At 41.5% G+C, this 70,099-nt stretch overlaps 2 protein-coding genes and 1 long non-coding RNA gene across 3 annotated transcripts; all 3 read left to right on the forward strand.

The window, feature by feature from the left end:
* The first annotated feature begins 1,202 nt into the window (after nt 1-1,202).
* On the forward strand, nt 1,203-5,057 carry LOC118556968 (protein app1-like). Its single transcript, XM_036125744.1, has 2 exons — nt 1,203-1,221; nt 2,604-5,057. The coding sequence occupies exon 2, from the start codon at nt 2,633-2,635 to the stop codon at nt 3,608-3,610; it is 978 nt and encodes a 325-aa protein (XP_035981637.1). The 5' UTR covers nt 1,203-1,221; nt 2,604-2,632; the 3' UTR covers nt 3,611-5,057.
* Nucleotides 5,058-10,815: 5,758 nt separating this feature from the next.
* On the forward strand, nt 10,816-13,171 carry LOC118556928. The gene is made up of 3 exons (XR_004927501.1): nt 10,816-12,324; nt 12,420-12,745; nt 12,814-13,171. It is a non-coding gene; the product is annotated as an uncharacterized LOC118556928 (long non-coding RNA).
* A 2,594-nt stretch (nt 13,172-15,765) lies between these two features.
* LOC118556891 lies at nt 15,766-18,917 on the forward strand. The gene is made up of 3 exons (XM_036125460.1): nt 15,766-16,159; nt 16,840-16,973; nt 17,330-18,917. The coding sequence occupies exons 1-3, from the start codon at nt 15,961-15,963 to the stop codon at nt 18,878-18,880; spliced, it is 1,884 nt and encodes a 627-aa protein (XP_035981353.1). The 5' UTR covers nt 15,766-15,960; the 3' UTR covers nt 18,881-18,917.
* Nucleotides 18,918-70,099: the final 51,182 nt, after the last annotated feature.

Consider the following 70,099-nt stretch of genomic DNA (forward strand, 5'->3'; position numbering starts at 1 on the left):
TCCCTGGGCTCCGGGGTAGCTGTAACAATGCCCACGTGAACCACGGGGGAAGTGGAGTCGACCTGGATCGGTGGCGCAGGGTCCCGGGCAGAAGCCATCTTGGCGTACCTCTCCCTCATCTGGCGTTCGCACATCTCCACATATACGAGGATGTCCGGGTCGTCAACTCCTGCAGGTAAGTCCCGCATGGCGCCTGAGTTCACCCTTTGACTGGGCCGTACTGTCAGGGTTTGTTTATCGATGAACTCAGGACGCACACACGGAACTAAAAGTTTGAGTCTTTATTGAAGGAAGTATGCTGGGTGGTGAGTGATGAAGACCGGAGGTTCAGGACTGCAGAAGGTCAGGGATGTAGATGATGGCAGGAGCTGACGACCCGAAGTGAAAGAGAGTCACGACTATCCAGGCAGCCGGGAATGCTCAGAACTGCTCGGCTAGCAGGCCCCGTAGCCACAACAGGTTAGCAGTTCGTTGGAGACACCAGGGCACAGAGCTGAGCTTCTCCAGGGCGGCTAGTCAGGTTAGCAGAACTTGGAAGACACCAGGGCACAGAGCTGAGCTTCTCCAGGGCGGCTAGTCAGGTTAGCAGAACTTGGGAGACACCAGGACACAGAGCAGAACTTCTCCAGGGACAAACAGCAGAGTATCAGTCTAGAGAAACTGGCAGGACTAACCTTAAACAAGAAAAACAATTCTTCTGAGGCAAAAACGGGGACTGGCATGGAGAGGTGTGGAATGATGACGGCCCAGTGCTGAACTGAAGGCAGAGGGAGGTTTAAATAGAGCACTTCACAGGTGGAACAAGGGTCTGGCTAATTGACTGGTAAATTGTTAACAGGTGTGACTGACTGCTGAGGAGGTGAAGTGAAGATGACAGAAAATAACTGATGACAATGAAAACTAACAATAAATAAAGTCAAACCTAACCCACATGAGATGAAAAAATGAAAATAACAGAAAAATGAAGTTAAACCAGAACTCAACCATGACAGTAGGTACACCTGGTCTGGCGTTCTGTTAATTGTGACATCATCCAGAGAAGACGGCTCACTTGCTATTACCATCTAATGTAGAACAGATTACTGGATCAATGTGTGCTTCTGTGCTTTTTTGTCTCTCTTGTTGTGTCTCTGCTCTGTCTTCTGTAACACCCAGTCGGTCAAGGCAGATGACCATTCATACTGAGCCCGGTTCTGCTGGAGGTTTTCCTTCCTGTTAATGGTGAGTTTTTCTTCCCACTGTCGCTTCATGCTTGCTCAGTATGAGGGATTGCTGCAAAGCCATGTACAATGCAGACGACTCTCCCTGTGGTTCTACACTTCTCCAGGAGTGAACGCTGCTTGTCGGGACTTTGAAGCAATCAACTGGTTCCCTTATATAGGACATTTTTGACCAATCTGTATAATCTGACCCAATCTGTATAATATGACTGAATTTAACTTTGTAAAGTGCCTTGAGATGACATGTTTCATGAATTGGCGCTATATAAATAAAATTGAATTGAATTGAATTGAAATGGTAAAGATTTTGCGAGATGGAAACCTATTGGTAGTTTGTAAAAACGAAGAACAAATGAATAAGGCTTTAAATGTTAATAGTATTTGTAAAAAAAAAAAAACTGTGTTGGAGAAAAAAGTGCTTGCAGAAAATAAAAAGATTAGATGAAGATCTTGAGAAACGTAAGAGAAGTATTGTGGGTCCAAAAGTGAATAACTTGAAGAGATTGTCCAAAACAATAAATGGAGAAAGAGTAGGAAGTTTATCAATCCTCATTGAATTTGAAGAAATAGAATTGCCACAAATAGGTTATCTCAGTTTTCAGGTCAGACCATATATCCCTCCACCACTTCGGTGTTTCAAATGTCAAAGGTACGGACACATAGCAGTTTGTAAAGGGAAGCATGTCCAAAATGTGGGGAAGATCACAAGTTTGAATAATGTAAAGAAGTACAAGAAAAAATTAGTAACTGTGGAGGGCAACATGGAGTTACATATGAAGGATGTGAAGAAAGAAAGAAGGCAAAAGAAATCATACAGATTAAAATGACAAAAAACATAAGCTATGCAGAAGCAGTTAAAAATGTGCATGGACAGAAAACAAGAAAGAGTGAACAAACACCGAGGCAAATTCCATTGCAAGCCAAAGTACAGTCCGAAGAAAATATCACAATACCAGTAGAAAAACGAATATTATTTGTAGCATTTGTTATCAACTGCACTGACCAAGCCAAGCATAAAACTAAGAAGATTAAAATAATAGTGAGAGGAGCTGAAAAGTTTTTAGGGTTTAAAGAGGGATCATGGGAGAACATAAACAAAAAGTTGGAGGTAGATGGGAGACCAGGACCATCAGGTGAACGTAGTGTCAAGATCCTCTGAGTTGTGGACTTGTTTCAGTTAATTAGTTGATTTACCGCACCTGCTGTTAATGATCCCCAGCCTGTATTTAAGTTCTCTCTGTTTCCCCGTTGTCGGGTCATTCTGTGTTCCTTCTGTATGCTCCTGTGGTCTCCAAGTCGCTGCTCCTGCCTGAGTTTCTGTAAGTTTGCTTTCTTTAAAATTCCAATTTCACTATGTTCTGCCTCCGCCTCGTTGCCGCCTAGGTCCACGCCACCACCACATCCTGACAGAAATGACCCGACCACGAGTGGACCAGGCAACGTTGCGGGAGGTGTGGGCCCAATTGAAGTGCCTCCAGAGGAGCTTCGAAAGGGCTGTAGAGCTGATCGGAGCTGTTGCCCCGCACACTCCTCCGCCACCGATGACAACTCTCCGCTTGACAGTGCCCAGCCTGCTCTCCCCCGAGTCGGCTGCTGAAAGCCCCGCTGCTGCATCACACGCCACGGCCCAAGTCTGCGTGGGTGTGGTGCACGCCAGTACGCCGGGCACAGAGGGATCTGCCCCGCCGACATCCGAAGGCCCAGCTCCACTGCCGCACGCCACGGCCGAAGCCTGCGTGGGTGCGCGCACCGCTGCTTCTTTTACGGGTGTGGTGCATTCCACTGCGCCGGGCACAGAAGGTCCAATCCCGCCGATGTCTGAAGGCCCAGCTCCGCTGCCGCACGCCACGGCCGAAGCCTGCGTGAGTGCGCGCACCGCTGCTGTCCGCCCGGATGCGGTGCACTCCAGAGCGCCGAGCACAGGGGTTCCTGCTGCGCACGCCACGGCCTTAGTCTGCGTGGGTGTGCACGCCCCTGCACCGGTCGTCACAGAGATGCCTGCTCCCCCCGTCGTCCTCAAGCGTCCAGAGATCCCCGTCGTCCTCAAGCGTCCAGAGATCCCCGTCGTCCTCAAGCGTCCAGAGATCCCCGTCATCCTCAAGCGTCCAGAGATCCCCGTCATCCTCAAGCGTCCAGAGATCCCCGTCATCCTCAAGCGTCCAGAGATCCCCGTCGTCCTCAAGCCGTCGGCCACACAGCCTCCCAGCGCACCCGATCCAGCGGCCGAACCGTTGCCCTGGCTCTTAATCTGCAGCTGGCCACACTCAAGCTCCCTCAATTCTCCAGCGCCCCCGGGCCAACGTTTGCCACTCAGACCCTTAAACGGCCTCCCGCCTCCTGGTCGGCCACCAGAACTCTCAGTGTTTTTTCCCCGGACCTCCCTTTGTTAGCCCTGTTTTGTTTTTTGTGGTCGTCTGGAATCCGACCTTGAGGGGGAGGTGATGTCAAGATCCTCTGAGTTGTGGACTTGTTTCAGTTAATTAGTTGATTTACCGCACCTGCTGTTAATGATCCCCAGCCTGTATTTAAGTTCTCTCTGTTTGTTTCCCCGTTGTCGGGTCATTCTGTGTTCCTTCTGTATGCTCCTGTGGTCTCCAAGTCGCTGCTCCTGCCTGAGTTTCTGTAAGTTTGCTTTCATTAAAATTCCAATTTCACTATGTTCTGCCTCCGCCTCGTTGCCGCCTAGGTCCACGCCACCACCACATCCTGACACGTAGGTCATGTTAATATTACAATGGAATGCAAGAAGCTTAATTGTTAATGTTCAGGAACTTAAAGGTTGTATTGACAGTCTTAAAGATCAACCATAAATTATTTGTGTTCAGGAAACATGGTTAAAAAAACATTAGATTTCGTGATTAAAGGATATAATGGTGTAAGAAGAGACCGACAGGAGGGAGGTGGAGGAGGATGTGGAATATTTATAAAACAAGGGATACAATATCAGGTATTAGGGAAAGGGAAAGAACTTGAATACATAGTAATTGAGATATGGGAACAAGAAGTTAAATTTAAAATAATACATTTTTATAATCCATGTAAAACATTATCAACTGAAATAATGGAGGAGTTAACTGAATATTTGGAAGGGAAAGTAATTTGGTGTGGGGATTTTAATGCAAATAGTACATTGTGGGGTAAATGTAATGACAAAAATGGACAAGTTATAGAAGAATTAATGGAAATGAAAAATCTTGTATGTATTAACGATGGGAGGGGAACAAGAAACAACGTAAGAACAGGGATGGAATCAGTTTTAGATTTAACAATTGTATCAAATGTTTTAGCTGGTATATGTGAGTGGTTCATTGATAAGAATTCATCAATAGGTAGTGATCATTATCCCATAACAATTAGAGTAGGGTTAAATTTAAATAATAAGAATATAAAGGTCAATAAAAAAACTCAATTTCAATAAGGCAGACTGGATTAAATTTAGATTCTTGAGTCAAATAAATTTGGAAAAAGTAGATATGAGAATGGATATAAATGATGTAAATCTAAACATTTGTAAGATAATCATGGAAGCAGCAGGTCATTCTATAAAGAAAGTAGGGTGTAAAAATGATAAGAAAATGGTACCGTGGTGGACAAATGAATGTAAAGAAGCAATAAAGTTAAGAAACAAAGCATTTAAGGTACTAAAAGGTAATCCAATTTATAAGAATTTAACTGATTATGAAAGAAAGCAAGCAATAGTAAGGAGAACTATTAAGAATGCAAAAAGAGAGTATTGGAGAAGTTTTTGTAGCACAATAGGGAGAGACACAAAGATAGAAAAAATATGTAAAATAATTAAAAGAATGAATGGAATAAAGAGAGAGTTTTAATATCCTATATTAAAAATGGATAATATAAATATAATAAAAAATGAAGATAAAGTTGAAATATTGGCAAGAACATTTAGTAAAATCCACAGTTTAAATAATATTGGTGAAGAGGGAAGAAAAGGAAGAGAAAAAACAAAACTTAAATATAAAGATTTATTAGAGTGTTGAAGAAACAAATAATTTATTGAATGTTAAGTTTACAAAAAGACAAAAATACAGCACCAGGTAAAGATGAAGTTTGGTATAGAATGATAACTTAGTGAAAAATCTAAATATATAATATTGCAATTATATAATAAAATTTGGGAGGAGGGAAAATTACCGATGAACTGGAAGGAATCAATTATAGTACCAATAGCTAAACCAGGAAAAGATAATTCAAACCCACTAAATTACAGACCAATAGCTTTAACATCAAATCTATGTAAAATACTGGAAAAAATGTTTAATAATAGACCAGTATATTATTTAAATAATAAAGGATATATGTAGCTTTACAATGGGTAGAAGACATAAAACCATTAAAAACAATAGAACATGGTATTTTAGAATGTAATAAATATGAAAGAAAGAGAAGATATATGAGGAAAGAGTTTCAATGTATTAAGGAAAAGATACATTTATTAGATATTTTGAGGAAGCATTTGTGGAGTAAACATATACAAATAGTTATTCAATATTTAAAGAGAACTAAATTATGTAAATGAGTAGAATACTAATATACATAGACAGACAGACAGACAGACAGACAGACAGACAGACAGACAGACAGACAGACAGATAGATAGATAGATAGATATAGATATATAGCCGTACTCAAGGCGTACTCTGCACATACAGGTATTTCAATCTGAAAAACTCACACGGATAGAAGAGACAATTAGAAGAATTTTATTGACAATATTTTAAGACTTTGGTGCTCAGACCTCGGCAGGAAACATTCACGGTGAATTATACTTCAATATGCATAAGCAGGTGTATGAGAATAGGGATGTTTCCCCCCCAGGCCTGAAACTGGTGGTAGAGTGGAGATAAACAAAGTTTTGTTCAGTTCATATGATGATCTGTTTGAGCTAGATGCCCAACTCGTTAAACACAGGTTTGCATGAACTGTCCATGATGAGCAAGTATGAAGCGACTGTGGAGAGGAAAAACTCCCCTTTGGGAAGAAACCTCTGGCAGAACCAGGCTCAACATGGCGGTCTTCTGCCGGACCGTTTTAAGGAGTGACAGGGAATTCCGTAAGAGTCTGGTAGGAATTACACTCTGATAGGGACGAGGTTGAAGGAGGACCATAGGAAAGCCAGACGGAGCTTGCTACGATGGTGGAGAAGGGGATGGAGGTGGGTTGAATCCAGTCATCAGAGTCAAAACCAGACACGGTGCAGCCACCGCTTGCCCGCTGGGCAGAAGGCCGAGACGAGGATGTGGAGTTCTTTTAAGATGAACCCGGAATGCTGATTGGCTTCGAGGAGTAGCAGTTCAAAGCTGATAGGCTTGCGACGAAGGCGGATGAGTCTCTGATTGGATGGAGGTAGGCAATAGAGTTTCTTTTCTCTGAAATCCCGCTTAAGCGCCATGTGTCATACTATAAACTTCTCAGAGGCAAGAAGTTTTTACATCAAACTGTTTTATGTCACAATTTGGATCTTGTGTTAGTTTAGTTTTGCATTTTTCTTTACTTTATTAGTTTATCAGTCTGTGTTCAGCAAGCATTTAGTTCAGCTCTGTTGACCTGCCAGCAATCTGCCAGCTCACTTCTCTGTTTCCACCCAATCAGTTTGTTTGTCACTCCTCTGTCAGCAGTCACCAGCCAGTCAGATCTTTTCACCTGTCAGTCTCCAGTCACCAATCTATCAGTTCAGTTCTCTGTCAGTCACTTCCCTTCCTTTGATTAGTTCCACCTGTTTTCCTGTAATTAGTTTCTACTCCGTTCACCTGCTCACTCCCCTATTTATACCTACTTCACTCCTTTGTTCGTTGCCAGATCATCCATGCCTATTGGTGAGTCTAGTCCAGCATTCCCTGTTCTCTGTTCGTTTGCCTGTTGACCTCCGGATTTCTGAACCAGCCTGAACCCTGATTTACCTGTTTGTTCTGACTTCCTGCCGGTTGCCTGACCGGATCTGATTTTCGTATATTAGAGCTTGCCTGTCCCCTGTTCTTGATTATTTAGTTGTACCATTCATCTGCTTTGGACTATTTTGTTTCTTTGGACTCTGTTGACCGTTTTTATGGCTAGATGCCCATTTAAGTTCTGACTGCTCGTTATTTGTTTAATAAATTTCCTTTACTTTACCTCTGCTTGTCTGGCTGAATACTGGGTCCTGCAAATCCCGTTTGTTATTGTTTTATATGTGACACCAAGCTTGATACACTGAGCTTTACAAGCAGGCGGTCGCAAGGACGCATGGCATCACAGTCCCTCTCTGTTTTCACTTACAGATGTGCAAGGAGAGCCTGCTGGAAAAGAAATGGCTCTAGGTGCTCAGATCACACATTTTACAATTCATTGCGCCGCTCCTTCCCATTGGCAGAAAGTGTGGGAATCGTAGGAATTTCCTACAAGGAATGCGTAGAGCCACAGAGACAGTCGTCTGCATTGTACATGGCTTTGCGGCAATCCCTTGCAGCAAGCATGAAGCGACAGTGGACTCCCCTTGTGTCATCAGTCATCTGCCTTGACTGACTGGGTGTTAGAGAAGACAGAGCAGAGACACAATAAGAAAGACACAGAAGCACACATTGATCCAGGAATCTGTTCTACGTTATATGGTATAAGAAAATGGTACCGTGGTGGACAAATGAATGTAAAGAAGCAATAAAGTTAAGAAACAAAGCATTTAAGGTACTAAAAGGTAATCCAATTTATAAGAATTTAACTGATTATGAAAGAAAGCAAGCAATAGTAAGGAGAACTATTAAGAATGCAAAAAGAGAGTATTGGAGAAGTTTTTGTAGCACAATAGGGAGAGACACAAAGATAGAAGAAATATGTAAAATAATTAAAAGAATGAATGGAATAAAGAGAGAGTTTTAATATCCTATATTAAAAATGGATAATATAAATATAATAAAAAATGAAGATAAAGTTAAAATATTGGCAAGAACATTTAGTAAAATCCACAGTTTAAATAATATTGGTGAAGAGGGAAGAAAAGGAAGAGAAAAAACAAAACTTAAATATAAAGATTTATTAGAGTGTTGAAGAAACAAATAATTTATTGAATGTTAAGTTTACAAAAAGACAAAAATACAGCACCAGGTAAAGATGAAGTTTGGTATAGAATGATAACTTAGTGAAAAATCTAAATAATATTGCAATTATATAATAAAATTTGGGAGGAGGGAAAATTACCGATGAACTGGAAGGAATCAATTATAGTACCAATAGCTAAACCAGGAAAAGATAATTCAAACCCACTAAATTACAGACCAATAGCTTTAACATCAAATCTATGTAAAATAATGGAAAAAATGTTTAATAATAGACTAGTATATTATTTAAATAATAAAGGATATATGTAGCTTTACAATGGGTAGAAGACATAAAACCATTAAAAACTGTAATTTGTTCAGATTCAAGTTCTGCATTATTAAGTTTAAAATATAGTAAATCAGGTGGACATTTTATTAGAAATATTTCATACATTATTCAGAATACAAAATCTGGGTTTAATAGTTATATTTGTGTGGGTTCTAGGGCATATTCGGGTAGAAGGAAACGAGAGGGCAGATAAATTGGCAAAGAGGGCGACTCGAAAGCCTATTAATTTTACAGTTAAAATAAGTAAGTCTGAGGGTTTTACTTTAGTATTATTAAAAAAAACTGATAGAAAAATGGCAAAAAAGGTGGGATAAAGGAAAAACAGGAAGATGGTTTTATAAAATTCAGAAGACAGTAAGAGAAAGAAGAAATGGAAGGCGAAATAGAAAGGAGGAGAGGGTAACAACAAGGTTAAGATTTGGGCATACAGGACTTAATTATACAAGTTTTAAAATTCAAAAACAATACTGGTGAATGTGATTATTGTGGAAAGTATAAAACAATAGAACATGGTATTTTAGAATGTAATAAATATGAAAGAAAGAGAAGATATATGAGGAAAGAGTTTCAATGTATTAAGGAAAAGATACATTTATTAGATATTTTGAGGAAGCATTTGTGGAGTAAACATATACAAATAGTTATTCAATATTTAAAGAGAACTAAATTATGTAAATGAGTAGAATACTAATATACATAGACAGACAGACAGACAGACAGACAGACAGACAGACAGACAGACAGACAGACAGACAGACAGACAGACAGACAGACAGATAGATAGATAGATAGATAGATAGATAGATAGATAGATAGATAGATAGATAGATAGATAGTCCATCAATACCCACAACCCATACCAGTAAGTGGCGGTAATGCTGCTAAAACCGCCATTAAACACCAGAAGAAGAAGAAGCTAGTGTGATTGTGGCTGCTCCTATGACCTGTTTGCCAATGTTGGAGAATAAACACCAAGTGAGTGCACCTTTTCTCTGCCTCAAGTCTCCTGCTTAAACCAGCTTCTAAGGGCCATTGTAACAGACAGTCATCTGAGAGGGTTTATTCACTGTTCTGTGCACTGGAAATAAATGGGTATTACAAAGTGTCCTTCCCTTTATGCAAGTTAGAAAAAGTACACAACTTACTGTATATGCCTCAACCACCACTTGCTTGGGAACAGGTAAAAGTGTTGGTGTATTATGTAAAACTGCACAAAGGGGGGGGGGGGGGGGGGGGGGGGGGAATTGTCATTCCAATTAACTACACTGTAAAAAGTGTAATGTGATCATTAACTCATGGCAACATATTTTATATAACTAAAAGTTTAGAAGTTTTCACTTTCACAAATGGTTGAAATGACTGTACCAGCCATTTGGATTATATTTCATTTAATGCAGCAACAAATAATGTTAGTGTGTACCAAGATAATTGAAAGCTTTTTTAGCCTACTAGTAATGAAGGTGTTGCTGCTACTGGTCCTTGGCTTTGGGTCTGAGGAAGAGCTGCCCCCAGGGATGCTCTCCACAATGGTTCGGTTTTCAATTAACCCAAGGGCCAGTTTCTCTGCTGGGGTATAGTGTGGTGGTGCAGGACCACCACCTGTTTTGTATTTTCAGCCTTTTTCTTAGTGGTTGTTATAAACAGAAAAACACATCATTTAATAGTGGCTTTTAAAAGCCACTGTTAAATGATGGAAAAAGCAGAAGAGAAAGGAAAAAGTGGCTTTTTAAAATACAGCATAATAATTAAAGGCTACCATTTTGTAGAATATTCTTGTACTTTACTTTTACTTGTCCCCATGTTCTAGCGGGTCCTGTGGATGCTCTGACAAAAAAGAACAAAGTAAATATGAAATTATTAAAATGCAAAAATACATACTGTAGAAAGTGATAGAAACACAGATAGTACTTAGGCATTTAATTTGTCTGCTACTTTTTGCCAGCCCACTCTCCTGGCTTTAGCAGACTTTAAGGTGTTCCCTGTCGTTTTAATTAACGACTCAAATTCAGCATAACCTTCCATTAAAAGCTCTTGTTCTGCTTGGGAGAAAAACTGTGCGCGTTGCTTGGCCATGCTGAACAGAGTATTGCAGCGTTGTTGATCATTGTTTCTACTAGCAATACATATCCCCTTTTAAACCGATGCATGAATGCTCAATTATCTCAGATAACTCAATTTAGCCATACTGATCATAAACAACAGGTGTATTCGAAGAACCCAATTAGCCGGATCATGATTAGCACGATGATATCATCTTGGATGTCTCATTTGATCTCAGATGTTTTAAGCAACGTATGAAGAACGAGCCCCTGGACCTAAAATAACGAATACTGTTTTTATTACTTCTGGCTATAGATGGCAGGGTATGAACACTCAAAGAATTTCTTTCTTATGCAGAATATTTCAACTCTTCAGAGAACACGCAGCTGTGTGTAGCTCTGGTCTGGCTCTGCACTCCATTCTATTAAAGTTTAATCAATAATTTTTCTCATGGTTCTTCCAGTTCTGTTTGCTCAAGTAAAGAGGGTAAAAGAATGAAATCAATTTTCCTCAAGGTAAAGAATTTATTCAGAAGTTGTTATTTTATCTTTTCAGGGACTTTGGAACCTTTCATCCAAACAAGAGGATGTTTCTGGAATTTGATGCCTCACTATAATGAGTTGGTTCTGTGTGAGACTCAGGTGTACAGAGTTCAATGGAATTTGTTGAAGAAAGAATTATCTTAAAAATATGAGGTTTCTTTTGTGCACTTATAAAACATTTAGAAGAGAAGAAAAGGCTGTGACGGCATCCACAGAGGCATGCTGAATGTTTCTCGTTTTAAATTAGTTTAGATGCTTGAGCAAAAGTAATTACACAAACTGACTAACAAATACATGCCAGTTTGTGTTGCAAAGTCAACACTTTTGGCAATGACTTAAATTTACTCCTTTACGGCTTCTATCTGCCAAACGTACTCTACTAGCAATATAGAGATGACATCCATGCCATGACTGAGTGTGACTAACAGTCTGAGTTGACAACACCAATCCCATCATAACAGTGAGGTGCTTTGCTAATAACAATGCTTGGATCGCCAGTGCCCTGAGGGAATCGTTTACTGTATTTTACGGACTATAAGGAGCACTGGATTATAAGGCATTCCGTGAATTAACACGCCTGTGTGTGTGTGTCTTTGTCCACATATAAGACGCACCGCATTATAAATTGCATTACATATTCTTCCTAAGTGTGTAACATCATTCCCCCATCGGCGTTGCAGTTCAGACAAATCAAACCAACACCCAGGCAGAGATTCTGTGTATAACAAAACCAGAGACATCCCCAGTTTTCGTTAGAGAAACTAAATCTGCTCACCATAAGGGGGAAATACACTGGCTGCCTAATGTAAGCGGCGCGGCTTACGGGCGTGTTTTTTAAAGGCGTAAATTTACATCAGATGCTGCAAAGTACGCTCCACAGCTGCGTGATTTTGTGGAGAGAAGAACTTTTGTCATGGGTAAGTAATTAAAGACAAATTACCAGTAATATATGGGTAAGGTATTAAATTATCATTAATATTGTCAGGGTGCTGTCTGTTTGCTCTGGTTCTGGGTCTTTTCCCACAGGTGGTGTTGGTGTCTGTGGGGGCGTGCCCCACACCTGCGGCTCGTCAGGAGCAGATTCCGCTGGCTTCTTAAGCAGTGCAGAGACAGACGGAAGATGCAAGACCCTTAAACTAATTGTGGTACGACGTGGCCTCAGACCAGTCCCGGATTTTTGTATTGTGAGTTTTTGCTCTTTTACCTTGGACTAATTTTGGCTCTTCTATTTTTGTCACAGTTTTGTGTGCTTGGATGCACTTACCTGGCCTGGAGTTTTGATGAGGAGTTGTTCAGTGGAAGTCCTGTGCTCAGATGTTGCTCTGGCGTTCCTCCTCAAACTTCCTAGGACGTACCTAGTTGGGGTGAGGTCCCCCCTCCCGGATTCCACTGGCACCCTCAGCTTTCTGTACTCTGGTCAATCCGTCTGTCCCTCCTACCTGTGGAGGTTGCTTCGGGTCTCTCGCCAGTTTCCACCAGCCGCCCTCCAGTCGCCACCCACATATCAGAGTAGACACTAGTTCCCTCAGTGCTTACTCTTCCCTGCTCGTGTTTTTTCGACTAAGGGTAAGCTGCGCACAATCTGGGATCTTTCTGGTTTCGATCCATGACTCATTATCTCTCTTATCTTGCAGTTAATCCCGCCCAGACGTTCAGGCCTCAATCCAGGCGTCGAGCAGCTCCGACTTGTTTTTGCACCTTGCTCCTTTAATAAACATCTTAAACTGTGTATTGGTCTCCCGAACGTTTTCTGCATGTGGGCAAGACATTTGAAAAACATGACAAATATATCCTATGTTTTGATCTCCTAAAAGTCCCGGTCTTGACCATATCTTAGTATATCTCCCATATTTTAGTTTATTAACTTGTCACATCTACATCATCCATGGCGCTTTACTTTCGACGACTCTTATTTCAACACAGAATGTTTTCCTGTTTATTCCCTGCCAAACTGGAGCGTATACACGTCTGAAATTAGAACTTCAATGTAATTTAGCTGTTGCGTAGCGTTATGCTTCTATTGTACCTTTATTGACTGATTAAAATGGAAAGCTAACCCAAGCATAGGACACGCATATGGTGCTTTGCAATGCTTCCGGTGTGTTTCCTCCTGAGAGGGAGACTATCCGTCTCTGCCGGGAGGACAGAGTAATTGGACTACACTGTCCTGTTTCTATCATAACACCAAAATAAACGTAACTTTTATTTTGAATTAACTTACTAGGTTTATTGTTGCTAGCGCATACTCTGGTTGCGGGCTGGCATACATGAACACACTTCTAGTTTTAAAACATTACAGTGAGGCAGTCTTGTAGAAAGCTCAGGGGTCTGATCAGGTAGTGACACGGTGTACCGTAATGCTCCGAATGTTCATTGAGCGAAGCGGCTTCATTGCTAACCAAAGTTGCACTTTAGCAGATTTTTGAGTGCATTGTACCACATAAAATCGGTCAATCACAACTTTAATCTTACATAAAGTGCACCGGATTATAAGGCACACCATCAATTTTTGAGAAATTTAAGGATTTTAAGTGCAGTTCAGGTTATTCAATCGTGTTCACATTTTCATGGTCAGAAGATGCTGCATTTATAGAGCACTTGAAGTTACAAATGATCATCATTCGTAATGAATGACAAGGCAAGGAGCGCTCTCTGTCTCCTCCCTCACACACACAGTCTCTCCTCTCCGAGGCGGATTCTTTCAATTAAAATAGTGCTACATCCTTCTCCTTTCTCTCTGCCTCTCAACTGAGCTCCCTACCTCAGCTAGCTTCTGCTCTGCTCTGACTGGACCTGCACCTGGACCTGCCATCTCTGTTGTTTGTTCTGTACAAGCTATGAGTGGGTGGGGAAGTTCTGAACCCTGATAAAAAACAAATAAAAGAAAAAACATAATACATATGTATATCTATGGATATAAAGATTTTATTAACTTAAATAAATGTTTTTCCAGATAAATAATAATATTTAAAAAAATTATTCCTGCCTATCATTTAATGATCAAAGCCTCAGTTCTGGGGCCCCCTACCCCCAGGAAGGAGGGCTCCCTGGGGGGCCAGTGTGTTCACTCATAACACACAGACACAAATCAATCAAGCCATCATTTTCAAGTTGATTGCACCAACAACACATCTGAAAAGCTAAAAGCGTGTAAATAGTCCATAGCATCTGATAAGGTTTAAATGTTCAAGTCAAAAAATATAGAACAATGTAACTTATTGGGAAATAATGCATCAATGTTTCAGACAAACATTTCTGGAGATGCTAAAAAGTGTGCAAACAGTCATTATCAGAAATTGAAATCTTCAAGTTCTAAAACTGTGTAATATGCATGACTGTCTGAACAAACCCTCCCTAAGAAACTAAAAGCGTCCAAATAGACATTTAGCATGTGAGAGACAGGGTAAATAATTCCTGATCCATTTAAGAACCTTTGGAACCAGTAGCAGGTTTGTAATTGTGTAAGCAGACTATGAACTGGGCTGGTGGTTGATTTGATTTTTAGCAGGGGCCAACAGGCTTCATCGCTCTCAACCACACTCCTGTGAGGAGATCCACACCTCACCCAGATGTCCAGAGAACATTGAAAAGACTCAGTGCATGGAACGCAGCAGGCCCCGGCAACATACCGGAACAGCTGCTCAAAGGCTGTGCTGACCTGCTTGCTCATGTCCTCACAGACATATTAGGTTCTTATTAGTCATACACCGAATGGCTCCGCCTGCTTGTGGGTTTTTCAGCAGCAGTTTTTTTTCCCCCTAGGGCCAGCCCGGGTTCCTCTGGCTCTCCTGGAAAGCAAGGTCAAACCAAGCTGACTCGAGAGGAGTTTTGAGCGAAGACCCCTCTTTTCAGTCAATGGCCACAGGGCAAGAAGAAATGAGAAGGTTTTTTCTGACGAAGTCCAGAAAAACAGAATGAGAATGACATTAATATTAGGGACCACTATGAACAGAGAGGGTCAAGCTAAAACACAATTTTATCATTTAAACACCCTGTACCACGCCTGAAGGGGGGGAGAAAAGGGACACTTTTCTATACCCAGACCACAGATCCATCAATGCTTTCTCTCATGTTTCACTGAAAGCTGTTAAGTTTGGTCTCTGAAGTGCCCATCCAGCCACCTCTTGTGGTACAAGGCAGCGGCTGTGTGCCTTTCAGACTCAGAGCAGCCAGGAGAAGCAGCGGGAGACTTTTACATGGTTGCTAACTGAAAGCAGCTTGAACTCAGCCAACGCCTGACACTCCCTCCGCTCACAAGAGCAGCCCACAGCCTTGGAGTCAGTGTAAAATCAAACCGATAACAATGTAAGTTACTAAAATGTTCTTCTTGCTCCCACCATGGCTGTGGCAAAAGATCTAATATAAAGCTGTAAATTTTAACTTGAAGCAGCAGTCTGTTTTGGCAGAAGTGACCGTTATAGGGAGCTTGGACCCCAGGAAACCCCTGGAAGCTCCCTCCCTTAAGCCCTCAAGCTTCAGGCTGAGAGGCTTGAAGCTTGAGGGCTAAACAGCTTCTTCCCACCTCTACATGACAGTGGCTTACTTGTCTCTTGTTTTCAAACTCCAGCTGGCTTTCCAAAATTAGTTAAATTTAGAAATAATTCAGTCAGACATCTAATGTCAATGTTTGGTTAATTTATTACTATGGGTCTTTTGCAGACACGTGACTTCGACACTAGGAGGCGCCATTTTGGGGGGTAACCTGCCTAATCGCAACGAAGTTCATTTGAGTTCAAGGGTTGACAGTAAAGCCGCGACGTCAGCTAAATAACTTCACCAATATGGACATCCACAATAAAAAAGAAAAGAAGCCTTACAGAGATAAACTCAATAAGGACGCCAGAGACCGGTATTTAGCTAAGCTAACCTCAATTAGCAATATAGATCCATATGAGCTAGCAGCTAAAGCATGGACAGCCGATCCCTCGCTATTTCCACCAACTACAAATATGGACATAATTTTTTATCTTGTTAATGGTGTTAGTGTAATGAATCACGGCAGCGGACCCAGAATTCAGCCAGACCAGCAGAGGTTCTTAAAAAAGGGATTTATTTAACAAAAAGCAGAGCAATGCAAAATGGACTGAATAATCAAAAAGACTAATAAAAAACATCCAGAACTTCATAGGAACAGAAACTGACTGGTAACATGACAAAATAACTCAGGTTCTCTGGAAGGGAAAAACTTGGTCAAAATTCCAAAAACAAACATCATATCAGGATTTACTCACCCAAAAACATGACAAGACCAACAAGACGACCTGGCACTGATGTCTGGTCTCAACAGTATATATGGAGGTGGAGGCAGGTGAAACTGGTGAGAGGTGATTGCAGCAGGGGTGGAGTTAGGCAGGTGTGCAGAGTAAGTAATTAGACCAGACATCAGTGCTGAGGCTCAAAACAAGAACAGATCAGAAACCAAACCTAAAAAGCTGAGAGGACAAGTGGACAGAAACAAACTACAACAGACCTTATAAGAAACAACCCCGAAGTATAAAACTAAAACAGAAGATAAAGCCAAGACTAACACAGATGACCAAAACAGGATAAACTAACTGTAAACAAGCAAATCAGGAACCTAGACAAGACAAAACTCAAAGCAGCCAGAGAACCTAAGGCAGGAGAGTGAACAAACCAAAACAGAACCTAGAATATTACAGTTAGTGCATATACACTTGAAGAATTCCGAAACTACAAATCTCTGGAAGCTCATGGACTGTTTACTAACGGTTGGGTGCAAGATTTATACTCATTTCAACCAGAAGGATGCACTAACACTGTGGTCACCGCAAAGGTAAGATGTTAGTCAAACTTGTACAAGTCTTCACTTCACAGCTTTATCTAAGTGTAAATTATGGTGCATTCGAACCTATCAAGCGGCAAAAAGCTTCCAAAATGATTAAACTCAAAGTACATAAAACTCTTTTACATGGTAAATAAATTTATTTTTGTGACCCCTGGAATATTAAGGTTCATAGCAAATATATAGGTGTGTTTTTTTTGTTGGTTTTGGTAAAAAAAAAATGGGACAACTGGGACAAAGTTTGTAAAAAACATCAGGTCACCCTATCTAAGTGAGTAACACGGTACTTTAGTTTTATGCAAATATTCTAAGTACTTTGCACTTTCTTTTTGTATGTTTTATTGTAGGTGATGCACTCCCAACGCCTGCGAGAAGCGCCACTCAACCCCTGGGCCATCATCGAGTCATCTGGGGCTATATCCTCTGCTCACTGCACCTGTATGGCGGGCATAGGAGAATCTTGTACACATGTTGCTGCTATGCTGTTTAAGTTGGAGGTAATTGTCAGATGCAGAGAGACAGTGACAGTGACTGGCAGACCAGCATACTGGATGATTCCAGGTAATCTTTCTAAAGTGGTACCAGAGCCTGGATATAAAATTGATTTCACAAGTTCAAAGGCAAAAAGAAAGACTCTGAACAGACTCTTGGAAGGAGGGACTGTAGCTGCACCTGGCATCAGGACAAAACGCACAAAGACTAGTACTGTGTCAAATGAGCAGTTGGACTCCTTTTTTAGGGCAATTCACAAGGCATCACCACAAGCTGCTATGCTATCATGTTTGCCTGAATATTGTGAAGCATTTATTGACCAGGTCCAACCATTCACAGTGCCACGTACCCTTCACTCTCTACGTGATGCGACAATGGATGGCAAGGATATATCTGTTTTGCGCAAGCACTGCGAATCACTTGTTAGTAGGACCTCACTTTCAAACAAGCAAGCTGAATACATAGAATGTAATACAAGAAAGCAAAACAAATCTTTAACATGGCATCACTATCGTGCTGGGAGGGTAACAGCATCTAACATGCATTCAGTTTATGTAGCAAATCTGGACAAACCTTCACAGTCTGTTATTAATGCTGTGTGCTATCCTACAAATGAAACAAACAGCTCTAGTGCTATTGCATGGGGGAGACAAAATGAGGACGGCGCCAGGGAAATGTACAGACTACAGTCTAACAGAGATCACGTTGGTTTTGAGGTGACACAGTGTGGTTTTTTTGTGAACCCAAAGTTTCCAGAGGTAGGAGCATCACCGGACGGCCTTGTACATTGCATCTGTTGTGGCCGAGGATGTATTGAAATTAAATGCTCATATAAGTACCGTGACCTAACCGTGATTGAGGCTTGCAATAGCTCTGACAGGAACTTCTGTTTGGAATTACAGGAAGGGGAGATGCGTTTGAAGCCACAGCACCCCTATTATAAACAGGTGCAAACTCAGATTTTTGTTACCGAGACTGAATACTGTGATTTTGTTATGTGGACAAAAAAAGACCTGGCTGTGATACGAGTTGCACCAGACCTGGAGCTTTGGACTGCTATCCTTGAGAAGGCAAAACAATTTTTTGTATGTGTGAGTCTCCCTGAGCTTGTAAGCTGCCATTTCACAAAGACATTAAACAGTCCTGCACTAAATGAGATTCCCCTTTTAGCTTGTAATAACAAAACACCACAAACATCAGACACAGTACCACAGAAAAAATGTAAGCGAAAAAGTGTTGAAAAGTTATGGTGTACTTGTCGTTGTCCAGAGAGCAAAGACAATATGGTCGCCTGTGACAATGACAACTGTAAAATTGTTTGGTTCCATCTAAGTTGTGTGGGTCTGCAGCTTACACCTGCACAAGAAGAGACATGGTTCTGTTCTTCATGTACCAATAAAATGTAATTTACTATCTTATTTTGCTTAATAAAGATGGCTTTACTTGGCTAAACCCTGTTTTTATCCTATTTGTATACATATATGTATGTGTATATACATACATATATGTATGTATATACACACACACACATACACACACACACACACACACACACACACACACACACACACACACACACACACACACACACACTTACATTTTAGTTTATTTGGCTAAAAACGGAGTTATCTGTTTTTGCAAATGAACTCTTCTTATATACAGTGAACCCTCGCTATATGGCGGTTCCCGTTTCACGGTCTCGCTGCTTCATGGATTTGCATTGATGAGCCGTTCATTACAGTTCTCAAACATAATCGATGGTGGCATGTCGGTTTATTCCAAAAATGAGAATCTTCAGCAGCATGTCGGTTTATAAGATTCTTTTTGCCCAGAAGAACAACAACTATGGTTTTCTCCCTAAAACACACACCTGCACCGCGGGCTTTAGAAGAAAAAAAACGCTACAGAGCGGAGTCGAGATGCAGCGGCTCAGTGAGAAGAGCAGTGAAATACATGCATAGCTCTCAACTCTCACGCATTGACCGTGTGACACACGCATTTCATCAATTGCACACGCTCACACGCATTACTTTGAAAATCTCAATCTTACAATGAAAATCTCACTCTTGAAACGCACGCGTACGGAGGCTTCGTGTCATGGCGGAACCAATTTGCGGTACAATGGTTTCCGCACGTCCAGTAGTAGAGGTAACACAGCTGCAAGGACCGCCGCCGCGCAAAGAAGTTTCCCTCATCCTAAGTGAAACACTTGTACGGTCCGTGTTGTGTGCGAATGAAATGGTAAGTCGTCATGTGTTATTACAAAGTGTAAATAGTGACCGTCTTCAATCGACCAACAGCACCCCCCCCCCCACCCCCCCCGACAACAATCTCACTCTCAACAGTCGTCAAAAGTTGAGAGGTATGTACATGTGACTCGCTATTTGTCCTACTGTACTTTGTATTTTTTTCATAATCATTTTTAATTTTCTCCCGTTCTAATACAATGACTCGGGTCGCGGTGGAGCGGTGCTGATCTCCACAATTTGAATATACTTGGGCCTGTAAAAAGGTTGTTCTTTGGTTTCAATGTACTATGGAGCAGGCTATTTCATTGTATAATAATTGTAAAGAAAATAAAGGTTACTACTTCATGGACTTCGCCTACCACGGGTTCTTTTTGGAGCATATATATATATATATATATATATATATATATATATATATATATATTAGGGCTGGGCAAGTTAACGCGTTAATTTCGCGTTAATTCATTAGACTATTAACGGCGATATTTATTTTATCGCGCATTAACGCATGTCAGCTTTCAGTCAGTGTCAGTCAGCAGGCACGCTGACTGCAGCGCGCTGTCACGGCAGCCCTCTCGCTCCCCCTCCCCTCTCGTAATATACATGGCTCAGCGGCGCCAGCCAATCAGCACGCAGGCTCAGCCTGGCCCGCGCACTCAGCTCTCACACAAACTTAATACACAAACAGCTGAGAGAGACCGCAGCAGCGAAAAAACATGAACAGGGGAAGTAGCACCGTTCGGCTTTATTTTAATACCGTAAATGAAATCAAGCTGTATGTTTTGTAAAAAGCCGGTTCATTTCAGTGGAAACACAACAAATTTATCTAAGCACGTGAAAAAACATGAAAACGTCGAGCCCCAGAAACGGAGAGAGGAGACGAAACTTCTCTCATTGCCCCGACAGACCCACAGACTGATGTCTCTGACTGAGGCGTTTCAGTCCTCCAGGGAACATCCAGGTAGATCAGTGGATGGATGGATGGATGGATGGATGGATGTTACTGGAGCCCACACATAACATGTAATTAAGACCTTGAAAGAACCCAGTACATATATTAAAAAGTGTTATTTAAGATAAGATAACATTAGCTAATCCTTTTTTTATCCCACGACGGGGAAATTAATAGGATTAAAGCAACAGGCAGGTGCACACAACACAGACAAAATTACATAAGGATTGAAATATGTAAGAGGTGGATTAGCGAAAAAACACTGAACATAACATTATTATTATTATTATTATTATTATTATTATTATTATTATTATTAAATTGTAATAATAAAATAAAAACCACAAAACCCAAAAGGTCAACAGTTTCATGATACATCAAGCTTAGGGACTGGCTAATATACAGCAGGTCAAAAAAGGCCATATTTTGGCTGCAGTGCTTGTTCTCTTATGAAGAAAAGATCAACTAGTGCACTATATTCAATAGATGGGTTGAAAATATCCAGTATAAAATAAGTGCTACAAATGTTACAACACTTTTGTTCATATGGCAGCAGAACATTAAAATAAAAGTGCTCTTTACACTACTTTTGAATTCATTCTTGGAGTTTGTAAATACAATGCGATTAATCGCGATTAATCGCGATTAATCAGGGCGATTAATCGCGATTAAATATTTTAATCGTTGCCCAGCCCTAATATATATATATATATATGTGTGTGTGTGTGTGTATGTTTTTGTATATAGTGATAACAAGAAATTATTAAAGTGTATGAGTGGCTGTGTTTTGCAGCATACATAAATTCTGTCAGAATATTCAATTACTTTAAACCACACTAAGAACATTTAACTGCACTGAACCATTTGTTATAACAGCTATAGCTTTAAAGTTTTCAGAAAAAAAACAACAACGTGAAAATTAGTTCAATAATCAGCAAGTATAGTTGACTTAAATTGATTCTGCACCTGGTTAACACATTACACTAAGCTGAGTTCTCGACCGCCCCAAGATGGCGCCCCTAAATCTCGTCCGTGCCTATAGGCGAGAGCGGTCCATGCGGGGTCTACTCTTTATATATGTCTATGATCAAAACAGTCTCACGTCATGGTCGCGTCTCCACTACGTCACATCTATGAAATGCCAGCCCTGCGTCCTGATTGGCCAGACCATAAAATTGGTTGGAGAAATCACTTTCTACCGGCGGTGTCCCAGATGTATGTGAGTGGAGCTGGGCGGAGCAACATACAGCTGGCTTTTGTCAGGTTACATTCTTATACCAAGCTTGAGAAACTTTCAGCGAGGCACTTTTGGGAAGTACCCTGCTGCTCCCCCTAGGTGGTCTGAGTAGAAAGATGGGCCTTCAGTAGGGAAAGGTAGACAGCCGCTGCCTTGTACCACTTCAGGTGGATGGATGGACACTTCAGAGACAAAACTTAACAGCTTTCAGTGTGAAATGAGAGAACCTTGATACAGCCACAGATCTAATACAGCTCATCTGGGTATAGAAAGCTAGAGTGTCCTTTTTCTCTTTTTTCCCCTTCAGGCGTGGTTCAAGGTTTGGATATGATAAAATTATATTTTGGTTTGACCCACTCAGTACATAGTGGTCCTTAATATTAATGTCGTTGCTCTTCAGTTGTTCTGAACTTCTTCGGAGAGAACCTATTTTGTCCACACCACTCAGCTAATCACAGAAGAGTTGCTGAAGAGTCTGCTTGGTTGGCCAAACAACAAGCAAACAACTCACCAGTACATGATGTTCAGCATAATGTTCAGCAATCATTTTACAGTATTCAAGAATCATCACAAAGTAGTTGGAGAATAACTTGGTCTTTCCTAACAAACTATAGACCAGTTGCCCTAATATCCCACATCAGGGGACCTCATGAAAGTCCTGGAGAGACTTCTGGTAGCCCACCTGAGTAAAGACAGCCAGCACTTTTCAGGATCCCTTGCAGTTGTTTCCTGCTGTGGAGCTGGAGTTTAAAATGGCATCACATACCTGTTTCATCAAAGCCACTGCCATCTGCACTATGTACTTTCTTTAGGAAGCTTAAGCCTTAAAGTGCTTGCAGCAACACATTGCAGATATTTTATATCTGTGTCTGTTGTGGAGAGTGAAATCTCCTCATTGTTGATGTTCACAAAACTTTAATACATTGGTTGACAAGTGATAGAATTGGAAAACTTCAAGGATATAAATAATTATGAAAAGATCTGTATCCTCAGCAAAAGGTTTTTCAGGTTAAAAAGTTTACTTTATAGCAAAAGCATAGGTGAAGCTGTTAAGGACTCAAGCTGAAATCACCCACAAAAAAAAAAAATCAGAGGACCAATTGCTATGTATGGGGGGGCAATAGGCTTAAAACACTTTCTTCTAGAGTTAGTAATAGTTAAAGCATCCAGCAATAATCCACTGCATCAAATAATGCGCCAGAAAGAACAGAGTCTCCTTATGCAGAGCGCCCTACAGAATTATTATAAATCCTGTAGAGCTGAGCAGGACGGGACAGACCAACAATTTTCAGGAAATGCAGGGGTGGACAGTGGAATACTGGGAATACTGGAGTAAAGTTACTTTCTTTGGAAAGCCAGAAACACATGGTAAAAGTGGAATGAGACAGTGAATCACTAAAGTGCTGCCTGAACACACACACACACACACACACACACACACACACACACACACACACACACACACACACACACACACACACACACACACACACACCACTGCATGTACAAGCAGTCTGCCTGGGAGCCACTGAGCTGAGAACTACAGCAGAGTCCACCATGACACTTTGAGCTCCTGAAGACCCTGAGGAGTCCATATAAGAAGTCTGCTTTGTGAAGACTGTTAAGTGCATCTGTATGGCAAGCCGATTTAACATAAATTCGGTTTTACCGCCCTTACGTTCGAGATATCTCAAATTGTTTTATGACTAGACGTTTTAGCAATTTAAGATATCTCTAATTGTATTTTGACTAGTCAAAATACCTATTCGAGATATCTCTAATTACATTCTGACTAGTCGAAATGACATCAGATTTTCCATTGAGTTGTATGGAGACGTCAATTCAAGATATCTCGAATGAATTACTGACTATCTGAAATACCCATTTCAGATATCTACAATTAAATTACGACTAGTCAAAATTACAATTCAAGATATCTTAAATTGAGTTTTGACTAGTCATAATTCTAATTAAAGATATCTCAAATGCCACCATAATTCAAGATATCTTAAATGTATTTTTGGATAGGCGAAATGCAGTTTTGACTAGTAAAAAATAAATTTAAGATATCTTGAATTGTAATTTTGACTAGTCAAAATTCCTTTTAAGATATCTTGAATTGTAATTTTGACTAGTCAAAATTCCTTTTAAGATATCTCTAAATGAATTAGAGATATCTTGAATTATTCAGCTTTTCCATTTAAGATATCTTAAATTGTCATTCTGACTAGTCAAAATGACGTTACTGATATCTTGAATTACGAAACGGCTTGCCATATGTCATCACACAGGAACCGGAGGCGTGCGCTTTTGTTTTCAGAGAAGCTAAAGGAGGGTGCTGTAATGCTTTGTGTCGTCTCGCATGTGAAAATCAAGAGCTAGCTGGCTTTACCATAATTCCCAAGAGGCAGATGCTTTACCACAGTATAAAAACTGCATCTGGTTATTAACTGAACTGGTCCGGGCTGAGGAATATTCCTTATTTCCAGCTTGGACATGAGTCGATAGTAGCGCTTTCAGCTAGCCGTTTTTCAGTGCATTGTGTGCGTCGGCAGCAAGTAAATCCGAAATTCTTTGCAAATTTCTTAAGCATTCTTCAAGTATACTATTTTCGCCCTCTCTGCATATCCCATACTTAAAAAGCTCTTTCTATATTGTGGCATTTTCTTACAATTTTGTCGAAAACAGCCAGCGCCATTGAATGTTCAGGCAGCTTTGGGCAGCTTACAGCCAATAAGGGGCTTACACGCAATGTCTTATTTCAGATATCTTAAATTGTAATTCTGACTAGTCATAATTACGTTCGAGATATCTTAAATTACGTCTACGGATGTGTGACGCTTTCAATGACGGATCCGGTGACGTAATTTGAGATATCTTGAAAGGGATTTTGACTAGTCAAAATGTAATTGAAGATATCTTGAATTATTATTCTTCCTAGTCAGAATGTAAATAAAGATATCTTAAATTACCATTCCGGATAGTCAAAATGTAGTTTTGTCTAGTCAAAATGCATTTTAAGATATCTGGAATGTAATTACGGATAGTCAGACGAAACCGAATTTATGTTAAAACGGCTTGCCATAGCATCTGAGGCTGAACCCATTACCAAGGAGAGACTGAAAACCAGGCTGCCCCAGGCTTCTTTAGGAGTGTGTGGTATTTACTTTGAGTCCTTCAAAGTAACCCTGGTGATAAGGTGCTGCAGCAGCACCTGTAATAAATCCTTCAAGGGAGATCAGAGCAGAGGCTCCTCTCATTATACTCCACTCTGGCTAACAGTGGTTTCCTAAGGTGCCTCAGGGAGACGATGGGATTTGCCCTCAGTTTTCGGGGCAGCAGGTACTGGTATCGTTCCCGTCTCCACAGCAGAGGAGCAGTCCTGGATGCCTGCTGACACTCCTCACCAAAACATCTATCAGTAAGCCACGACCCGTTACCTCCTGATGACACCTATCCAGTATGAATGAAGTGTCTGGTGGATATAAAAGCTGTCAGAAAGTCTGTTTTCACATTAAATAATTATTGTTCCAAAGGAATAGTGCCTTGTCTGTTAGCTGGATACAGACAGAAACCTTACCTTACCATACTAATACCCTGTTCAATAACCTGTGCAATAATGCTGTTAAATAAGAGACCCACTACCTCACTGTTGTTCTTTACCTGGTACCACTTTAATGTACAATGTCAAATCCATATACATATAAGTCACCTTAAATGTGCATGAGTCATCTTAAATCTCTGCTTCATTTCTTTTTTCTCTCTCGATCCACTGTTTATATATGAGGACGCACTGTATATACCTCATGCACCTTTCCTCCCTTTTGGCATCTTCTTTTGATTATTGAGCCGATGTGACAAGTGAATTTACCCACTGTGAGATCAATAAAGTCTATGTTATCTTATCTTATACTACATCTAGTCATATTCAACACAGTCTGCATTTCTAAGAGGCTTGTTTGACAGATTAAAAGTACCTTTTGAAAAAACAACAACTTTAAACTTGTATTAAACATACCTTTCATTATGCCCCCATTGTTTTGAGATTACAATTTCACTTTATCACCATAAACAATTTAGAAGTACTGCATAAAAATCTGTTACCAAGCTTTAAACCCAATGTAATAAAATCTATCGCAGCAGTAAGTTTTGTTCTAAGGCAGTTTTTTAACAGATTTGTTTAAAAAAATCATAAAATGTTGTGGGCCTAAGGGCCAGTGTACTGAAGACTCAGACACCTAGCCTGGTCCCAAATCCAGCTTTTAAAACCCGAGAGGTTCATTCAGCTGGTTCATTTTGTATTCAGATAAAAACAATATTCTTCAGAGGGGCCTGATTTACAAAGCTTGCATACGCACCAAACGTGCGTGTGTCACTTTCCACAAAAAAGTGGGGTTTTATTAAAAAGAATATGTGAAAATGTGCAGACCTCACAGCAGCTCTGGCCCATGCATACGCTCATTTTGGAGACAGGGGAAATTGGAAACACAGATGGTAAAGTGAATTGCAGCCAAAATTTATGACGATTCCTCTCAGATGTTCAATTTCACCCCATATCAGATTTTAATCATAGATCAACTTCATCATAAGCATTCAAAACTGCAGTGTTATTCATGTTTCCCTGGTGACACAACTATACATAAGAATAGAGTTAAAGGGGACAATATTAAATACATTTATTTATTTCATGATATATTTAGTTATATATTACTGTGCCCTGGGCCAGCCTCTCTGGTACAGCACTTAGTTGGTTCAAATCCTACCTAAAGAACAGGGACTTGTCGACAGGTAACTTCTCATCAGAACAAACAAAAGTCACATGTGGGGTACCCCAAGGTTCCATCCTGAGACCCCTGCTATTCAATATCTATATGCTCCCACTAGCTGAGGTTATAACAAGAAACATGATTAGTTACCAAAATTACGTAAATGATACACAGCTCTACATTACGATGTAATCATCACCAGGTTACTCTGAACCCATCCAGGCATGAAACGGATGCTTAGAACGAATCAATGGACATGGATGTGCCAAAACCTTCTCCAACTGAACAGAAACAAAACTGAAGTTATTATGTTTTGACCTAAAGAAGAACAAACTAGGGTCAGCACGCAGCTTTGGTTATTACATCTACAAACTAGTGATAAGGCTCGAAATCTGGGTGTAGTAACTTTTCAGTGACCTGCATCTAAAACCTTCTTTTATAACGTTACTCTTCTTGTTTAATTACACTTGCATTTATATTGATTTAAAAATGACAATATCTATAATAAAGCATGAAAAATGTATTTATTTTACGTAAAGTTAAGGTGAACTCCGATTCTTTTAGCTCAAAGGTCAGTACTGGTAGCCCTTCATATGACACAACACCCAATGAAGTAGCACTCAGTTTCAAAAAGGTTGGTGATCCCTGCTCTAGGTGGTTGGATTGCAGCCATTTGTGTTACATAGCGCCAGCTACTATACAAAAGTGACCTGGAATAGTGACATGTCAATCATCTGAGTGGGGAGCGGGGGGGAATCAGATTTCAAGGGGTTAGTTTTGCAAGATTTTCCCTCTGACGTTTGAATGATCCTGAGTGAAATCTGTTGTTGTGCTTGCTGTTGACCGGACACCACTTGCTGTACGAGCAAACCTTCTATCTATCTATCTATCTATCTATCTATCTATCTATCTATCTATCTATCTATCTATCTATCTATCTATCTATCTATCTATCTATCTATCTATCTATCTATCTATCTATCTATCTATCTATCTATCTATCTATCTATCTATCTTGCCCCCTCCACCACCAAAAACACAAAAAATATGTACTGTGAAAAGCATTTTAGGAAGCTGATGGTCACTGCAAGCTGCATAGGTGTGAGCGTAGGTGCACCTGCGCTCTGGGGTTTGGAGAGCTGCATTTTGGCACCTGGGAGGGAGGTGTTGCCAGTCTCCCCTGCAGGTTATAGTAGAATGCAATGCTCTGAGTCGAAAGCAGCACATTAGCCATCACTGGCCAGGATATATTTTATTACAGTAGTATCCTAACTGCCTCACACCTTGTCACAATAATCTGTTAATCTCTGGAACACATTATTCTGGTGATCATCGGGAAATGTGGTTGTTGAAAACCAGGATATAATGTTGTGGACTTTTACTTGTATGCATAAACCGACGCACTCTTGCTTTCATACTTTGGACCTTGTGCTGACATATGGAATTGATTGTGAAGAATTAACAGTATTTCCCGAAAACCCTGTCATATCTGACCATTTTTTAATAACCTTCGAGTTTAATTTAACTGAGTTCTCCACCCCCAAACAAATGTTTCATTATAGTAGATCTTTATCAGATAATGCTGTATCAAACTGCTGTATCTGTCCCACTTTTAATTTCCTCAGTTTCACAGATATGCCCTGCAGATGGCAGCAATGTTGTTTCCTCCCATTCACAATTAAACACTTTTGTTGACGGTGTCACTACCTCATTGCATTTTGCATTAGACAATGTAGCTCCTTTGAAAAAGAAGATGATTATTTGCAGGAAGCTGTCTCCCTGATTTAATTTTTCTTTGAAGCACAATGTTAGGAAATTGAAGAGAAAATGGCGCTCTACACATCATGAGGAATCCTATCTAATCTGGAAACACAGTCTACTTTTTCATGAAAAGACCGTTTGTAGAGTTAGAGCAGCATATTTTTCATCATTAATAGAGGAGAATAAAAATAATCTTAGACTTCTTTCTTTCTACAGTTGCCAAACTTACCCAGTGTAATGCATTGAAACCGAGGACCCAGAATTCAACCAGACGAAAGCAGAGATAGTAAAGAAAACAGTTTATTGAAATGAGAACTGCTGGAGGTGGAAACTGATACTGAATCCGATCAGGACAACTTGAAGGATCTTAATCATGGACCGGGCAGGTGTTCGGTGGTCAAGAAACAGGCATAGGGTCAGAACCATGATGGCAAAATCGAGCAGGAGGATCAGAGGGGATTACCAGAGTTTGAAATCCGACAGCCGGTCCAGAGTCAGAGCCAGGTGATCAGAAATCCAGGAACAGTCCAAATGAGAATTCGGGGCAGAGTCAAGGAACAGATACAGGTCAGCAATCCAGAAAACACAATAATCAGGTCCGACAGGCTAGGCAGGCTCAGAGGACCAGAAGGCAGAAACAGGTCGGGACAGGCTAGCAGGCAGACAGGATTCAGGATGCTGGATTAAACTCACCAGTGTCTTAAAATAATCTGGCACTAGTGAATGGTCTGAGGGCTGGTTATACAGGACTGTCTCAGAAAATTAGAATATCGTGATAAAGTTCTTTATTTTCTGTAATGCAATTAAAAAACATGAAATGTCATACATTCTGGATTCATTACAAATCAACTGAAATATTGCAAGCCTTTTATTGTTTTAATATCGCTGATTATGGCGTACAGCTGAAGAAAACTCAAAAATCCTATCTCAAAATATTAGAATATTTCCTCAGACTAAGTAAAAAAAAAATTTATAACAGCAAAACAAAATCAAACATTTGAAAATGTCCATTAATGCACTGAGTACTTGGTTGGGAATCCTTTTGCACAGATTACTGCATCAATGCGGCGTGGCATGGAGGCAATCAGCCTGTGGCATTGCTGAGGTGTTATGGATGCCCAGGATGCTTCAATAGCGTCCTTTAGCTCATTTGCATTGTTGGGTCTGGTGTCTTTCAGCTTCTTCTTTACAATACCTCACAAATTCTCGATGGGGTTCAGGTCAGGGGAATTGGCAGGCCAATCAAGGACAGTAATGCCATGGTCAGTACACCAGTTACTGGTGGTTTTGGCACTGTGGGCAGGTGCCAGATCTTGGTTGTGCAGCGTTTCCTGCCACATTTCCCCTTTCAACACACTTTTTGTGAATGTGCTTTGAAACTGCACTCTGTGAACAGCCTGCTCTTTGAGAAATTTCTTTTTGTGTCTTACCCTCCTGATGGAGGGTGTCAATGATGGTCTTCTGGACAGCAGTCAGATCAGCAGTCTTCCCCATACTTGTGATTTAGTTTACTGAACCAAGCTGAGTGTTTTTCAAGGCTCAGGAAACCCTTGCAGGTGTTTCGAGTTAATTAGACGATTCAAGTGATTAGTTGAATAGCCTACTAGTATACTTTTTCACGATATTCTAATTTTCTGAGACAGTCCTGTATAGTGAGAGGTGCAGGTGGATCTGATAAGAGTTGATGAGAAAGGGGCAGTGCTGCACAAGTGTGTCAGGTGGAGAATCAGACCAGTACTAGTGCCAAGATCATGAGACCCAGAGTCACCATTGATCCATCCATTCCCTCAGCTCTCAGCAGTAACGACTTTATGGGATTCTTCAAGAATAACGTTGATTCCATTAAGAGTAAAATAATTGGCATTCTCCCAAACATGATTACCTCATCCTCAGTAAGTGAGGCAGTGTTAGAGAAATCTTTAGAACATGATCGGTGTTTGAACTGTTTAGATGCAGTAGATCTTTCTAAGCTATCTCAGCCTTTTAGCTTCATCTAAACCTTCTACTTGTATGTTAGACCCAATCCCAATCAAGTTATTTAAGGAGGCATTCCCTTTGATTAAGGCCCCTATTTTAGACATGGTTACTATATCCTTAGAAAATGGATATGTACCACAGGTTTTTAAAGTAGCTGTTATTAAACCTTTACTTAAGAAATCATCTCTTGATCAAGATGACTTAATAAATTACAGACCTATATTTAATCTTCTTTTCCTATCTAAAATTCTTGAGAAAGTAGTTGCTAATCAACTATGTGAACATTTACAAAGTAATGACCTATTTGAAGAGTTTCAGTCAGGCTTCAGAGCTCATCATAGCACTGAAACAGCTCTGGTGAAGGTCACTAATGATATTGTCATGGCCTCAGATAATGGACTTGTATCTGTACTTGTCCAGTTAGATCTTAGTGCTGCATTTGATACAGTTAATTACAATATTCTCTTACAAAGACTTGAACATGGTGTAAAGATTAAGAGGAAAGCATTAGGCTGGTTTAAATCTTAGCTGTCTGACAGATTCCAGTTTATTCATGTAAAAAATAAATCTTCAAACACTAGGGTCACGTGTGGAGTACCACAGGGTTCTCTTTACTATATATATGCTTCTGATTGGCAAAATGATCAGACAACATGGGATTAATTTCCATTGTTATGCTGATGACACTCAGCTATATTTATCCATAAATCCTGAGGAATCAATCATTTACTTCAACTACAGGCATGTCTTGATGACATCAAAACCTGGATGACTTTAAATTTCCTGCTTTTAAATTCTAACAAGACAGAAGTTGTAATCTTTGGACCAGAGTCCTCAAAAATAAACTTTTTAATCCTAACAGAGCACTTCGCTCTCAGACTGCAGGTCTGCTGGTGGTTCCTAGAGTCTCTGAAAGTAGAATCGGAGGCAGATCCTTTAGCTATCAGGCTCCTCTCCTGTGGAACCAACTCCCAGTTTTGGTCCGTGACGCAGACACCCCGTCTACTTTTAAGACTAATCTTAAAACTTTCCTTTTTGACAAAGGTTATAGTTAGAGTGGCTCATGTTACCCTGAGCTACCTCTATAGTTATGCTGCTATAGGTTTAGGCTACTGGAGGACATCAGGGCCTAATTTTCTCACTCTACTGATTTCTACTGTTCTCCAGTCTACTGTTCTCCAGTTTTGCATTGCATTACATTGAAATGACTGTTGTCACTTCAGCTTTTAACTTTGCTCTCTCTCTTTTTTCTTCACAGTAGGTACACCTGGTCTGGCGTTCTGTTAGCTGTGACATCATCCAGGGAAGACAGATCACCCCCTAATGTATCTAATGTAGAACAGATTACTGGATCAATGTGTGCCTCTGTGCTTTTTGTCTGTCTTGTTGTGTCTCTGCTCTGTCTTCTGTAACCCCCAGTCGGACAGGCAGATACCGTTCATACTTAACCCGGTTCTGCTGGAGGTTTTTCCTTCCTGTTAATGGGGAGTTTTTCTTTCCGCTGTCGCTTCATGCTTGATCAGTATGAGGGATTGCTGCAAAGCCATGGACAATGCATACGACTCTCCCTGTAGCTCTACGCTTCTCCAGGAGTGAATGCTGCTTGTCGCGATGCAATCAACTGGTTTCCTTATATAGGAAATGTTTGACCAATCTGTATAATATGATTGAATTTGACTTCTTCTTAATCCTAACAGAGCACTTCGCTCTCGGACTGCAGGTCTATTGGTGGTTTCTAGAGTCTGTAAAAGTAGAATGGGAGGCAGATCTTTTAGTTATCAGGCTCCTCTCCTATGGAATTAACTCCCAGTTTTGGTCCGTGAGGCAGACACCCTGTCTACTTTTAAGGCTAGGCTTAAAACTTTCCTTTTTGACAAAGCTTATAGTTAAAGTGACTTAGGTTGCCCTGAGCTATGTCTATAGTTATGCTACTATAGGCTTAGGCTGCTGGAAGACATCAGGGTCTATAGCCCCATTTACACTACCCTTGTTAAACTTATAGGCCCTTATAGGCCTGTTTACACTACACTTTTTTAACCGAGCCAAGACCAGTCCGAGCTCAGTAACCGAGATAACTCTTGTGTGTAAATGGTCAGCAGACTGAACTGGACCGCGCTAGACATAACCGGACCGCGCTAAATGCAGACCAGTTCCTGAGCAGGTCTCGGACTGTTTTTTTTTATCCCGGTTATCTGATAATGAAGAGCGCATCAGCAGACCGCGTCATCCCCTTACAGTCAGCTGACTGTCCGCGGTTTTTCCGGCGTGTCTGGCTGCACGTCCCGATTTACACTCCATTCAGACAAATTTCAGACATTCATAATAATACTAGCTTCCTTACCATGCCACACGATTTCCAGAGATGATTCTGCTTAGCAGTGTGATGTACCTCAGTGTCTGTTGTTGTTTCCTGCGTCTGTAAATCCTTATTAGACGTTCGTTTGTCTTATCCACGTCCCAAAAGCCGACTCTGTCTAACCATAACATCCTGAATGTTACGGGTGCTGCCATTTTGAATTGCTCGGTCCCGCCTTTAATCCCAGAGAGCAGCAGTACTGCAGATCGTCACTAGGAGGCAAGGAGCAACCAAGGAACCGGGATAGTGTGGTGTGTAAACGGTCGTCTCGGCTTGGTTAACTGATCCAAGCTCAGACTGGTCTCGGCTCCGCTCGGTTAAAAAAGTGTAGTGTAAACGGGCCTTATGTCTCTCACTCTGCTGAGTTCTTCTGTTCTCCAATTTGCATTGCTTATTGTCATTCCAGCTTTTAACTTTTTGTTCTGTAATTTTTTTCTCCTTCATAGTAGGTACACCAGGTCTGGCATTCTGTTGGCTGTGACATCAGCCAGGGAAGACAGATCACCCGCTATTACCATCTAATGTAGAACAGATTACTGGATCAATGTGCTTTTTTGTCTTATTGTGTCTCTGCTCTGTCTTCTCTAACCCCCAGTCGGCCGAGCAGATGACCGTCCACACTGAGCCTGGTTCTGCTGGAGGTTTTTCCTTCCCGTTAAAGGGGAGTTTTGCTCTCCACTATTGCTTCATGTATTCCCAGTATGAGGGATTGCTGCAAAGCCTTCGACAATGCAGACGACTGTCCCCTGAAGCTGTACATTCTTTTAGGAGGAGTGAATGCTGCTTGTCAAGACTTTCTGCTGGGTTTCCTTATGTCACAATTTGTTCTTGGACGAACCCGGATAGAGCACGCACACACAGAGCTAAAATAGAGAGTTTATTGTAAGGAGAATGAATAATGGTAGGTGGAACCAGTGATGCAGGACTGAACTGGAGCAGAGGTGTAGATGTGTGCAGGAGCTGGCAAGCAGGACCAGAAGCACGGCAGAGAGGGTACTTGGAGACCAGAGCACAGCAGCAGGATCCACAGCATGGCAGAGAGAGTACTTGGAGACCAGAGCTCAGCAGCAGGATCCACAGCATGGCAGAGAAAGTACTTGAAGACCAGAGCTCAGCAGCAGGATCCACAGCACGGCAGAGAAAGTACTTGAAGACCAGAGCTAAGCAGCATGCGCAGCTACGCTGGGTGAATGCTGGCAGATCTGAGTAGCAACAGGACGTATAGCTTGGCTGGATGAATACTTGCAGATCTGAGTAACAACAGGATTAGTTGCACAGATGAGGCAGGATATTTCCACAGTTGCTGAAGACAGACACGGAGAGCTGGCTGAGAATGTCCAGGAGGGTGAGCACAGAAGCAGCTAGTAGTAACAATGGCTGAGGTAACTGGAGCACAGGAGAGACAGGTAAACCAACAGTTGATGAGGCTTGGAACAGAGAGGAGTCTAATAAGTCCGGTAAACAGGCAGAGGCAACACTACAGATTGAGATGAGACAGAAAGGATCCAGTAACAGGCTAAACTTAACTTGAGATGCACTCTGACAAATGGACAGCGTGTCAGTCAGCGTGCGCGCGACTGCAGCAGCTTCCCCAACGTCTCCGCGTCTGCTGCAGTCAGCACCCGCGCTGTCTGTGTCACGGCACTTTGCTGCTCCCCCTCCCCTCTGGTACATGGCTCAGCGGTGCCAGCCAATCAGCACGCAGGCTCAGCCTGGCCCGCCCACTCAGCTCTCTCTCAAAAACATGAAGAGGGAAAGAAGCGCCGTTTGGCTATTTTTTAATACCGTAAATGAGATCAAGCTGTATGTTTTGTAAAAAGCCGGTTAAATTCAGTGGAAACACAACAAATTTATCTAAGCACGTGAAAAACCATGAGCAAGAAAACGTCGAGCGACAGAAACTGAGAGAGGAGACGAAACTTCTCTCATTGACCCCACAGACTGACGTCACTGACTGAGGCGTTTCAGTCCTCCAGGAAACATCCAGGTAGATAAGAATGGTCATTTTCAGCAGCAGTTCATGTTAACTTTCAAAGTAGATATTATATATCATATGTTACTGGAGCACACACAGAAAATGTAATTAAGACCTTAAAAGAACCCAGTACATAGATCCTATTAAAAAGTTTTATTTAAGATAAGATAACATTAGCTAATCCTTTATTTATCCCACAATGGGGAAATTTATAGGATTAAAGCAACAAGCAGGAACACACAACACAGACAAAATTACATAAGGATTGAAAGATATAAGAGGTGGATTAGGAAAAAAAAACTATGAACATAACATTATTATTATTATTTAATTGTAATAATAAAACAAAAAGTTACAAAACATGGAAGGTCAACAGTTTTATGATATTGTGTGTGTGTGTGTGTGTGTGTGTGTGTGTGTGTGTGTGTGTGTGGTGGCGGCAGGTGTAAAGGGGGGCCCCAAAAAGACTGCGTCGTCCTGGGCCCTAGCAAAGCTGTCAGCTGGCCTGGTGACAACTACATCGTGATGTTCCTTGCTAAAGAACCTATGAGAGGAAGCATACAGGCTCCTTTCCTACCTCCTTTCTTACTGACTGCACTATTTGGACAGCACTTATCATGGCAACCACTGACGCACTTCCGCTTTGGTTAAAGAGTCCTTACCCAAAAGACATTTTCGAATGCAGCATGCCTCACATTACATTGGACATGTGACTGCTTCACCTTGCTTCACTGTGTTAGTTTTCAAAATAAAAGTGCAATAAAAAATGCTTTGTGGGTTGTTGGAGATAGTTTAGTCTGCACGTCAGTAGGGACACAGATGGTACCACCTAAAAACAGGAATTGTTTTTCACCAGCAGTGACTGAAATACAACCAGCAAGAAAGAGAAAAACCTTATCTGGAAATACAGGTGCTGGTCATATAATTGGAATATCATGAAAAGTTAATTTCTTTTAGTAATTCCATTTAAAAGGTGAAACTTGTTATATTGTTATATGTTATATTCATTCATTACACACACACTGATATATTTCAAGTGTTTATTTCTTTTTATTTTGATGATTATAACTGACAACTAATAAAAAACCCATATTCAGCATCACAGAAATTTTTATATTACTCATGACCAATACAAAAAAGGGATTTCCAGAAATGTCGGCCAACTGAAAAGTATGAACATGAAAAGTATGAGCATGTACAGCACTCAATACTTAGTTGGGGCTCCTTTTCCCTGGGTTACTGCAGCAATACGGCATGGAGTCAATCAGTCTGTGGCGCTGCTCAGGCGTTACGAGAGCCCATGTTGCTCTTACAGTGGCCTTCAGCTCTTTTGCATTGTTAGGTCTGGTGTATCGCATCTTCCTCTTCAATACCCCGTAGATTTATAGGTCAATTAACAACAGGGATACCATGGTTCTTAAACCAGGTACTGGTAGTTTTGGCACTGTGTGCACTGCAGGTGTCAAGTCCTGTTGGAAAAGGAAATCTGCATCTCCATAAAGTTGGTCTGCAGCAGGGAGTATGGAGTGCTCTAAATCTTCCTGATAGATGGCTGTGCTGACCTTGGACCTCAGAAAACACTGTGGATGTACATGGCACCCCAAACCATCACTGACTGTGGAAAGTTTGGGGGTAAACTCAGCAGCAGTCCAGTCCATTTTGTCTTTAGCCCAGACAAGACGCTTCTGAGACTGTCTCTTGTTCCAGAGACACAAGGAAAGCGACAGCTGAAACCCATGTCTCACATACGTCTGTGTGGTGGTTTTTGAAGCACGGACTCCAGCTGCAGTCCACTCTTTATAAATCTCCCCCACATTTTTTTATGGATTTTGTTTCACAATTCTCTCCAGGGTGTTGTCATTCCTATTGCTTGTGCACTTTTTTCTACCACATCTTTTCCTTCCCTTCACCTCTCTACGAATGTGCTTGGACACAGAGCTCTGTGAACAGCCAGCCTCTTTAGCAATGACCTTTTGTGTCTTGCCCTCCTTGTGCAAGTTGTCAATGGTTGTCTTTTGGACAGCTGTCAGGTCAGCAGTCTTCCCCATGATTGTATAGCTTACAGAACTGGACTGAGAGACCATTAAAAAGTCTTTGCAGGTGATTTGAGTTAATTAGCTGATTAGAGTGTGGCACTGGGTGTCTTTAATATTGGACCTTTTCACAATATTCTAATTTTCTGAGATGTTGAATTTGGGGCTTTCATTAGTTGTCAGTTCTAATCCTGAAAATTTAAAGAAATAGACACTTCAAAATATATCAGTCTCTGTGTAATGAATGAATATAATATACAAGTTTCACTTTTTGAATGGAATTACTGAAAAAAGAATCAACTTTATCATGATATTCTAATTATATGACCAGCATATGTAGTTTTATTAAAAATATTAAATTATTTTACTTTGGTTAAAATCTTTTTTATTGACGTATTTTCCTCGCCTCCGCAATGGCTGAGACAAAAGATCTCATGTAGAGGTGCAAATATTTACTGAAAAAAGCCTTAAATAGGAGCGGTTTGCCTCAAAAACCTGCAACACTCTCCAACACACAGATTCAAAGCAGTCAGAGTTCAGACAGGGTCTGATTATTTTATTATTAAATGTACTCTCCAGATATTTATCCAAGACAATCTCGCATGTATGGGCATAGAAACGCTATTAATGTTTTTTATTTTATTTGTTTCATTTATAATGATGTATTTTTATCATTTACCGTTACTCACAGATTTCTTTAAAGTGTCAACTGGTGGTTGGGTACGGAGACTAAAGTGATGCCCTGGAGACGTGTCCCTCTTCCAGGCCTTTCTAGACCAATGGAATCATCACAATGGACTAGTGTAAACCTTGTAGGCAGGAACTGAGTAGGGCAGGCCAGTGGAACTGTGGCTTTTAATGAACATTCAAAAAAACGTTTTGCATAATGTCTCCATATCATTATGTTATAATAAATAAATAAATAGATAAAAACAATTACTAAATACACAGCCTCCTAAATGCAGCAGCAGATGTCAGATGTCCTGAATGAAGCACTGAGTAATGAACCTTTGGGCAAAGCATTGGTCTGGAAGGCTTCATGGTTTCATGAAACTTCATTTGGGAATTTGGACACAATAAGGGCAGACAGCTGAGAGAGGAGAACAGGTAACAGGGAGAGAGTCAGAGTCAGAGCAAAGAAAAAACACTGGAAGAAATCTAACAGAATATCATACAGAATGAGTATAAAGATGAACTGAGAATCTACGATGAACAAATAAGAATTGCAGCAATAACAGAAAGAAAGCAAGATAATAATAAAAAAAACTAAAACACCCAACAATAAGGATCACAAGGAATTGAACCTTTATGGCAAACCTCAAATGGCATAATAACCAAATATTGCAAGGCTTATAGAAAATAAACAAGTAAAATGTTTAAAAAGATTAAGACAATGAATTACATAGCCTAACATCTTAGGATCGTGACAACCGTGACTCAGTCAGGAGATCAGAGAAGTACCTAGAACAGCAGACTGCAGGCCTCACCTGCTTAAGTTAGATGTTTATGGTTCAACAACAAGAGAGTGGCCAAAACTGACATCCAATGCAGAGCAAGATAGAGGCCCATCTTATAAAGGAGAGTAGGCCAAATTTCCTCAACAACGATATAAAGCACTTCCAGTTATTACCAGTTATCCCAAACATCTGATGGTGAGGACTGTCACGGCTGTTGCCGTCATATTTGTGTTTCCTTTTTCTTCTTTCTCACTTCTAAGTAGGCTCTATGTTCCTGTGGAAAGACCCGCCTACTTCCTGCTTTCTGGGGTGCTGACCTCAATCCCATCCATTGGTTCCCTCGGTTCCACTTCAACCAATGGCTCGTCACGACCTACAATCACCTCCTGCTCATAAGGAGAGCCAACCCGTTGATTGAGGCAGCTTGTCACAGCCAGTTGACTTGTGTGCCTTGTGGAAATCAGACATTGTTAGTTTAGCAGCTGCATTTGTGCTTAGTGAAGTGGCTCATTTAAGTTTATGGTTACCCATTTTGGTTTGTGTTTAGTAGTGTTATTGTTTCACCGTGCCACGCCTACGGTGAAACACCCTCGGTGGACCCAGCTCGTTTTACCCAGTCAGGCGACCCCCACTTACTTATTACCTTGAATGTAGGACGCATAAAACAGACAAGTATACTTTTAGTTATATTTTATCTACGTAAAGACAGAGAAACAGTTACAGTCACACCAGCGCTGATGGGCTCCTGATCGGCAGGAAGCCCCGATTTCTCATCACACAAACATTATATAGGTATCTAGGTACACACCCATACAAGGGCTGTACACATCCAAACTGTGACATCAGCAGAGAAACTGTGTCACCTCCGGGGTGGTATCTGATAGACATGTGCCAATCTTTTTGGGTCGGTGCCATCTAAGTGTGCCATGCAGTTCTGGGATAAACAGCTCGTTCCACTTGACCTCTTTGATATCCTAACAGTAGCCTGTGCCAGTCTCTTTTGTTGTTTGGTTGATGTGCATTTATTAACTTGAGGCCAGAGAGAGGGTGGAAGTAGGGCCAGAGTCCTCACTGATTGCCACACTGAGTTTTCCTATGTTAGTTTCATTAGGTGTAGTGGGGGCTGTGCTCTTTGTGTTTTTTAGTAAGAATCACCTCTGTTTAAGTGTATAGTTAGGCACAATCCTCCTTTTGAGGATCTCTTTTATTTAATTTGGTTTGTTGTTTTCACAGCACCCTCATCCACCCTCCTTTTGTTTGTTTTTTTGCTTGCACCTCTTGTTACCAAATAAATTATCATTGTATAAGAACTTACTGGTTTCTGCCTATATGTTTATGACCCCACTTCCCTAGACCAACAGGGGGTTCGTAACAGGAGGATATAATGTTTACTTTCTCATATCAGTTTTCTCCTTAAAAATGAACCCTTTGAAATAAACATTTTGTATTTATTCTGGTTAGATTTGTCTGATATCAGCATTCAATCAACAGTCAACAAAGAAACAAAAACAGAAGAAATCTCTAAGGGATGTAAATCACATGCAGCTACCACAATGCTCACTTTTAGACGATATCAAGTGTCAAATCTCTATTTTAACAGGCTTTTTTTTTCTTTTGCAGTTAAAGAAAGGGTCCACTTGGGGGTGCTGCTGTTTATGAAACGACTTCACAATGTCAACCTTGCCACCCTCCTCCAGCCCTGTGTAAATTGATTAGGCAAAAGAAAATGACCATCTGCTTAATAGTGGGCCTCCCTTATCTGCCAAAACAAACCTGACCAGTCGAGGCAGGAACTCCTCTAGACGCTTAAAGGTGTGTTGTGATATTTGTCCCCAATACATTACCATTAGATCTTTTCAGTCCTGGGAGTTGTCCATGAAACAGTACAGATATCTGATTGAATTGAAATTTGGGAGATTAGAAGGCCACGTAAGCACATCACATTCGTCAAGCCATTCCTGACCAAAAAACACACAGTCACATTCACATCTTCCCACCCTAATGCCCCACTCACAACCAGTGTTGGGCAAGTTACTTTGAAAAAGTAATTAATTATAGTTACTAGTTACTTCTCCCAAAAAGTAACTGAGTTACTAACTGAGTTACTCCACTATAAAAGTAACTAGTTACCAGTAAAAGTAACTATTAGTGATGGTGAGATGAAGCCTCATGAGGCATTGAACCACTTGAGCCAACTGGTTCGAGAAAGGGTTCATTTCTTGGAGCTTCATGTGCACACGGAACCACCTACTGGCCAGGTGTATAATCACAGCCAGCTGTATCTTAACACGTGTGATGCATTGATTTTTTTTTTTGTGTATTATGGCTCTTGGGAATGACTTCACAAAAGGTGTAGGATGAAATTATTTGTCTACATAAATTATGTATACACATATGTGTATAATAAAATATTGTTTGAATGTATTCTCTGTGTGTAATTATATGATATGGCATGGTGTGTAATAATCAGACCTCTCAACTTTGATCAAAAGTTAAGAGTGAGATTATGCTAATTTTGGGGGCGGGGGGGGGGGGGGGGGGTTATGGTCAACAATTTCCCCTCAGCAGCAACACTGAAGCTCACAGAGGTTCACGCTGCGTCCAGCTGCTGATGTCTCCCTCCTTTCAGCTCAATGCACTTCTAGACTGTTACAGTTTATAACATTCTCATCACCTTTCACAGAGACAGGTTTCTCAGTCAGTCGCCGCGCTGACCAGACAAATTTCTATTGCTCTCGTCAGTGCGGCGGTGCGGTGGGCGGATTTTACCTCCATTGGTGCGCTGCGTGCGACGGATAAACAGTGGGGAAAATGCATAACTAAATACTGTAAAGGGCTCCTATAAAGGGAACAGGGGTACTGACAGGTCTGAGATGAAGCCCCCGATGTTACAAGTTCTTTAAAATGACCCTTAAAAGTGCGCACCTGAATTAAAGCGCGAGGCAGCAGCCCACCGAAGCGCCACTGATTCTGTTGTTGTTAAAAACGAAAGAGCATGAAACACAGCTAGTAACTGTCCTATTGACTTTAACTGGCACACGTTGCTACCGATGTGAGGACATTAAACGTAGTCATTCACGTTTTGAATGCTGAACGGTGACAAAAGCATCTGCTCCGAGGGAAAGGAGGGGGGAGAGAGGAGCAAGCGCTGAGGCACAGAAATACGGTGCATGTAGTTAAAAAATGCAGAATTAATAAAAACAAAACTTATAAACAGACCAAGTGGCGTTTTAAACTGCATCTGGTTAGCAGAACTGTTTTATGATCCAGCGTGCAGCCATGACTGGTTCTGAATGAACCGGTCATCTGGCAAACTCTGAGCCACTTCCCGAAGCAGTCACGTGGTACAGCCGGGCAGCGAGGCTTCGGCTGTCATCGTTTTCGGCTCCTCCCCTAAATGAAGCAAGCATCGATACACGCTTTACGGAAACGCCCCCTCCATTACTCGACACACGCCTCGAAGCCTCGGCACATCACGTAACATAACTAGTAACTATTGCGTTACTTTTTCGTTTCTGGCTTTTTTATTTATTTTTTTACAAATTTTTTGCTGCCATGTCCTTTCAATGCCCCCCCCCCCACACACACACACACACACACACACATACTCCCCCTTTTGTGTTGAACAGTGAAGTGTGGTGAAAGCAGCTTAATTCTCCATCACATAATATCATATCGCGCATGCATTGACTTTTTCAACAATTTTCTCTTGTGGTTTTCAGCAGCAACGGCATTGTTTCTTATGGTTTAATATTGTCCATATGCCTTCTTTAAATAGTTCTAATTCTACTTGCAGGACATGCGCAATTCCAAACTTATTTCCTGTCATTGCCATGGGGAATCACGTTATTTGCGTTCCAGTGATCGGGATTTTTTCATGCTCACGTTTAATGGTCGGTCGGGCGCTGTGTTTAGTTACCTGACTAATATCATCTGTTCTGAAAACGGACATGCTGAGAACAGGGCCGGATTATCCATAAGGGCCAGTGCCCAGGGGCACCACCCATGGGGGGGCACCACATGACACATGCTTTAAAAATATATTTTTCATAAATTGTTATATTATTTCTTTGAAATTGTTGAAAGACCATGCATGATTCGTTTTGTGAATACTGATGTCACAATAATAATAAATGATAAATAAATCACGATTTTTTTGATTTCAACATTTTAAAATGAGATATTTGAATATTGCTCACTGCTCATATGCCTACATGTAGTTGTTTAAGTTAGTAAATAGTAAAGAAATGTCTCATGTTTTTGACCGGAGGACAGCACGGGTAAGGGGGGGGGGGGGCTTTGAGGTATAGTGCCCAGGGGCACCACTTTGTCTTAATACGGGCCTGGCTGAGAATGACAAAGGGAGGAAGAGCTGCTCAGAGTTGCAGCTTTCAGTGTAGATCAGCCGTTTTTTATGAAACGACTGTGCAGCATAGCTTTGCTGTGCGCGCTAAATCCAGATGCTGTGCCCGCTGAATCCAGATGCTGTGCGCGAATGCACAGGCGCGCAGTTTAGAAGGAACATAAACAGTTTGGCGCGTCAGTCAGTTCGAAACAGTTCCTGTATCGGTCACGTAGCGCATACGCGCATCGACACAGGTTTTGCTCTGCGAGCTCGACTCATGCGTCGACGCATCGGTGTTGCCTGACCCATGTTCTTGTCCTTTTCGCTGTTTAACACAAAATAAAGTGCTTACCTCCAAGAATCAAACGCTGTCTTCTCGGCCATCTTGCCGGGGTACAAACACAAGTAGCTTACACACACAGGTGTGCGTGCGCGCGCACACACACACACACACACACACAGAGGCAAAGAGCAGGGTACAGACGCAAGCAACCGCATCTGACTAAATGCAGAAAGGCAGGGACTTCACTTTCCTTATCGAGGGAAATTCTTAAAGTAACGGAGTAACGAGTGCTTATTTTGGAAAATAACGGAGTTACTGATTACTGAATTTGCAAAACTAACGCGTTAGATCATTCGTTACTGAAAAAACTAATAAGAGTACTCTAACGCGTTTCTTATAACGCGTTACCCCAAACACTGCTCACAACGCAGAGACTATCTAAAAAAAAAAGAAAAGAAGACAACATCGTACACACATTCGCACATAACACTCACATCCAATAATCCCAGGTCCGAGCACCGGCACCCCAAAGGGGTATCAGGCCCCTGGACCCAGTAGGTCATCCCTGAACTCCAAATGGGGGGGCATCACCACCACAATCCGACCTACCTGCTTCGGTCCCGACCCCCCATCACGCACCCGGACCAGACGACCCCCGGCACAGACCCCCCAGGGACGGGGCCAACATGACCCGAATCTCCCTTCCCCCTACATACCTAATGGTATGTAGGGGGGAAATAGGTGAGGCCCCCCTCAGATGTCTTTACCCCCAGACAATGCCCTACATATATGTGGGCTGTGAAAATGTAGTGAGTGAATGTGTCTAAAATGCATAATAAAATTGGGGTGAGGGACGTCATCAGAAAGTGAGACCCCCCAGTAACGTCCCCCTTCCCAAGGTCCTACATGTGTGGCAGCGTGATGGAGCAGGCAGAGGGAGGAGTCCGGGGATGGGGAGAAAAAGACTGGGGAGCCTACTGCACTCCCAAGGAGCCAGATCCCCTGCTGACTGCAATAGGCACCCCCGTTCCCCGAGAGCCCACCCGGAGAGGGGGCCCTGCCGGTCGTACCACCATAGCCCGGTGGCCAGGGACAGGGCCCATGAGACAACTACTCACCAGGATCAACACCTCCACCCCCCAACCCACCCACCAAACCAACTGGCTGTCCCAGAGGTAGAAAAACAAAAAACTGGTTGGCCAGCCCGCACAAACCATGCAAAACCCGTCTCCCCAGATGAAACCCACATCGGACCAGGCATGGACCAGGCCCAAGACAGAAGGCCAGTCACGGAGCCCTTCAAACGTCCACATCCACCCCCACCCGAAGATGTAATCCGTCCCCAACACTAACATTCGAACAACTCACCATGCATACAACAATAGACATCCAGGCTGGGTTAGTCCCCACTCCCCCTCCCTCCCCTCCCCCCACTAGTAGAGTGCCAGCCCATGAAGGGGAGAGCATATGCCATGTTAATGCCCATGCCCCCTACCAGCTCAATTGGTCAATCTCTGAGAGGAAGTGCAGTGAAATGACACAGGAGACAGGAGAACACAGAGACAGGAGGAAAACAGAACCTAACGATGATGTCAAGCCACAATGAATAAACAGACTGACTAAATAAACTCATTAACTGAACAAAAGACATGTAGGCAAGAAAACAGGGATCTGACTCAAACGAGAGTAACTAACTAAATCTATAATGAACAGAATCTATGGACTAAAACAAAAAAAAGACTGGCAGGCTTCACGATCCCCAGGAATCTAACAGTAAGAATAATCAAACACCTGGGAATTGTGACACTGTTAACAAATTTTGTTAAACGGCTCTGAATTGGAAAGAGTGGATAGGTTCAAGTATCTTGGGGTCACATCACACATGATGTGTTTTGGACATGGCCCATCAGAACAAAGGGTAGACAAAGTCTATACCTCATCAGACAACTGAGAGGCCATGACCTCCCGCTAAAAGTGCTGAGGAACTTTTACACATGTAGGCCTACCATTCAGAGTATTCTTTGTAGGAGAATCATCACCTGCATGGTGAACTGTAGTAGCTGTCAAATCAAAGCTAACACTGAGTAAAAAGACAGAAAGTTAGGCTCTGTGAGGTGGCAGGGTGACCGCGTAGAAATAGATTGTAGGCCTACAAGGAAGTGCATAAACAGATGCGGTAAAGGAGGTAGGGAAGTAAAGGGTGCGTGCTAGTGTAGGGACTTGGGAAAACTTCTGGAAAAATCGCCAACCCTAACTGTAATTGCAGATTTTCAATACTGAATGTTTTACAGGACAAGCGTAGGGATTGCTTTTGTACACAAATGTAAATTCAAATCCAGATTTTTGCCTGCTGTAACTTATTCCTCGATTAAGTTGCAACTGCTGTTGACTGAGCTCACACATCTTGTTAAATGCTGTTGTTTACTGCCTACCTAAATATGATAGGGATTTTATTCAACAATTTTCTGCATTAGCTGGCCAGTTCACTACTGCTTTTTGTGGTTTTATAATCATTACCAGAAATTTTATGCTTCTGATGAACTTGACAGGTTGTTTTGTCCAGATGATTTCCTTTTGTGTTTTTATCAGACTTGTCATGAAATTCTGGACTCACTTTCCCTTGTTAGGTTACACCCATCCAACCCAAAGCTGAGCCCTGGATGGACGATGCTGCTCATGAATTAGTCGGCAATGCAGAAAAGCACATAGATGAAAAAGGATAAACTGCCTGGATCTCTCAGAAAACTAACAGTCAATCTTCCTCAGTACAAGAGATCTCCTAATGAGGCAAAAGTCTGACTTTTTGTCAGATGTGATTTTTCATTTTTCAAGGCTGTTATTGAACACAGTCAACTTTGTTATTAATCTATCAACCTCTTTTCCACTCAGTCTCCATGTGTAATAATTGGCTTTTCTTTTTTACAGACAGTGAGGCATCTGTTAGATCACCTACTACTGTTGAACTCTCTGCTACGCCTGCTCTTTCTGCTGTATTTGAACAGTTTGAGCCAGTGTCTTTTCCTGCTTTAGATAAGATTTTTCAACATATGAGACGTATTCCATCTAAATTAAAGGGGACCTATTAGGTTTCCTTTTAAACAAGTTAAGGGTAGGTCTACGGGCTATACAAAACCTGTTCATTATATTTTTGCACAAAATCATTCTGAGACAATGAGATTTCACCTCCTGAGTTTAATCTATTCTGAGCTCCTTTCAGAATGATCTGTTTAGGGCTCTGTCACTTTTATGCAAATAAGCAAGCTGCTGGCCACACCCACAACTCAATGTTTACATTCACACTTCATACACATGAAAATGGCTGCAAACAGGGGTCCGTTCTTCGTACGTTGCTTAAAACATCCGAGATATAATGACACATCCAAGATGATTTCATCCGGCTAATCATGATCCGGCTAATTGGGTTCTTCGAACACACCTGTTGTTTACGATTAGTATCACTGGATTGAGTTATCTGAGACAACTGCGCGTTCATGCGTTTGTTTAAAAGGGGAAATGTATCGATAGTAGAAACAATGATCAGCAGCGCTGCTATTGGCAGTTCAGCATGGCCAAAGAACGCCCACAGATTTTTTTCCAAGCAGAACAAGAGCTTTTAATTGAAGGTTATGCCGAATTTGAGTCATTAATTAAAACACCTCAAAATCTGTTAAAGCCAGGAGAGAGGGCTAGCAAAAAGCAGCAGACAAATTAATGCATAAATACTGTCAATGGTAGATGTTTCTATCACTTTCTACAGTATGAATTTTTGCATTTTAATAATTTGACATTTACTTTGTTCTTTTATATCAGAGCCTCCACGGGACCCACTAGAACATGGGGACAAGTAAAAGTGAAATACAAGAATATTCTACAAAATGGTAGCCTTTAATTATTATACTTTATTTTAAAAAGGCACTTGTTATGTCAAGAGATCCAAATTTCTGTGTCATTCCTTAGACACTGGAAGTAAAGGACACGTGCAAACTGGGAATTTCAACAAAAAAAAATCTTTATCCATAAAAAATTAAAATTTTCCTTTTCCACGTCATCCACAGTTTACACAGTAAAACTGTATTGCTCCATGGCTAGATAATCCATCCATAGTTTTTTCTAATACAATATACGGCTCGACAGGAAGCAAGCCTTTCAAAGTAAACTAAACTTCACAATAAAATGGCCCGAACAAATCTTCTTACTGAATAGGATAAAAATAAAAAGCAAACCATCATACAAGTAACTTAAATATTTTAGATTTATGGCTCTAACACCACTTTTTCCTCTTTAAAAACCACTGTTAAATGATGTGTTTGTCTGTTTATAACAGCCACCAAGAAAATCTTACTACAATTACACTGTCGCGCTGCTCTAAAGGATCCTGTCTATTGCGCAATATGCGATTGTTGCACCCTTAGAGCAAACTAACAATAAACCAGAGGTTTTCGCCTTTGTGCAACTTTATTAAACAAAATCCACGGTTCGAGCATACAGCAGATATGTTTTTTCTTTACATTTTTTCCCCCAACATGCATTGTGTTTTTCTTAAAGGGGTATTATCATTACAGAAATCTAAGAAATAACAACAACAAAAAATAAAGTAGTTTGATCACATTTATAGTCATAAATCAAATGAATTGTTCTAACTAAACAAGAAATCAAATAAATGTTTGCCAAATAATAATTATACTTATCAATTTGACATTTTCACGTTCTTAACGTATTTCTAGGGCTCTACACCCTCCCCTACTAAAATAATAAAATGTTTTCAAAACATTTTACACTTTAAAACCTAAAGAATGTATCCTTACTACTAGTTTCTAACATTGAACTCATTCAGGTACCATTTCGTTACATGTTGTTCTTCAAAAACAATAACAAATACTACACTTCAAATGACTACACATGCATGTATACAGGATAAGTACATTTACCTATATTCCTGTTTCAGTGTATTAACTTAAATCATCGGTACATTGGTAGGCCTCCCAAGTCCATTAAGTCACATATGGCTAAATCTACCATTCCACCTTACTAAATGTATCCACATTACTCATACTTTGAATGTAGTCTGACCTTTTACAGACTACTTTTGTGTTACCTTGCAAAACACTCACTTCTATAAATGCATCAATAACTCAAGTGTAGCAGTAGTCACCAGAAATATCCTCCTGTAAAATGACTTCCTTGTAACTAAATATTTTGTACCAAATAAACAATAAAACATTTTCAATTAACTTTTTATTTTTTTTTTATTTCCTTTATTTAACCAGGTAAACCCCGTTGAGATCTGGATCTCATTTTCAAGGGGGACCTGGGCAGAAATCTGCAAAAACTGCAAAAACTTTAGTTTTAACTGTAACGATATATGGTTCAAAATACCATTCTTATTTCTTCAAAGACATGAAACTAGGTTTCCCTAACTCATCATATGTAAAGATGGATTTAGGTTGACGTGTTCTTGAGGAACGTCGCTCCTGCTCCACCTCCTGGTCACCCTCTGAAGAAGCACTGAGTTCAACTGCTTGATCTTTAGTATCCATGTCTGGATTTTGACTTGGGTCTTGGTTCTGCGTGTCTCTTTCCTCATCTCCCTTGTCCACTTGATGCCTGATGTTAGCAGAATTGTTCTCATCCCAAAACTGTCTTTGTCTTTGTACAAGTCTCCTAGTTTGAGTTTCTTCTGCAGGTTGGTTTAATCTGGGCTGAAAAACAGGGGCTTTTGGGTTGAGACTGGTAGTCGGGCTTTGATGGGTCATCCACGCAGAATACTCGTCCTCACTAGAGCTGTCAGAATCCTCAGGGACTTGGTCTCTGGTTTGACATGTTTGTCTGTTTACTTGTCTCTTTTGGTTGTGTTTTGCTTTTGGTTCTTCATCAATAAGATAAGGACAGGGTAGTAAGACATTCCTATGAAGGATTCTTTCCCTCCCTTCACCATCCAGGGGTGTCACCACATAAACTGGACTGCCTTGCCCTCTTCTTTCTTTTATGACATGTGTTTTGTTCTCCCAGTAAGCACGTATTTTTCCAGGTCCTCCTCTTTCAGACAGGTTTTGGACAAGCACGTTGTCTCCAGGTTGAAGTTCTGAACTCCAAGCTTTTCTGTTGTAATACTTTTGACCTCTTTTACTTGCTTTTCTCATGTTTTCTTGTGCAATGCTGTAAGCTTCCTGCATTGACCTTTGCCATCTGTCTGCATAGTCTTAATGAGACTGTGACTGCTTTTGTTCTTTTGGAAACAATAAGTTAATGGGTAGGATTGGCTCTTTTCCAAATAACAGGAAAAAGGGTGAAAAGCCAGTCGATTCATGCACTGTGGAGTTATATGCATGTACTACTTTGTTCAAATAGTCTTTCCAGTTAGGCTTCTGTGTTTCTTCCAGTGTTCTGAGCATGCTTAACAAAGTTCTGTTAAAACGTTCAGCTGGGTTAGACTGAGGATGGTAAGGTGTTGTCCTCGAATGCTGTATCCCACTGTAACTTTCCAACTTTCTGAACAACTCATTCTCGAATTCCCTTCCCTGATCATGATGGATTCGAGCAGGGTATCCGAATCGCAGAATAAAGTCGTCAAAGATTTTGCGTGCAGCTGTCTTTCCAGACTTGTTAGATGTTGCATAAGCCTGCGCAAACTTAGTAAAATGATCTACTATTACAAGAATATACTCTGCTCCAACTTTGCTTCTCTCTAGATGCAGATAATCGATCAAAATCAGTTCAAAAGGTGCAGAGGTTGTAATAGTTTGTAGTGGGGTTTTGGTCTTTCGGTTGGGCTTCTTTTGTTTCAAACAGCGGCAGACTCTTGTAACATAATGTTCAATTTCTTCTCGCATTCTTGGCCAAAAGAACCTCTCCCTGGCCAATGAGATCATTCTGTCCGCCCCCAAATGACCCATTTCTTCATGGAGTTGCTGATAAATCAGTGTCTTGAGCTTAGCAGGAACTACTAGCTGATTCCTGGTTTTCGTCTTTCAGCGTAAAATTCCATCTTCGTCTAGGTAAAGATGAGGCCATTCTCTCAAAAGTCGTTTTACTTCAATTGGCTCTTTCACTTTATCCCTGTATTTCACTTTCTCATTCTTCTGCTTTAATGTGATTACTCGTTGAGTCACCCGATCTTCTTGTTGAGCAATTTGAATGTCTTTGATTGCTATTGGCTCAACTGGAGTTTTGCATTGAACAGTTAGTTGTGACAGTACATCCACATTGCATGTTACAGCTGAAATCCAGTCAGTATCACCAGTGTGATCTGCTCTGAGTCCTTGTTGTAGTGCTGCTATGTCATCTGCTTTACATTCCTCTGTACATGCTAACATTATTTTGTCCATTTCTGCAGGTTTGCGAGACAGAAAGTCTGCATCTCGGTTGACTTTACCAGGTCTGTACTTCAGAGTAAAACGAAAATCAGCTAATTCTGAGACCCAGAGATGTCCGACCGCGTTCAGTTTAGCACTTTTCATCACATATGTCAAAGGATTGTTATCACTATACACTGTAAAGTGTGATGCATGGAAAAGGTAATCTCGAAATCGCTCAGTAACAGCCCACTTCAGAGCTAAAAATTCAAGCTTCCCTGAGTGAAGTTTGTAGTTTTTCTCAGTTGGAGTGAGTGTACGTGAACCATAACCTATGACTCTTAATGCTCCCTCCTGCCTCTGATACAGGACAGCCCCAAGACCTTCTTCTGACGCGTCTACCTGTAACACAAATGGTTTTTCAAGGTCTGGGTACGCCAGAAGTTTTCCCAAGTCCCTACACTAGCACGCACCCTTTACTTCCCTACCTCCTTTACCGCATCTGTTTATGCACTTCCTTGTAGGCCTACAATCTATTTCTACGCGGTCACCCTGCCACCTCACAGAGCCTAACTTTCTGTCTTTTTACTCAGTGTTAGCTTTGATTTGACAGCTACTGCAGTTCACCATGCAGGTGATGATTCTCCTACAAAGAATACTCTGAATGGTAGGCCTACATGTGTAAAAGTTCCTCAGCACTTTTAGCGGGAGGTCATGGCCTCTCAGTTGTCTGATGAGGTATAGACTTTGTCTACCCTTTGTTCTGATGGGCCATGTCCAAAACACATCATGTGTGATGTGACCCCAAGATACTTGAACCTATCCACTCTTTCCTCTTGGTGGATCTGATAAAGCATCTACAAGCCTTTCAAGTGCCTTCTGCTGTAATGTTGTCCATTCCACAGACTGAGACGGTGGTAGTTGTGAAGGATTTTTCTTTGAGGATTTGTTCTTCGTCTTTGGATGTGACAGCAGGTCGTAAAGCGGTTTGGCCATTCTTGCGAAGTCGGCTATGAATGATCTGTAGTAACCTAGAAAGCCTACAAGGGATCTTACTTCCCTGACTGTTTTAGGACTTGATGTTTTCAGAGATTGCACAACTTCTACTTCTTTTGGATTCATCCGGTATCCATCTTTTGAAACGACACAGCCGACATAACATACTTCCCTTTTAAAGAAATCACATTTCTTTGCTCTGAGTTTGATTCCACATTCTTTTTGTCTTTGTAAAACTTTTCTCACATTTTCCACGTGTTGGTCAAAATCCTTGCTAAAAACTAAAACATCATCGAGGTAGGGCACACATATCTCATCCCTGAGATCTCCAAGACAACCCTCCATATACCTCTGAAAAGCAGCCGGGGCATTTGTTAGTCCAAAGAGGATCCTCAGCCATTCATAAAGTCCCCATGGCGAAATGAAGGCAGTGCATGCTCGGCTCTCTGGACTAACAAAGCCTGGGTGGTAGGCTTTTCCTTGGTCTAGCACAGTAAACCAGGAATTTCCGCCAAGATTTTCCAAAATTTCCTGAATTCTTGGAATGGGATGTCTGTCGGGGTGTGTTTTTTCATTTAATTGTCTATAGTCCACACAAAGTCGGATGGTAGAGTCTTTTTTTCTCACAATGACTATTGGTGATGAGTAAGAAGAAGTTGACTCTTGTATCCACCCCCTACTGAGTAGATCTTGAATGTGCTTTTTCACTTCCTGATACAAATGACGAGGAATCGAGTTGTATGTTTTTGTAACTGGAATGCTGTCTTTGAGATGTATTTTCATCTGCAGATCAGGTATGCATCCTGTATCCCACTCATTTCGCGCAAAAACATCACTTTCTTCTCTTAGCATTTTTTTCACTTTGTCTTGCTGCTCTGCTGTTAAGTGTGAAACATCAACTGGTGGATCCCATATTTGTTTTTCAGTTTTTCCTTCATTCTCTGGTGTCACTTTCATGTCTTTGGTGTGTACATGTCCACTTTCTTTTTGTGACTTTTTTATGATTTCTTTTACATCTTGTATGTTATCCACTGTAAATAATGAACCAATTACTGTCCTGTTTTGTAGTCTGATATTGTTGTCTGTGTTGTTTTCGACTACAACTGAAATTGTGGCTCCCTCATCAGTTGGTATCTGTATTAGCTGCTGCTGTATTTGTAATCCTTCTTGCCATGGTGCGTTTTCATTTGGTTCCAAAACTGCATATTGTCCCTTTAACACATTTTTCTTGAATTTCCCACAGTTTACTCTGAACATTTGACGTTTTGGGATCATAACATCTTGTCTCCCTAGTCTTACTGTTTGATTCTCTGACATAGATTTGTCTTTACTTAACACAGAGAATACTGCTTTTGCTTTTTTGTGTCCCACATCTAAGGCTGACCCAAGGCTGTGCAAAAACTTGTTGGGGAGAGTCCTATCTGTTGGTATGTTAGACTTTGCCAGTTCTTCTATGACATTGAAACCCACTATTGGCTTGGTGATCGGCTGAGAGCTTACAAGAAATGGTACTAACAGTTCAGTGTTTTTGTTTTCGGTTAGACTAAACTCAACTCCTACCCAACCCTCATAAGGTATCTCAGTCCCATTTGCTGCAGAAAGATCTAACATACCTTCCTCAAGAAGCTCTTCCACTGATCGAACCTCGGCGTCCGGTAGATGTTCTCTTTTCCAGTTTAAATCCACAATTGACACTTGTGATCCTGTGTAGGCCTGTCACGATAATCAATAAATCAATTAATCGCACGATAAATAAAAACTATCCGCGTCATTTAATTTATCGTCTATATCGTCTCTGCCACTTGTCACACATCGGCATTTGAAACCTTCCGGGCCAGACCAAGAACAAAGAAGGCAGGGGGGAGTGGTTTACTGGTTTTAGAATTGCTGGAGAATTATTTATTGTAATTGTGTTTAATTTAGGATTTTGTCTATTTAATTAGTGGGTTTATTTCTACATAATTATTGGTGGGTTTTTATTGGAGGAATTTTACATTAGTTTTAAAGGAACTAATGTTTGTACACCCCTAGTTGTTTTAAGTGGTTTTTACCTAGTTGGGCGTGGCCCCTTTAAAGGAGAAGTCCGGTCAAAATCAGAATTCAAACTGCTGAAAGTACTTTAAATATAAAACTACTACATACTGTGCAAAAAAATATACGTTTTTTTTAATTATGAATAATTTTCATTTAATCATGTTTATGTGGAGGAATCCATCTTGGTCAAGAATAGTACTGTCACCTCCCATTTTTTGACGTCACTCGGCGGACCCGCAGTTGAGCAAGTTTCAATGCTTTGTTTGTCACGGCGCACTATTTTCCAACATGGCGACGACTGGTGCTCTGTACGAAGCAGAGAGTGATGAAGTACTTAGTGACAGTGATGAGAGTTCTGTGGAGCTATCATCATCTGATAGCGATATGGATTTTTTTAGAAGAGTTTCTTGACAGAAACCGGACTTTTGACGGAATCCAGCGTACTTATTTCCAGTGCAAACTCAGTCGGGTCCTACAATATATATGTATACACGCGTGTGTGTGTGTGTGTGTGTGTGTGTGTGCGCGCGCTCCGCCGCAGGACGGCTTTGCCGGCGCTGCAGCGGAGCGCGCGCACACACACAGCGGAGGAGAGATCGCTGAAGTGACTTAAAGGAGAAGTCCGGTCAAAATCAGAATTCAAACTGCTGAAAGTACTTTAAATATAAAACTACTACATACTGTGCAAAAAAATATACGTTATTTTAATTATGAATAATTTTCATTTAATCATGTTTATGTGGAGGAATCCATCTTGGTCAAGAATAGTACTGTCACCTACCATTTTTTGACGTCACTCGGCGGACCCGCAGTTGAGCAAGTTTCAACGCTTTGTTTGTCACGGCGCACTATTTTCCAACATGGCGACGACTGGTGCTCTGTACGAAGCAGAGAGTGATGAAGTACTTAGTGACAGTGATGAGAGTTCTGTGGAGCTATCATCATCTGATAGCGATATGGATTTTTTTAGAAGAGTTTCTTGACAGAAACCGGACTTTTGACGGAATCCAGCGTACTTATTTCCAGTGCAAACTCAGTCGGGTCCTACAATATATATGTATACACGCGTGTGTGTGTGTGTGTGTGTGTGTGTGTGTGTGTGTGCGCGCGCTCCGCCGCAGGACGGCTTTGCCGGCGCTGCAGCGGAGCGCGCGCACACACACAGCGGAGGAGAGATCGCTGAAGTGACTTAAGTTATACATTTGCCCTCTAGTAAATAGGGCAGGTGGTCATTATTGTATAAATATTAAAATATAAGAGCGTTCCAGCACACACATGGAAAGCGGAGAGAAATGCTGTCGCCGCTTCCGCTTTTCCACGCCCCAGGATGTGATGTCAAACGCCCCTTACTGCCCAAATATGGGCAGTAATGTCAGCCCCCATACACAGTGATTCAGACGACAATTTATGTTTTTATTTTCTTATTGATTAAAGATAAGTTCATTAAATAACCACAAACGTATTAGTTTTAGTTATAGCTAATGATACCCTGATTTTTCCTTGTTGACCGGACTTCCCCTTTAAGTTATACATTTGCCCTCTAGTAAATAGGGCATGTGGTCATTATTGTATAAATATTAAAATATAAGAGCGTTCCAGCACATGCTGGGGCGGAGGGATACCACATCACATGTGGTATCCCTCCGCCCCTCTGCTCGGTGACCATCCCCGCAAATTCTAAATAAAAATTCTAAAATAAAAAATAACTTACCGAAAATCCTCGCTCTCATGTCATGTTCAAAACATTCTTCTTCAAAATGGTTGCTGCATATGACGCGTTTTCTCTCTGGCCAGAAGTTAGATGGCAAATCCGCTCTGTTCAAGTTGGCAATCCAGCAATGAGCCCGGTGGCTCATGAATCGGGAAGTTGAAATAAGCAATGTTTTTTCCACTTTTACCAGTTGTGTTGGAACATCCGATGGCCATGCACGTGGGCATTGTTGCTTCAGCAATAGCTCTTGGGAATGTCAGTGGTGAAGTCTTCTGGAAATCCGAAAAAATTATTGATGATCGCAGCTGTGTAGAACGGCTCCTATTGACTTTGCATGGAAAGCGGAGAGAAATGCTGTCGCCGCTTCCGCTTTTCCACGCCCCAGGATGTGATGTCAAACGCCCCTTACTGCCCAAATATGGGCAGTAATGTCAGCCCCCATACACAGTGATTCAGACGACAATTTATGTTTTTATTTTCTTATTGATTAAAGATAAGTTCATTAAATAACCACAAACGTATTAGTTTTAGTTATAGCTAATGATACCCTGATTTTTCCTTGTTGACCGGACTTCCCCTTTAAAAAGCCATCTTGTTCATTCAGTCATGTAGTTGGCTTGTTGGAGTTTCCTGAATGCCACCTGCTGCTACTAGGTAAAACACTAAACTGCTTAACCTCCATGCATATACTGACTGCACTTGCACTTTTTTGAATGCACTTGCATTTTTTTGGACTTTTTTTGAATGGAAAATAAAAGGACATGGAAACTGAGGACATTAAAACTGCTTGACCTCTCAATTTTTGTTCATTGGTACCAACCTTGTTTGTTCCACCGCTCGTGCCAACCTGACTGCACTGATCCACATGGTGGGATAGTGGCGACAGTTCCATTTTAATATCCTTTATGTCAGTGGTCACTATAAAAGCAATTAACAGAGTTTCACTGTAAAGCCCCATTACTGCTATTATTCATCCAGCTAATTTTAGAGGGAAAAAACTCTTCATTTCCCAGTTTTCTGCCTCTGGTGTTGTCTCCCTCTGTCCGTCCTCCACCCCATTCACTCCTTTTCTAAACTTGATTGGACCAGTCAGGACCAGATTAGAATTTATTTGTTCCTATTGATCCCTGGTAAGGAAACTAAGTTGCAATGCCCTTCTGCTTTCACCTCTTCACATTCATTCCCTACGCCAGCAGTGTTTATAAAATGTGTCTTTTTTTAGCATAGCAAAAATTGCTGTCAAACATATTAGTACGCATGGTTCAGTATTAAGCTAACATCGGTGATGTAAAATCAGAGCAGGTGAACAATTACTGAATATTGTAGAAGAAAAAGGAGCAAAAGAGTCCAGAAAAGCATTTGTGCTTGCCTGTTTGAATGTGTGTGTGTGTGTCTGTTTATGATTGTGATTTTGTTAAATCTACTACTAAATCTACTTTAAATCTACTGCTAAATCACCCCTGCACTTTATCCAGAAACTTACTGCATATTTGTTTAGATTGCAACTGTCTACTGTTAAATCACTGCTGCACTTTATCCGGAAATCAATTGGAATTTATCCTGTAAATTACTGCAATTTATTACTGCATTTTAATCCTGTACTGTAAATTCACAGCAACGTATCCTGTACGGCAATTTTTCTGAGCTGTATGAAAACGAAATTTCGTTCTGTATGCACTCTGTGCATACAAAATGAAAATAAAAAAAGTCTGAGTCTAAGTCTTGTAGCAGCAAAGATGCTGGTGGCAATAAGAAATAAAGCAGTGCTGTTTGCAAGACTCACTCTTCCTGGAAACATCCCCATAATTGCAAGACTCTGTTTCATCTTCTTTATTATGAGCCTTTGCGCACAAGTGGTTTGTAAATAGCTTTTTATGGCTGTAATCAGTGCAGAAACAGAAGAAACGATTGCACTCATTTAGTCTAGGATACTGTGACACAAGTGATTACTGAAACTTTGAAAGAAACAAAGGAAATGCCACTCAGAATAATTGGGAAAAAGGGAATTGAATGAAAAAACAGATAAAGGCAAAAGAAAGCTGAATTAAAACCGCAAGCGGTGATGATCGGCCCTCGCAGCCAAGCGCCGCTCTGGCCTATTGGCCACCGCGGGGGTTCGCGCACCGCCGGTCGCCAGCCACCGCAGAAGTTGTCACGCATTTTTCACGCCCGTCCACCGGGCGATTCACACAAACGCGTTGGGCAGCACTCCCCCACGGTGAAGATCGGTCGATGCAGCGAGGAGATACAGCCGTTGAATAATGAAAATGCATTGGGCCACCGGACCGGATTACAGCGTTCACCGGGCCGGATTCGGCCCGTGGGCCGTACGTTTGATACCAATTTAATCAAAGGTATCTTACTAGCTGGTAATCCAGCTTTATGTCAAAAGTTAACAAAACCTTTTTAGTTCTTCAAAGTTAATTGTTATTTCATGTGTTTAAGGGTTTCGTTTCTTGCATTAAGACAGCTTTTATGAACGTTTGACAGTTAAATTGGTGGATAAACACCCAAAAGAAATACTGTAACAGTAACACTTTATCAATTGGAAACATGTGGCCTCTGGTAATAAAGTCAAAAATTTTGGTTCTATTTTTGACCAAGACAGGTCATTTAAATCCCATATTAAAAAGGTTTCCAGAGTTTCCTTTTTTCACCTTCTAAATTAGAAGGTGCCATTACGCGTGGCTTCCAAAACATTGTGTAGCCTAGAAAATGCGGGTTTAGAGCCCCTTATTTTCCGCGAGGACGAACATAAAATTCTTCGTTTTCACGGAAATATAAAAGCTGCCTTTTCGAAAAACGAGCACATATGACATTGAGAACAAGACCAGGCAAAAATACACAATGGTGTGAATGCACGGGTTTGACGGAGGGTGGCTCTGTTAAAACCCCGATTACAGATGAATAAAGAAAGTAAGGCCGGTGAGTTCAAGAAATGTTTTTATAAGAAACCGTGACCTGTTGTGGAAACAGGAAGACCAGAATAAACCCGTGAGCTGGACGCACAAACAACCAGCAAGACCGAAGAAAGAGTACGTACAGAGTTAACTAAAGCTTGGCCATAAAGGGTGTGTGTGTGTGTGTGTGTGTGTGTGTGTGTGTGTGTGTGTGTGTGTGTGTGTGTGTGAGACACGTTACTGACATTGAGCCAGTAAAATTAAAGGGTTTTTGGTGATGCAGAAGGGCTTCCGCCAGAAGGCCAGATGTGCACTCACTATTTGCAAATGGTAAAAAATAGACTAGCCCAAGCACAGGTAAAAACGGCTGGTGCTGGTGAGTTTGCTCGGGAAAAATGCCAAAAAGAGGAAATCAAAATAGCAGGCTTGATAAAACTAACTGAACTCTATTTCAGCATATGCTTCTCAGGCCTCGACAAACAACAACAAGAGAGTGAAAGTCTGCAGGGGGTAAATTAATCATCTTCTTTCAAACAAGAAGGTAAGTACACAACTCCTCCAGTTATTCCGGACATGTCACTGATTTGGCATACGCAGTTAGAACAGTCCATGTCGACCTAAAACACTGGTTAAGAACGGATTTTTTAACCACAGCCGGAAAACCTGTCAAACACATTAATCACATGCTGCACTTGAAAGAAGCCTTGACAAAACCTGAATGCGTGGCGGTCATTAAATGCCCGGGTCATCAATCTCGGGCCTCGAAAATAGTAATGGGGAACAACGCTGCTGATTCGGCCGCAAAAACAGTGGCTGATTATAAGAGAACTGTAAAGGCAACAGCACAGATGGTTCAGTCCCCTGTTGTTGCACGGGACACGGGGCTGGTGGACGTCATTGACATGAAAAAAGCTGCAGCACCTCAGACAAAACAGGCATGGGTTGAAAAAGGGGCAAAACAGGACGAACAGACGGGTGTATGGAGGTCACATAATGGGAGACTTGTGGCCTCCTCGGCACTTCTGTTGCTTCTTTGTGAAGAAGCGCACCACGGGGTCACCAGTCCAGTGAAAAACTGCTAAGGCTAATTAGCCAAAAGTGGCGGTACCCTTTCCTCAAGGATGTTTGTGAATATTTTGTAAATACTTGCTCCATTTGCTGCCATTACAACCCAAAGTAAACATTGAGAGTTGGAATGGGAGCATTTCCTGTTCCCAGCAAACCTTGGCAGGAGGTTGTTATTGATTTTGTGGACATGGGAAAAGACAAAAGGGTGAAAGGATGTAGATATTTGCTTGTTTGTGTTGATACTTTCACAAGGTGGGTTGAAGCCACGCCCACCAAAACAGAATCTGCACGAGAGGTCATTAATTGGCTAATTAATGACCTGATCCCACGTTATGGTGTTCCACTCAGCATCCATTCAGATAACGGAACACATTTCACCTCAGACTCCTTAAAACAAGTAGAGGAGTATTTTGGGATCAAACAGAAGTTTGGGTCGGCATTTCATCCAGCCTCTCAAGGTTCTTGTAGAGAGGACAAATCACACAATCAGAGAGCAGTTGGCTAAAGTTTGTGCTGATACTGGAATGACATGGCTGGCTGCGCTGCCCTTGGTGATGTTCTCAATTAGACCACCCACTGATCGCATGGGGCTGTCTCCCCATGAACCTTTGACAGGAAGGACAATGCCCTGTCCTTTCACTTCCTCTCTCCAACAGGGCTGTGAACCCAGTCTGGATCTACAACAAGAAGAGCTAACGCATTATGTCCAACAATTGCAGTCTGCTGTGAAGTTTTTGTCTCACAACACACAGGAAGCCCTGACCGGTGAACCAAAGGGAGAAACTCCGGAGCAGATTGCCTCTGGGGAGTGGATATACAGAAAAGTGTTCCACAGAACGTGGAAAGACACTAGGTGGATTGGACCCTTTAAGGTGGTAAGCTCAACCACTTACAGTTTGAAGGTTTGGCTCGACGAAGCTGAAACCAAGGTAAGCATATCTTGGCACAAATCACACTGTAGAAAGGGTACACCTTCCACAGAGAGGAACCTCAGAGACACCAGAAAGCACCTGAGGGATATTGGAGAAAACATTGAGGAGTAAGAATGTTGCTGTGCTGCAGCAAAACACTGAGGGGAGGATGGTCCAGTTTAGATTTTATTTGTGTCTGGTTTAATCCATGCTGAACAAATTCAGTTTGATACAACAACCTCCCGCATGAATAATTCTGGGCCGGTTGTGTTCAGGGCCAAGCGCGATGCGACGCGCCTGGAAAATATCGTCAGATCCCTGCATTAGATATTACGGGGGCTTAGAGGTAAACTATACTCTGGGTAGCTCAGTAACTTTCCAATTCGATCTCTGTAACGTCATTGACTGTGGGGAGGACCCTGCATCCTGGAGGGGTTATGACGTTTACATGTGTCACTTCCTGTATGGCGCAGTGTCACAAAACAAAGTGTGCAACTGCCATTGTTTCAGACTCACAGTGCTACAGGATAGTTGTTTATAACCCTCTATCATGTGCTGACAGTGTTCAGCGGAGGAACATGCTGCCTGATCCAAGAAAAGGGGCGCACCTTCGGATCAAAGTATTCTTGAAGATTTTAAGCGGGTATTGACTATTGGTGATGTGAGGACTGGCTTATCAGCATACCTGGAACCACATGAGGTACATGTGGTTGAAGTTTCTGTTGGAACTGACAAACTGCTGCTCCTTTGGCCCCGGTGGCATGGCAACTTTGGAGCACACTGAGGACGTTTTATCCGGTAAGTACGGATTCTGGCCTTTTTAATGACACTACACGTTGTGCAGGGGAGACGGCTTCAGCATATGCGAACAGAATATTGAAAGTATGGGAAAACCAGACGGGCTCTTGCCTGTTATCAGACATGCTGCAGCAACTCTTTAAACAGGCAATGTTAAAGGGCCAAACTGAGGATGTTAAGGAGGACATGGATGGAATGGGGACAGATCTGAGGCCCCTCCCTCCAGAAGTCCCATTTCAGATGTATCAGAGACCTCCATGGGGACAAATTCCCAGTAGAGATACACCGCAGTACAGAAATAATATAAAGGGACCAACCAAAGATTATGATGTGCCCTTGTGCTGGGCGTGTGGTTGGCCAGGGCATTTTGGAAGAGGCTGCCATAACCGTCGCTAGGATCTGAACAGCCCTCCCTCCCTGTCAGAAAAAGCAGGCCTGCACGTGTTTGTCTGTCTGAATGTCATCTTTGTATGTAAATGTATGTATTTGTGTATTGTATGTAACTAAACGTTCGTCTGTGTGAAGTAATGGTTTTGGTTTCAGAATGTTCATTTGTTTTGGGAGAACTGCAGCTCCGTAATTCAAATGACGTTTTTAATCATGAACTATGTTAACTAAAAGCTGAAGAAAGAAAAAGAGACTACAATAACACAGTTTTTTTTCACATTAAATATCCGGCCAAATTAAATTGTTACACTGAGATATGTTAACGTGTCTTAAACGAAAATATCCCAGGGTAGAAATACTTGGGACTGGGGATAAAGGGTTTTTCTTTAACTAAGGATTTCACAGCTGCCTAAAGAGAAAAATTTAAGAACATTAAGATATCAGAAGGCCACATTAAGCATGTCATCAGTTACAAAATCCTCTTATGTTATGCTGAGCTAAGGCGAACGTCAGAGGGACAGTTCAGCCTGAAACAGGACAATAGATATGATAAAACAAATCTTACCATGATGTAAACATCGAAATGCGGTTTTGGAACTGGGGCAGTGTATTGTTTCTGGGGCACGAACATAATATCAGCAAAAGTGAGGGCAGTTCCAGATTTGAACGGGTTGAAGTTATAATTCTAATCTTGGTATTGTTTTGGACAGTGTTTTTTTAATCTGAATTATGGGGAAAACTCTTATCATGTATAGAAAAACACTAGAAGCTCAAAAGCCTGAAAGAGATAATGGGTGCTTTAAAGTTTCACCCTTGACCAATTAAGATTGAAAAGCATTAATAATTAAGTTTGCATGATCAAAAGGGCTAGAAAGAAATCAAAAGAATGCTATAAGATATTGGAACACACAGATTGCACTCCTTGGGAGACATTTTACTTTCGGGTTTTTATTGTTTTGTGTATTTTGATTATTTCTTTGTTAAATGATTCCTTTGCTTTAATTTTTTGTATCACCAGTGGCAAAAAAGTGATGACACTCAAGATTGCTCGGCAGATAAATTAAGAGAAAGAGATGTTTTAATACAAAATGCCGAAAGAAAAGGAACGGGAGATTCCTACCTCCCCTGGACCAACCAAGAACTTAGACACATCACATTAAGAACCAAGACACTAAAAAGACCAGGGTTTCTTTTGTCACTTAATACACTAACAGAATTGTTTTTCTCTGAGCTACTTCTTTCAGATGATGGCAGATGAGGCTGCTAAAGCCACCTTTGTTCCAACAGAAGACTCTGGAAAGTGAGCTCTTTCAGGTCGTATGGTAAGAAGTCATGATCTATAATTGACATGCAGGGATTGACAAAAGTGACTAAATTATGCTAAGCTTTAACAAACTTAGACACCAGGTAATATGGAGACCTTCTGGAGGAGAAAGGTGGCTTTAGAAATTTTTCATGTACCTTTGTTGCACAAACAAAGGTACAACAAATGTTAATGTGTTGACTCACATTAACATTTCTATCCTGTTTTCTGCCTTTTTTCTAGCAAAGAAACCTGGTCTAATATATAATTGGAATGTGCTAACAGAGAGATTTTAGTCTCTTTTCTTAGGCATTCTCAGAGACAAGTTAGTACCAAGCAGTGCCACAGTGGTCCAGGGGACGGAGAAAAAAGGTGATGTACTTGACTCCTGCCTAATCCTGTTTTTAATCAAATTATGGACAAAAAATCTGTAATTTTTAGCGATGTGGTTGATGTTGTTTTGAGAAAGTTTTACTGTAATTTTTGTTTTAAATTTTTTCTTTTTAAACTACACTACGGATTAAGTAGTTAATAGCAGCAACTGTTAATAGCATAAACTAATCAATGAATGAACAAGTGAGCAAGCCAATTTTTCAATATAAGCAGAATAAACTCTTCAGACCTTAAAACTACCTGTTCAAACAAAGGAGAAATTGTGAGCACCACATTTACTGGGTATCTTAAAGTAATAGGAACCAAATAATTAGGATGGCTGTAAAATCTGCCACTACGGCAGACATCAATACCTAAAAGGTTTTGAGGAGACTTAACATCTCTCTGTTTGAACACAAAATAGCACAATAGTTGTCCTTTAACTAGATGTTAAAACATCCAGAAGGGAAAAACACATAAACAGAGTTTAGCCATCTATTACCTAGTGGTCTTTTAGACCAGGATAATCTAATGATCTTCTCTTGCGTACATACAGAAAAGAAATTAGGTCAATTAGATTAGTTGGACATTTGGTATCTGATCAGGACAGCAGAAGTGACTCCTGGACACAAGATGATGATAGGAGGATAACAGCTTCAACATGATATCAATGCATGAAGGTTGGCTCTGAGGAGCATCAGAGCTGCAATGGCACCCGACAGTGAAACTCCTGCTGTGCTAAAACCATCTTGAACAGAACTATGCATGACTGCTTTGCTTCACAGGTGATGGAATTCAACTACAAGGTTTCACGAACATGACATGGAGAGGTTGGTGTTCAGGAAACACACCTAGAACACACTCTTGGACTCTCAACAAAAAGAACATTTAAAAATAGCGATTCAACGATGGGTTAATGGGCTCGAAAGCGGGACCTTTAAAGGCATATTATGCAACATTTTTCAGTTAATTAATGTGTTCCATACCATTTTGGATGATTAAATGAGTCATTTCAGGTCGAACTAAGGTTTTCTCGGCCGCCCTGGTGGTCTGTGGGGGAAATACCGCACTTGCAATTGCAGGAGCACTCGGCCCGCATTCACAGGCTCAGTAGTCTCGTGTGCATCGCGAGAGTCGGTCTTGCTTTACGGCGAGAACTGCTACACGCCCCCAGTGAAAGGCATGTTCGTTGCTAGATTTGTGCAGTTATTATGGCGGAACCAGCGAGAAAACAGCGAAAGCCCATGTTGGAGCAGGCAAGAAAGAGGAAAATGGCTCTGGACAGAGAGAAGAGTCCTACACGGGTGAACATCGGGCAAGCTTTTTCAGAATGGCAAGAACTAAATGAAAAAGAAGGCTGCAAGGCTGACGCGGACCTCGCGTTTCTGCTGATGCGATTGTAAGTAACATTGTAGGGTTTCCCTCACACTACCGCCTGGCCAACACTAACTCCATATGCGCGCAAAGCTTGTCTCCCCCTCTCTGCCGGTTGCAAAGCTTGTCTCCCCCCCCCCCCCCCCCCCCTTGCCGGTAGCGCAAAGCTAGTCTCCCCCGCTCTGCCGGTTGCAAAGCTTGTCTCCCCCCCCCCCGCTCCATTGCGCTAAGCTTGTCTCCCCCCCACTCCGCTCATCCGGTAAGCAAATTCCTAGGAGAAACACTGCATTGGAATGGTTTCTCTCTCTCTCTGTGCATGTTCATGCTTTCACTGTGTTAGTAGACATGGTGATTCGTTGCGTTCGTCTGTCTGCTAAGCTCAAAACAACCGCGCCTGGCTTGATGGAGAAACCAGTAGAACAGCTGAGCATATTTACGACAGTGCACTTTTACTTTCGCGCTCTGGGGGGAGCCTCGCTGGAAAATCAACCCCGGTTGCATAGTATACCTTTAAGAGGAGATAAACTTAAAGACTGGGCTTACGACGAGAGACATTTCACAGACAGGGGGTGTGGGACACCCAGGAATAGCTGCTGTGGTTGGAAAATGTCAGAGATTTGTCGCAGGTGGTGGAGTGTTTCGATGACCCAGGCGCTTGGAACCAGGTTGGACCAAGGAGATGACGTCGTGTTCCCACAGGGATTACCTGTGACCTAACACTGACTGTGAACAATTTTTTGTGTTTGGATTTGCTGGGGTTGCCAAAAGGAGTATCGGAGATGACTTTCTCTATCCTGACCAGGTTCACATTTAAACACATGAGAACAAGAACAAGATACTTGTTAAAGGGTTGATTTACTTTGGGTTAAAATTATGCTTGGATGTATTATCAATTAAACTAATGTTGAATGACTGAAAAAGGTTTGAAGACCTAGAGCAGTATGGAGCTTCTTACATGGTCAGGGGGCGATGTGTTTAATAAGCAACAATGAGTTACTGCTCACAGCATACTACAGTTTAAAGGTTTGTTTCAAACAAGATTCAAACAGGGGGACATAAAATACAACCAGGGTTGTTTACAAAAGCCATCCGTTAAAACAAGCGGAAATTATTAAAAAACAAGAACTAATGGGGTTAGAATTGCTCTTCGCTTTAGGTGGAGGGCGCATTCAACTAGAAGTCTTTTGGTTTGATGCACGTCAAGCTGAAACTGATTCACAGAACTATTTCCTGTCTCCGTCCTGGGCTACACCCACTTCCTGAATAGCAACCAATCACGACTTTGTGTGCGCGAGGGGCATGCACCTCGGTGTGCATGCCCCTTCCCTTTTTCTCAGCTGAGCTTTTCAAAATAAGACAAGAAGTACATAGGGCTGCTTCTGATTAATATCACAACATTATTCTGCAAATATATATAGTAGTGCTTTCTTTTACAAACTTAAGGGTTTTTCTGTTGGGCTTTTTAGAAAAATGTGAGGTGTTTTAGAGCTGGTTCAGTAAGAAGTTTCTGAAAGGTTTTAATACAATTCCCTGTGTGCTAAATAAGTTGAGATTAACCTTGACACAGTAGCCATGGAACATATGATGATAAATTTCTGTTGCAGAGATTTTTTCAACAGTTGGACATTGTAAGGTGAGACACACATGGGAAAGAATTATAGAGAAATGCTGCTGCAGGTAATGTTGAACTTTCAGATTTCTCCTTTAGTATAAGAGTAAATGGAAGATCTAATGATTACAGTAAAGGAGGTTAAGCTAAGAGCACAATAATTGTGAACGGAAATATCTGGTAGTGAAAGTGTTTGAAGAAGGTAAATGACAGAAGGACTGGGAGTCCTGATAAGAACACTAATTACACCTTGTTTCTGTTCTTCAACAGTAAACAAGGCCTGGTGTCTGGCAACCATCTTCACAGAGCATTTTACTGGGGATAAAATGCTTATTGCCTGAAAAAGGACAGAACACTCATTACCATCTAACTAAATCGTTTTTGTCCATGCTGAGGAACAAGAAGAGGACTTAAGAAGTTTGGGAGTAACATGCCAGAGAACTATCATTTTTAAAAAGAAAAAATAAATAATATTTTTTTTCCTTTTTGCAACAAAGGAGCAGTTGCCTAAGAACTCTGAGCTGACCACTTATGCCCGAATAGATTCATGTCTGCCATGTGCTCAGACTGGCCTGACATTTTTTTACTTGCGTTATTGACATACATACTCTTTTTATATCACAAAACTGATTTTTTTCTCTTCTTTCCTTTCTCTTCTCCACTGACTTCCATCAACATGTTTGATTTTATGTGTTTTGATGTTTATACTGTGATGTTGCCTTAAGTTGATCGCTATGGTTTTATGATTAAGAATGAAAACTCTCTGTTACAGACACACACACCAAGACCTACAGTTCTTGCAATCTTTTTGCTTTATTATATAGAGAGCCAGGATCTGATGGCTATCACAGATCCATAAACTACTCGGTAAGGCTAATTTATAGATTCAATACAGGGTGTCTTTTAGCTCAGATTGGCCCAGAGTGGGAGTGCCCTAGACTGGGCTCTATCGGGTTTTTTACCATTTCTTAGAGAGATGGGGTTTTTCTGCTGGAGGCTCAGCCCGCCCTCTGATGCCCCCTACTGGTACTCTTGGATTTGTAAGGTTTCAAAGTGATGGATATTTGTCCACTGCGACAGACTGGCGACCTGTCCAGGGTGTACCCTGCCTCTCGCCCAGTGAACGCTGGAGATAGGCACCAGCACCCCCGCGACCCCATGAGGGATAAGCGGTTTGGAAAATGGATGGATGGATATTTGTCCATTGGAATGGAGAGTGGAGGACCAAGTAGGAGGTTTCTTGGGGTGGAGGTAGAGTAGACAAATTTGGCCTTGGTTAATGAACAGTCTTAGCTTATCTAGTCTAAAGTAAACTTAAAATAATGTGTGCATAGGAACCTAAAACAGGCCTAGCTCTAATAGTTGAACCCTAAATTGTAGATAAAATGCTTGGACTGTGGTCTTGACTAAAAAATGCTGAATTATGAAGTATTCATGCTGATTGATGCTAAGATGTTTCATTGAAGTTTGTCCGGCCCATTTCTTGGAACTGTTTTTGTTGTGATGTGCCTTTGGGGCACACCAACAGGGGGGGCTAACAGACAACTGGACTGTTTTTTACAAAGTGCCTTTCGGGCACACCAGCAGAGATTGTGTGACCCCAGAGACTGAGCTGCACTATCGACTGCCATGGAGATCATGGATGGATGGACTCTGGAACCCGGAAGCTGACGTGCTTGGATTGCTTGGACTGGACGGAATGACCGACTGTTCTGGGAGAGGGACAGAATGAGAGTTGTCGTTCCACTGGTTGATCATCTTTGGTGATGTGCCATTTTGGCACATCATCAGGGGGTCTGTTAGGATATCAACGAGGTCAAGTGGAACGAGCTGTTTATCCAAGAACTGCATGGCACACTTAGATGGCACCGACCCAAAAAGATTGGCACATGTCTATCAGATACCACCCCGGAGGTGACACAGTTTCTCTGTTGATGTCAGAGTTTGGATGTGTACAGCCCTTGTATGGGTGTGTACCTAGATACCTATATAATGTTTGTGTGATGAGAAATCGGGGCTTCCTGCAGATCAGGAGCCCATCAGCGCTGGTGTGACTGTAACTGTTTCTCTGTCTTTACGTAGATAAAATATAACTAAAAGTATACTTGTCTGCTTTATGCGTCCTACATTCAAGGTAATGTGTAAGTGGGGGTCGCCTGACTGGGTAAAACGAGCTGGGTCCACCGAGGGTGTTTCACCGTAGACGCGGCACGGTGAAAACAATAACAGTGATGAGAGTGAATATAGGAGTGTGGTGGGCAACTTTGTCACTTGGAGTGAGCTGAACCATCTGCAGCTCAACGTGACAAAGTCTAAGGAGCTAATAGTGGATCTGAAGAGGACAAAAACACCTATGACCCCTGTTTCCATCCAGGGGGTCCCTGTTGACACTGTGGAGGAGTATAAGTACCTGGGCGTGTACTTTAACAATAACCTGGACTGGACTAGAAACACCGAGGCGGTCTACAAAAAGGGCCAAAGCCGACTCTTTTTCCTTAGGAGGCTGAGGTCCATTAACATCTGCGGAACGATCCTGAGGATGTTTTATGAGTCTGTTGTTGCCAGCACGATCTTATTTGCTGTCACATGCTGGGGCAGTGGGCTGAGGGTTGCTGACAACAACAGACTGAACAAACTTATCAGGAGGGCTGGTGAGGTTGTGGGGGAGGAGCTGGACACTCTGACGACCGTGACAGAGAGGAGGATGCTGTCCAGGCTACAGTTTGTCTTAGACAATGTCTCACACCCTCTCCATGACACACTGGCCCAGCAGAGGAGCTCCTTCAGCAGAAGACTCCTCTTACCCAGATGCACCACAGAGCGCCACAGGAAATCATTCCTGCCTGTGGTCCAGTGACGTGCGGTCAGGGGAGGCAGGTGAGGCAGTGCCTCACCAGCCATCATGGAAAGAAAGAAAATATATAATCATAAAGTAATTTAAATTATTATATTCATCCGGTGGTTGGTACTAAAAAATATTTATTTTTCATGTAGCTTCACCAATTTCGATTTTTATTTGTTCAAAATCGCTGAATTTTCTTATTTTCCCATTCAAATGCTTGGAAGCGATGCCGGTGAGGCAGCAGCGAGCTCTGCCTCACCTTGGATTGCGCAACCCCTGGCTCTGCGCTGGCTGCTAAGCGGAGAGAGCATGTTGCTGTACGGCGTCAATAAAATGGTTTAAACAAATTTAATATGTGAACTTATTTCCAATAATTTAGCTTATGTATATAATGTACAGTGCTATTGTCACCAACTGTGTTTGTGTAACGTGTTTCGTGTAATGAGCGATTATAAACGGCAGAGAACAGGTTCGAGGTGAGGCAGGCAGTTCTCTTGCCTCATGGCAGGGGGCGCTCAAGATCCCAGACGTTGGTTTTGTTCACTCCTCAACTGCCGAGTAAGTGACAGCGAGCTATGCTAAACGATTCGGGAAGCAAGTCAAGTGCAGCGATAGATTATAATAGAGATAGTGATGTTTTTCCTCTCTTGCATTCATCCCTCAAAAACGGTGAGGGATGAATGCAAATCTCATGGACAGCTTCTCAACTTTTTGGCCGAGAAGGATCTTGTTGTAACTGTTCCTGAGGCGACAAAGTTGCTCCAGCTCGTGCTCACGGTGCCAGCTACTACAGCGTGAGTGGAGCGGTCATTCTCAGCCCTGAAGAGACTGAAAACATACAGCAGGAACAGGACGGATCAAGGAAGGCTTTCTTCCCTGGCAGTGATCTCCATTGAGACAGAGAGACTTTTAAAACTGAAGGAAGATAAGGAGGACTTCTATCGCAAAGTGACGGATGTTTTTGTGCAGAAGGAGCGACGCATGGACTTCATTTATAAGTAAAGGTAAGACAGTAATAACATTTATTTTGTTTTGTTTTTTAAGGAAATGTGTGTTTTGTGAGCTACAGTTTGTATGTGTAAGGATGCAGAAGTGAAACATAACCTGTAAACTGCTGTCAATCTATGCATCTATTTGCAAATCTGATTCTGATGACGTCAGTGCCTCACCAGTTATGAACCTCACCGCACGTCACTGCTGTGGTCATTAATCTTTACAACACCTCCCTCAGTGATTCAGACACCCCCCTCTGTAACTGACATTTATGCATTCTTTGCACTGTTCTTGCACTACCACTTTACTTGGATCTATAGTTATATACAGTGTGCGATTTGTAAAAAAAAAAAACAGAGGGGGGATAATTTCAAGTGTTTTAAAAATGAACATAACAACAAGGTTATGTGGCCTGCATGCTGTCTGCCTCGAGACAGCCTGTAACTTGTCCTGGGAGGGAGGGTGGAGAAATCGGCTGCTGCTGCTGCTGCTTCTTGTCTTGTGACGCGGCCTGCAAATCTTCATCCACCAAAGTTCGTCCTGTAACATTACCATGGCTGTTTGTCCTGTCATCTACTTTTGACCTTTTTCTGTTGATTTTTCTGGCCGAAATATGACAAAATACTTTGTCATATGTCATATGC

This window comes from Fundulus heteroclitus, chromosome 21 (genome assembly GCF_011125445.2).
Source record: "Fundulus heteroclitus isolate FHET01 chromosome 21, MU-UCD_Fhet_4.1, whole genome shotgun sequence".
Classification (NCBI taxonomy): Eukaryota; Metazoa; Chordata; class Actinopteri; order Cyprinodontiformes; family Fundulidae; genus Fundulus; species Fundulus heteroclitus.

Bases quoted from the DNA above. Each gene is read 5' to 3' on its own strand.
- LOC118556891 (XM_036125460.1), top strand. From the start codon at position 15,961: ATGGACATCCACAATAAAAAAGAAAAGAAGCCTTACAGAGATAAACTC. The intron at 16,160-16,839 runs TTAGTGTAATGA...AGAATATTACAG, and splicing joins TTTTTATCTTGTTAATGGTG to TTAGTGCATATACACTTGAA. The intron at 16,974-17,329 runs GTAAGATGTTAG...GTTTTATTGTAG, and splicing joins ACACTGTGGTCACCGCAAAG to GTGATGCACTCCCAACGCCT.
- LOC118556968 (XM_036125744.1), top strand. From the start codon at position 2,633: ATGACCCGACCACGAGTGGACCAGGCAACGTTGCGGGAGGTGTGGGCC.